The sequence below is a fragment of the Scaptodrosophila lebanonensis genome, unplaced genomic scaffold (assembly GCF_003285725.1).
Source record: "Scaptodrosophila lebanonensis strain 11010-0011.00,11010-0021.00 unplaced genomic scaffold, SlebRS2 tig00000184-arrow-arrow-pilon, whole genome shotgun sequence".
Classification (NCBI taxonomy): Eukaryota; Metazoa; Arthropoda; class Insecta; order Diptera; family Drosophilidae; genus Scaptodrosophila; species Scaptodrosophila lebanonensis.
This window is the reverse complement of record NW_022060606.1, coordinates 323,091-395,179: the sequence shown is the minus strand read 5'-3', so window position 1 is coordinate 395,179 and position 72,089 is coordinate 323,091. Positions and strand designations below refer to the sequence as shown.

Below are 72,089 nucleotides of genomic sequence, written 5' to 3'. Positions count from 1 at the left end.
AACTTTGATGTTGGTACGAGTTGGCGGCCGTTTATTCAAAGCGCCGTTGCCCCACAATGCGAGATTCCCATTACTCATGCCAAAGGGATGGCGATTTGTTAATTTATATCTGCGATACTTGCACCTTACCAATTACCATGCAGGCCCTCGTGCACTCTTGGCTATTCTTCGCCAGAATAATAATGGGAAATTTACCTGCTGATCGGCTACATGGATGTAGGCCGTTTGAAGTCAGCGGAGTGGACTTTTGTGGTCCAATTCCTGTCACGCTGGGGATACGTGGCAGAGCGCCAGTTAAGATGTACGTTGCCGTCTTTGTTTGTTTTACGTCCAAAGCTGTGCACATTGATATCGTTTTTGACTTGACTGCTAATTCTTTTATAATGTGTTTATCCAGGTTTGTGGGTCGCCGTGGAGCAGTCAAGCGGCTATAGTGCGACATTGCCACCAAATTTGTGGGTGCAGCGCGCTTGCTGGAGGAGTTCCGGGCCACTTTCATCAGCAACCAGGATGCCATCAGGTCGTATGCTGCCACCAAGGGAATAACGTTCCAGTTTATTCCCCCTCGAGCGCCGCATTTCGACGGCCTATGGGAAGCGGCGGTAAAGTCGGCAAAGGGGCTCCTCCTCAAGGCAATAGGAAGCGCCAAGCTGCGGCAGGACGAGCTAGCAACCGTACTGGTAGAGGTGGAGGCCATCCTCAATTCGCGGCCAATCGTGGTGGACGGAGCCAATCCCAACGACGGCGAGGCGATAACTCCAGCTCACCTACTCGTAGGCGGAACGCTCGTGCCGCTGCCGACCGGGTCAGGGCAGCCCGTGAGAGACGACAGGCTGACCTACTTGCAACGCTGGCAGCTGATCTCAGGCATCAAGCAGCGGTTTTGGGCAGACTGGTCAAAAGACTACCTGCTGAGCCTGCAGCAGCGCCAAAAGTGGGCAGTGGGTCGGCCAGATCTGGAAAACGGAACGATCGTACTCGTCCACGAGGACAACGCGCCGCCTCAGCAGTGGATGCTGGGAGTCGTCCAAGAGGCGATAAAAGGCGCAGATGGAAAAGTGCGCGTGGCGATAGTACGGACGAAGGCAGGAGAATTTAAGAGGGCAATTCATCGCTTGGCGCCTCTGCCAGTCGAGCTGTTTTGAAGCGAATCGCTTCAACGCGGCCGATGTATGGGCATTTCATACCTTTATACTTAAGTATAGATTTAAGTTTGTTGAAATAATCTGAATTGTAGATATAAGTTGTTTGAATTATCATTGAATTGTAGACTTAAGCCGTTTGTAAGTAATTAGTTGTAAGCGCTCATAAATGTTAATTTGGTCGCTGTTAAGTTAATGTCCACATTATGTTATGCCTATGCTAAGCCTTGCATGGCTAGCAATAAAGCACTTGAAAATTGGAAGTCGATTTGTGCAGTTTACTTTCTTTCGTTTCGGTGCTCTTCAGTGCATACACAAGCCAGTGCGTTCGTGCATATAAGTACAAGGGTACTTATATACACACATACATCTTTGATTGGATCGTCGCGACGAGGGACCCCTTCACTTTGCCTACCGGCAACTTTGGATGATCTGAACGATCAAACTTCTTCGCAGCGTCGACTATAGCAAAAATGTATTTATATTGCTTCGCTGTGGCGTCCATATGTCCGAGATGGTCAAAATGGTCTCGACGGGATGAAGAAAGCCTTCCTGGGGACAATACATTTAATACAATTGGCGATAACATGAGCAACTTTTCCTTAAAATGTGGTATCCAATAGCTTTGCTTGATCAAGTCTTTTGAACAGCCCAGTGTCCAACATTGTGAGCGTCGACAATTATTTCTCGCTCCATCGACTTCGGTATAACCAGCAGATCAGTTCCTTCTATCGACTTAAACAGCAATCCTCCTTTGATTTTAAAATTGTCATAGGGGCGGCTGCTTAGAATCTCAAAAATAGCTTTGATCATACAATCTTTTTGTTGAGCTGCTTTTATACGGGCTGACTTCTGACGTGACCACCATTACTTGCTGTGGGTAGCGACGGATTTTCATCACCCTGATCCTCAACGTCATCGTGGCCCTCATCTACATTGTTCATATCGCCAAGGTCCATTTCCTCTGGCTCTGGTGGCTCCTCAAGCTCATTGTGAAAGACATTCGTTTGCTCTTCGTCCACTACGGGACTCCTAATATCATCAATGTCCTTAGCTTGCTCCTTACGTTTATCCTCGGAGTTTGGCTCGTTGGTGGCGTCTAGCCCATCTTTTTCATGCTCATCCTGTCCATCTTCATTGGCCGCATCATTTTTTGTGTCCAAATCGTTATGAGCATCCTTTTCGTCTTTAGTGCCCTTGCATTGATCCTCATCATTTATTTCGTCCTGCTCATTTTTTTCTTCTTCATTGTCACCCCAAATCTGCTCGTCCAGTTTTTCAGCACCATCCTCGGTTCCGCCCATTTCTTCATTAAGATCCTCCTCGTCTTCGGATTCGCCACTATCGTCCTCCAAAACTATTTTGAGTTCGATCGGACACTCAACAGTCTTCTCGGTCGCCTTGAGCTCGGATATCATTGACTGTACAGCAGATTTTAACTGAGGAGGTATTTCAGGATCAGTATTTGTCTCAACTACATTATAAATACTTATCTGATTATTCTCCTGAGTCTTCTCCCCAGCAGAGGGATTGTTTGTTTGGTACAAACTGTTTTCTCTCTGCGTACACTATCTCGCTTGTTTCCGCTACACTTTCGTAAACTTTATATTTCTCTCGCAACTCTTTGAACGATGTGCAGCTATACAAATTGTATTTAAAATAAGTTTTAAGATTTAGCCCATCCACAACATATCGAATTAACGATTCAGTATCCATCGCTCTAAGGGCTGCAATGCTCTTCATTTGCAACAAATACTCATGAAAATGTTCATCTTTGCGCTTTGTGCGAGCACTTAATTGTTTGTGAATTTCGGCACTGCCAATTTTGCCTCGTTGAAATTCATCGATCACCTGTTCACGCAACGATTTGTACTCGTATATGAACGTAGACTCCAAAAACATGCGCGTCATCTTGGCGCATGCCTGAACATACTTTTGTTTTTCGTTCAAACCGTACGCGTCTGCACTTAATTCAAAATTTGTGAACCACTTTTCCACTTGCATATTTTCACCGTCAAACTCCGGAATAATTTTAGAAAAATTTTCCACCACCAATTTGCCTCCTTCTTTGCTGCTGTCTTCCGTTTGGCATTTCAGGGTCAATAGTTGCACTAGCTGTTGCATGGTAACGCTGTTTTCGGCTGTTGTGGTTCTATTCGTTTCTTCATGCATTTTCTCTTGTTTTTCTCTGTTGCCCTCGGACCTTTCTGGCAACATCGCCTCATATGATATTGTCAGTGCGTGCTCACTTGTAACGGTTTCTTTGTCCTCTTCGTTATTCATTTTCGTGAGCGTCGACCGCGTTGAAACTGACGGCTTCTTTGTCCTTGAGACTACTGGCGTCTTTCCTTTTAGAATAAACTGACTCACTCGCACTGGCTTCGGCTTTGAAACTGTGGGTGTTGGCGCCGGCTTTGGTTTGTAGCCTGATCTCGTTTTTCTGGCACTCATGCAACTTCAATTGAATTTAATGTACATATGAGTGTGCATGCCACTTTTCACGCACTTTTTGTCACTTTCTTCACAGCCTGTTTTTTCCACAGCTTTCAAAATTTTTCGGTTGAGCCCCCAAATGTGATCTTGTGTATCATAGAATGTTTATTATTTGTAACGATACCAAGATATATGATATAGTTTAAAATAGAAATATAAGGTAAAATGAAGATGGCGAATATTAGCATATGCATATGACTTCTCTGCATATGCACTCTGGTTCGACGGCTGACTTCTCTGACGGCTTCTCTCTGCTTCTTCTTCTGACTGTTGACTTCTGCTTCTTTCTTTACGGCTGACGACTGTGTTTGTAGTGCGGCTGACAACTTACTACTGACAACTAAGTACATTTCTACTGACTGCTTAAAACCAAAATGAGTACCGAGTACTGATGGCGATGCTGCTTCTTGGTGTTCCGCCATTCTCACAATCCTGCCTTCCCATCACACATACATATATATATATACAAGGTGCGTTCGAAAGTAAACAGGACTTTTTAAATCTAGCGCCCCCTGGTGCGTTAGAATCTGCTATCTTTCTCGATTGTCCAGTGAGAATTTCATGACATTTCATCGATTGGAAGTGAAGTTATTGCGTTTTAAGTGTCAGTATGTTTATGTTATCGGTGCGAAAATGAGCTTCGAACAAAGAGCCAACATTAAATTTTGTTTTAAAATTGGTAAAACTTTTACCGAAACGTTTCAATTGATGGAACAAGTTTATGGCGATGATTGCCTATCCCGTAGCAGAGTGCACGAGTGGTTTCAACGTTTTCAAAGTGGTCGTGAGGACATAAATGACGATCAACATGTGGGCCAATCAAAATTCGTGATCACCGAAAATTCCATGAAAACTGTGCGTGAATTCATCAAAAATCAGCAGAAATCATCATTGAAATTGATGGAAATGGAATTGAACGTCTCCAAACCATCGATTTATCGCATTTTGACCGAATATTTGGGCTTACGAAAGGTGTGTGCACGGTTTGTTCCGGACAAATTGACTGAATTTTTTAGGAAACTTGACATGGCTTCGGTGTTGTACATATTCGGTCTGTACATATGTTAAGAATAATTATAGAAATTAAAAAAATTTATAGAATTTAATAAAAAAAAATGTGATCGATTTCACATTACTCGGTATTCGAACTCGGGGGGAAGGAAATTTCAAAATACACATTTTCTGCGTATTCACATAAGGCATCTGGGAATAAAATTTGGTGTCCCTAGATTATATGGTCTCCGATTTATAAGTGATTATACGAACTTGCCAGCTCTGACTGTGATTTTATATTGTTCATAACATAATTCACGATTCTTGGTTTAACTTTACACTTTTTAAGCTGGTCGATTGGTTGGCAAAAATCCTCTAGCTGAACCCTTCAAGAGGGAGAAGACCGGTAGTGGCACTGCAAGGGTGAGATCTGAGATCGGGGATCAGTATTAAACAACCGTTTTGAATAGCCCAGCTGTGGATTACTTACTCTCAACCTATAATAATCGGGTTCGCAAACCTTTTTTGTTCTAATTTTTCAATAAATAAATTAATTAAATGGATTACGAAATGCGTATTAATTTGTGAATATAGTTCTAATAACAATTTATTAACACGAAACTTACTCACTAAAATATGTTAATGCAAATAAGTAATAATATTACATGGACGTGCATGCACGTATTAGGGCGGAAGGGAACTTTTAGAGCACTTACTAGTTTTCTATTTTCCTTTTAATCAGAGGTGCCACAGAAATCTCTTCCGCCCAAGTTTCGCTTCAAAACCAATTCTCGGTGCCAAAGAGGAGGTTTTGGGAGGTTTCTAATCTCGTTTCTTTTGCCAGCAGCTTTGATTAAAAACACTACCAACGACATTTTTACAAATAAAAATATTCATTGGAATATAATATAGCTTTTCTGAACAATCTGCATCAAAAATATTTTCTATATGCCACGTATTATAATATTATTAAATTAGCAATATGCAAGTAAATTTAAAATAAATTCAATTTTTAATAATTAACATTCTTTTGTGGGATCAGATGCGCTTCTTAAACATTTTTGTTGTATTTTTTCAACAATTAATTGGCGTTTCCACAAATGTTCGCTAATATTGATGCAAATGGCATATTTGTTTTTTTAACATACTTGTAGTACGTTAAACGCAATTAGTCAATTGCTGACAGCTAAGTGCGTTACAGGATTTTGACGGAATTAGTCAGTCAAATGTGAGCGTCGTTGACAGCTGTTGCTGTCAGATGGCTTGGAGGGGAATTTCGAAATATGAAAGCTTTCGAGCTTGGGAGTTTTCAAAAAACAACTGCATCCGAAACCACCGGAGTTTTCTGTGGCACCCATGATTGTGCACGAATGAACTATCGATTGCGGCTATAATTCCAAAACTTTAAAACAATCGATAGTGCCATTGATACAATTTCCCATCCTCTATTGTCCATCTCTAGTACTAACTACAATTTTTAATAGTCGTAATGGCCGTAAGATTGCTACAAAAGAGCATTGCTCAAGTTTACAGTAATACTATTTTAAATCAATTTGGAAGCTCTGCAAACGTTCTACCTGTCACCCCATATACTATTTCTTATCGTAACACAAGTTTTTTTAATAAATGTGAGTTATATAATTTGATACTTTGGGAATTATGAGACAGATACATATGTATGTATGTGATGAACTGTAAATGCTATTCTATGACAAATTAGGCCCTTAAAGCTTTTTATAATTTTTTTAATTTTATTGACATGCTATAAAGTTTTTATAGTCTGTACATGAAAGCGGGAGGTGAAAAATGTAACAGGCAGAAGGAGGCATGGCAGACCCCACAAAGTATATACATGCGGTTTATTTTCAATGCTTTTTAAAATTTGTGAGCAATCCTGCCGAGAAAGCTATGGAAATCTGCCTTGATAGCTGTTTAATTCTCTTTTTCGGCGCGGTTAATGATATTATAGACTGTTCTAAGTTTAATTCGATATGTTTTGGCCAACTGTTTGGCTGTTTTCCCGTTGCTATAATGGAAAAACACTAGCTGTATCAAATTGTCATAAGTGCGTTTGCAAAAATGGTCAAAGTGACAGATACGTTACCAAACTGAAGCAAATTTTACAAGGAATTAGTGGAAGGAATACTAGTAAAAAAATGCGATCGGTCCTTTTCGTTTTGGCCGTCCTGTTACTTTTTCTATGGTCTTCTTTCAACCAGTGTTTGCATTTTGCAAACAATTAATTGACAGTGTCGTAAATGTCGTTGTTTAGTTTTCTTCGTTTCTTTTACGTTTTACATGGAAATTCGTCTCTTTTTTTTGACATACCCATAGCTAATACATATCTTAATAATAATTGATAAGCAAAATATTCCCAAATAATGCCATTATTTATAAATTTAATGTTAAAGTTGAAATTTGGTGACAAATTTCATTTTGCAAACAATTAGTTGACAGACTGTACATATATTCTTGATCAGCATGACGAGTCGATCTACATATGTATGTCTGTCCGTCCGTATAAACACCTGGTTCTCAGAGACTATAAGAGCTAGAGGCTAAATTTTGCACAAAGATGCATTATGTGTGAACGCTATGAAATTTTGTTTTATTTTTGTTTTTACCCCCAATATACCAAGTCTCATTATGATACGCCGATTTTAGAGCAAGTTATAGCCATAAATATAATATTTGGCCAATTGCTGCCCGCAGCTGTTGTTGCTGCTGCTTTGGTTCAACATGTTACTGCATACATGCTTATACACAGACACGAATAGACATGCATACACTCACATATCCACAATTCCTATGTAAATGTGCAGTTATAAACCCTTAACAAGGGAGGTAAACCAGTCAACATTTTTTTAATGTTTTTTTAATTTCCATAATTATAACTAATTAATATAATTAATATATACAGTTGTGTTCAATGAAATAGTAGTGCCGCACCTCATCACTTTGAAAACTCTTTTTGAAACCCTTACAGTCTTCCAAAATTAGCACTTGATGTTTTGTTGGAAATCCTAGAATACAAACTGCAGATATCCAGACAAATTTCGATAGATTAGCACTTCTTTTCTTTAATTTCGATGGTTTTCCGCGTATACACACAAAATACGCTGTTCATTGAAATAGTAGTGCTGGGAGTAAATACATCAAAAAGGTGAAAAAACCAAACAAATGTATAAAGTAAAGATGTAATCAGTAAGTTCGCTTTAATTATTGATTATTTTGATGAACAACATTTTTGGAAAATTGCATTAATTTTATTTTCAGTGGGTGGAAGAAAACATTGCTCGGTCAAGAAGAGAAATCTGATAGCTTAAAAAATTGTGGCAAAACATATAAAGAGATTAAAAATATAGTTCCATACAGTGTCACTGTGGTATTCAATGCTATCAACTATAAAAAAGAAGGCAGAGAAGCGAGTTTGTGAGCTTAAGCCGACTGTTTTAGAGGATAGACGAATTGTGCGGTACAGCAGGATTAAGCCGTTAACATCGTTTAAAATGATAACAAGAGAGAACGCTACAGTCGAGCAAGCCCGACAGTGTAATACCCTGTACCCAGGTAAACTTCCGTCACTGAGTTATATGCGCCTATAGCAGCAGCAAAAAGAGGAAGAAGAAGAGCGAACTTGTTGCTGCAGTTTGGAGGGGTTGTACTGGCGAGAATTTGTTTCGCTAATAACTTTTCTTAGAATTGACCGAATTGAATAAAATTTTATACAACAGTATATATATAAATTATGTGTGCAAAGTTTGGTTTAGGTAGCATTTGAAATATAGACGCTATTGACGAAATTCTGTAGCGGGGGAAGGGGGGGAAAATTCCAAAAAATAAAATAAACTCGTCCTTACTCGGACCTAGGAGAATCTGGATGCCAACTTTGGTTATTCTAGCTTTTATAGTTTCTGAGATCCTTGCGTTCATCCAGACGGACGGACATGTCTAGATCGATTTCTCTCGTCATGCTGATCAAGAATATATATACCTTATGGGGTCGGAGATGCTTCCTTCAGTATGTTACATACTTTGCACAAACCTAATATACCCTTTTTACCCTACGGGTACAGGGTATAAAAAAGGATTTGAATCGGTCGAATAGTGAAGTGACAGTGCTATGTCGGTTCTTTAGTCATAACTAAAATGCAAGAAGTCCCAGGAAGGTACCCCTTTTGACGCGAAAGCACATAGTCGCACCGTTGAAGTTTGCCAAAATGCATGTAGACTGGGCCGTCGAACGGTGGTGAAACATATTTTGTTCGGACGAGGGCAAAATAGTTTTATTTGGTGAAACAGGCTCCAGACAATATGTTTGTCTTCCACCAAACACAAAATATAAGCCAAGAATATTGGTGTCGGTCCTATTCATATGATTAACGGCATCATGGACAAAACCGTCGATGTGGAAATATGCAAGAATACACTGTTACCATATGCCAATTGGAAAATGCCTTCAAATAGGACATTTCTACAGGATAATTATCCAAAACACACTAGTAAACTCGCCAAATCCTGGTTTGCGTATGAGAAGATCGATGTAATGCCATGTCCAAGGCAGTCTCCGGAACTAAATCAAATCGAAAATTTGTGGGGAGATGTTAAAAACAGCAAATCCTTCAAGTAAAGCTCATCTTTGGAATGTGGTTCAAGAGCCATAGGCCCAAATCCCTATGAAACGTTGCCAGAACATCATTAATTCCATGCCTCGTCGGTGGCAGGCTGTATTGAATAACAAAGGATTCACAAATCAATATTACGCTCTAATAAATATGTAAAACATGAATAATGAAGATTAGTTTAAGTTTTGTTGGTTTTTTACAAATATGAAAAAGGCACTACTATTTCTATGAACAGCACTTTTAATGGGTATTTGTGTAAAATCATGAAAAACAAGAAGGCGTTTAAATGTTGCGGGATTTTTTCGGATTAATAATGCTTACATTACAGCCATTCTAAAAAGATATCGGTTGTTTAATTTGGATGACTGGAAGTGTCTCGAAAAGAGTTTTGAAAGAAGACAGATGTATGTCTAGAGTATTTCAATGTCGGGACACCCGACTTTAGCTTCTCCACTTGTTTCAGTAGTAGCAGGTACACATACTCATGTACATGGAAAATTACAAATTGGAGCAGTCCCGTTTCGAAAGACGTGCATTCGATTATTCTTAGATTAGATTATCCTTAAGTCCTAGATTCTTAACCTTGAGCTTCATTCTGCTATGTTCCTACCGTGAATGTTGTACTTTCAGAAAGTCCTCCGCGAAACTAATTTAGTCCTATTATGTTGTGCGGGAAATGGCAGATTCTTTTTGCAAAGGGTTACAGGTTTAATTTATTAAGAGAAATGGATATTAAGAAGAATTTGTACATTGAATACTTTTAAAAGATCAGTTATAGTATTATGTAGTAACCAACGACGTAGGCAGGTAGCAAGGCGTCGAAAACAGATCAAATAGTTTTTTCGGCAAAATCAATTTATTTTATTCAAAATAGTCTCCTTCTGCTTCAATACAGCTTTTTGCGCGATCCAAAAGCATGTCGAACGAGTGTTTTAGCTCGTTGGCTGGCCATATGCCGGTGCAAGCCTTTTGAATGGCCTCTACGTCTGCATAACGCTTTCCTTTCATGGGCAAATGCATTTTCCGAAAAGGTGGTGCGAGTGGTTAATGGTTAAAATGTGATTTTTGGTCAAATAATCGGTCACAAGCGTCGATCGAATGTTGGATTCTGAGCAGTTTTTGGTCGTCAGTCAATTTGTGCGGAACAAACCGTACACACACCTTTCGTAAGCCCAAATGTTCGGTCAAAATGCGATAAGTCGATGTTTTGGAGACGTTCAATTTCAATGATGATTTCTGCTGATTTTTGATGAATTCACGCACAGTTTCCATGGAATTTTCGGTGATCACGAATTTTGATTGGCCCACATGTTGATCGTCATTTATGTCCTCACGACCCCTTTAAAAACGTTGAAACCACTCGTGCACTTTATTACGGGATAGGCAATCATCGCCATAAACTTGTTCCATCAATTGAAACGTTTCGGTGAAAGTTTTACCAATTTTAAAAAACACGTAAAAAAGCTAAAGTCGGGTGTCCCGACTTTGAAATACTCTGTACATATGTTTAGAATAAATATAGAAATTAAAAAAAGTAAGAGAATTAAAAAAATTATAATTGCACATATACAAAGCCATTGCGTCTATAGTATGTCAGTGTATGTATGTTTATGCGCGTCTATTCGTATCTGTGTAAGCATGTTCGCAGTCAACCAAACAGCAACATCAACAACAGCCGCGGGCAGCACTTGGGCAGCGCTGCAGCAGCAAATAAATTTATGGCTATAACTTCTTGTTAAATCGGTCTATTATGATGGCGTACGGACACATAGTTACGAACTGGGGGTAATTCCTAAATTTTAGTTCGAAATTCCAGGAATTACGGGAGTTAGAGAAAATCGCGATTTGCATCCGAGATATAGGCGATTATACGAATGGAAAATCGGGAAAACCCCCATAGGGGGAAGTGGGGGAAAAATCAAAAAAAAAATAAAACAAACTTGCATAGCGTACACACATAAGGCATATTTGTGCAAAGTTTGGTATCTCTACCTCTTATAGTCTCTGAGATCCAGGTGTTCATACGGACAGACTGACAGGGCTAGATCGACTCGTCTCGTCATGCTGATCAAGAATATATATACTTTGTGGGGTCTGCCACGCCTCCTTCTGCCTGTTACATTTTCAGCTCCCGCAAAGCTATTATACTCTTGTACATTTTATGTACAGAGTATAAAAATTTTGATCGATTTTACCTTTCTCGGTATTCGAACTCATGTAAATGGTGTATAATTTCACATTTACATAGCAATTGCGTCTGTGTGAGTGTATGAATGCCTGTGTGCATCTATTCGTGTCTGTGTAAACATGTTAGCAGTCAACCAAACAGCAACATCAACAACAGCCGCGGGCAGCGCTGCAGCAGCAAATATATTTATGGCTATAACTTCTTGTTAAATTGGTCTATCATAGTGAAACTTGGCATACGGACACATAATAACTAACTGGGGGTATTTGCAAAATTTTAGTTCGAAATTCCAAGAATTACGGGAGTTGGGTGACACATCCAGTTAGTGATTACATATCCGTATACCAAGTTTCATTATGATAGGTTGATCAGAAAGAAAGTTATAGCCATATAACCAGGCCAATGCACACGTATGTATATGTACAAGAACACAAACACGCAGAGACACGATTCTGATGTAAATGTATGTATGCATGTATGGAATATTTTATATTTAATTTAGTTAATTATTTAAATTAATTTAATTAAATTAAATAATTAATTAAATTTAATTAATTTATTTTTTGTGGGGTGGTACAGGGTATTTAAGAGTTGAGCCTGCTCGACTTTAGCATTCCTTTCTTGTTAATGTTGGCTCTTTGTTCGAAGCTCATTTTCGCATCGATAACACAAACATACTTAAAAAGCAATAACTTCACTTCCAATGGATGAAATGTCATGAAATGTCTCACTGGACAATCAATAAAGATAGCAGATTCTAACGCACTAGTCGACATATAGATAACGCCACCAGGGGGCGCTAGATTCAAAAAATCCTGTTTACTTTCGAACGCACCTTGTATAGGGTATAAAAATAACAATCATTTGAAAAATATTTTTTTATACTATTTGGGTACAAAAATACTATTAGTTTAGTGCGAGTGAATGAAATGTATGTAGATTAGTTTTGTGAGTATACATTATACATTATACATTATTATTATACGGCAAGTCAACGCGCAACTTAGACTTAGTTGTTACCTTGTATTATGTATCAAAATGTATATGTTTGTATAAATTTCAGTACCTGCTGATGAAATATGGCGTGGAGTTACTGCAGTTAGTAATGCTGGAAAAAAGAGAGGCCGTGGGAAAGGCTCTGGAAAGAAAATTGCAAAGGATCTAAATAAAGGACAAACTATTGGACTCGGAAAGAAAAATGTCATTTGGCCTGGACTAAATGCACCTATTGTACGTGGTAATGACCTAATTCGTCAACAAAAACTTCCAGAATGCTTGGACAGGGAGAAACATATAATAAACCTTCGCGATTCAATGGGACGTTTTCGAATGATGAGACTAAGCCCTATAGATCGGGGATGGTCCGGTACCAAAATCCCCGGGCGCAGCATTGGACCTCCCGATACAGTTGGCGAAGAATATGACTTTTTTGACACTAGAGTTTTGGAAAATAAAATAGTATTTATTATGAAGGGGAATATGGGAAGGAAAAGAAGGTACTCAGTTTTATCCATCACTGGAAACGGAAATGGATTGGGTGGATTTGCTACTGCGAAAGCTCCAGAAGTGCGGACCGCCCTTCGTAAATCAAAAAATCGGGCAGGACAAAAACTAATGAATATTAATCTCTGCGAAAACAGAACTATATTTCATGACTTTTATACAGGGTTTGGTAAAACTAAAATTTTCGTTTGCAAAAAACCTGATGGTTATGGTTTAATATGCCACCGTGCTATACAAACGATATGTAAAGTAATTGGGATAAAGGACTTGTATGCAAAAATAGAAGGATCAACAAATCTACAGCATATTGTCAAAGCTTTTTTTATAGGCTTACTGCAACAAAAATCTTACCAAAATATTTCTGATGTAACTAATTTTCATATTGTTGAATATCAGAAGGAAAAAAATGGGTTTACTGAGATAAAAGCTATCCCACATTCAACTTCAAAAATACCAAATAAAAATCATGTAATAGATTTAGCTCAATACGTTTTGGAAAAAAGAAACGTATTAAGGAAAAAAGCAATTCCAACATTCTATCTACATTCGAAGGGTCATAACTTGTTTGTAACTAAACAAGAACGATTTCGAAATCATGAAACTGTACGTTTGTACAAATCATTACATGGGAAATAATTGTATAGTAATACATTGAATTATTTGGCGTCGGCCGATTCAATTAAAAAAGCCAACAAAATGTTATTTATATAATTATTACGTACTAAATAATTTTATTGCAATAAATTGATTTTACTTGCTAAAAACAAATATGTTTAATTCCTAATCGGATTTTGAATGTTTATAATTTTAGTTCAATTCTCTACGGCATGCTTTTTTACCCGTGTGCAATGTTTAATATACGATATTTTCAATACTAATGTGAATAACACATTAAATATTTTCTGCTGAAAAAAGAAATGGTTGTACTTCCAACAACAAAAACATTAATTATACTCTGTACATGAAATGTACAAGACTATAAAAAACTATAAAAGCTAGAGACATCAAATTTTGCGTAAGGATGCCATTTGTGTGTACGCTATACAAGTTTGTTTTATTTTGCCCAGGGTTCGTAAAACGAGCACACTGCACACACATGCAGCGCTGCCTTGAGCAGTATAAGCAGGCAGTGGCCAAGCGCTCGATCGTGCTAGGAAGGCATATGTAGGTATGTGTGATGTATGAAATTTGTATGATGGCATGCTTGTGTGTATAAATTTCAAGGCAGAATGTCCGCGACACGTTTCATCCCTTATAGCTACACTCAGTTGGTATAGCCTGTACCCAAAGGATAAAAGGCTATACTAGTTTTGTGTATGTAACACACAGAAGGAGGCGTATATATTGTTGATCAGGGTGACAAGCCGAGTCGATATAGACATGTCCGTATGTTCGTCTGTAGCGCAAGGATCTCAGAAGGTACAAGAGCTGGAATAACCAAACCAATAACCGGTATCCAGATTCCCATAAGCCGTAGGCAGGTCAAGTTTTTTTTTATTCTGATATAACCCCCCACTCCCCCGCAATTCGTGTTTTTTTCCATAACTCTCGTAGTTCTTGGAATTTCGAACTAAAATTCGGTAACTACATCCCGTTAGTGATTATGTGTCTGCCAAGTTTCATCATTCATAGGTCAATTCTGAAGAAAGTTATAGGCATAAATAAAATCGCTGCCCATGCTATGCTTGTAGCGCTGCCCGGAGCTGCTATTGTTGTTGCTGCTTTGGCTGAACTTTGTACTGCATACATTCTTACACAAACACGAATAGACATGCAAAAACTCTCATAGACACAATTGCTATGTATGTATGTAAATTTGCAATTATGCAATATTTACGTGAGTTCGAATGCCAAGGCAGGTAAAATCGATCAAATTTTATTTTTATAACCTGTACCCAAAGGGTGAAAGGCTATACTAGTTTTGTGCGATTGTATGTAACAGGCAGAAGGAGGCGTGGCAGACCTCACAAAGTATATATGTATATTCTTGATCAGTATAACAAGACAAGTCGATATAGCCATGTCCCTCTGTCTGTCTGTATGAGCGCAAGGATCTCAGAACGTACAAACTAGAGCTAGAGTCACCAAACTTGTTATCCCTGAGCCAGTGGCAGATCAAATTTGATCCTTTTTTCTGATGCGCACCGTCCACTCATCCGCTATTAATGATTTTTTTTATAAATAACAAGAAAGGAATGCTTAAGTAGAGCGAGCTCAACTCTTAAATGCCCTGTAAATCCGACAAAAAAGAAAAAAAAAATTAATAACTTTAAAAAATAAACAAGTAAAAAACCTAAAGTCGGGTGTCCCGACTTTGAAATACTCTGTACATATGTTTAGAATAATTATAGAAATTAAAAAAAGTAAGAGAATTAAAAACAAGTAGAGAAGCTAAAGTCGGGTATCCCGACTTTTAAATACTCTGTACATATGTGTAGAATAATTATGCGTGTATGTGTGTGTGTCTGTGTATGTCTCGTGTGCCTGAGCAAAGCAGTAACAACAACAACAGCTGCGGGCACTACTTGGTCTTATGTACATATATAACTATATATCCTGTTAAATCGGCCTATCATTATGAGACTTGGCATTTGGACTTATTATAACTAAATGGAGGTATTTGCCAAGTTTGAGTTCGAAATACCGATTTGCGGTGGAGAGGGGGGAGAGAGGGAAATTCCAAAATATATGCGTATTCACATAACATGCGTACATACATGCGTATTCACATAAGGCATCTTGGACTAAAATTTGGTGTCTCTAGGTCTTATAGTCTCCGAGATATAGGCGATAATACGAATGGAAAATCGGAAAAAGGCCCATAGGGGGGAAGTGCGGGGGAAAATAAAAAAAAAAATAAAACAAACTTGCACAGCGTACACACATAAGGCATCTTTGTGCAAAGTTTGGTGTCTCTATCTCTTATAGTCTCTGAGATCCAGGTGTTCATACGGACAGACTGACAGGGCTAGATCGACTCGTCTCGTCATGCTGATCAAGAATATATATACTTTGTGGGGTCTGCCACGCCTCCTTCTGCCTGTTACATTTTCAGCTCCCGCAAACCTAATATACTCTTGTACATTTTATGTACAGAGTATTGTTTGGTCAAGCAGGAGACGCATAATTATTCATATATACAAATTGTACCTTGCTCTGCGAAGCAAGAAGCGCTAAACGTTTAATAACTCTTATAATGTTTGCTTTGATCGCGCTCAATATTTGCTCTCCTTGTACATTTCCTTTTATTATCCTTTTCTTAGTCTCTGCAGCTGCCAGTGCAGCTGCAATCGAAGTTAGTTGACCTAGATTCGCCGTGCCAATCTAACGCTTCTCGCTGTGCTGTTGTACGAGACAACGCACTTCTACTTTTGCGCATATTGCTTAAAGGCTCAACTATTTGAGTTGGTGGCCTCTTAAATTCGTGTATATCAATTCGGTTTATAGACAAACATAATTGGCCCTGCGCGGCAAAGTATACATTACATTTGAAAAGAAATCGTTCTTGTTTTAATTGTCGTGTCTGACGCCCGCATCAGACAAAACCCATAAACTAAACAAGACAGAACGCTACAGTCGAGCAAGCCCGACAGTAAAATAGCCTATACTCTCCACAAAAAGGAAAAATTAAAAAAAAAATTAAATTATTAAAAAAAATGAATGAATCAATTAATTAAAATAATTAATTTAATTAAATTAGAATACATGTTTATGTTCAGTTTAAACAGCATACATTTACATCACGTACCTATGCGTGTTTATATGCGTGTATGTATGCAGCACAAAGTTGAACAAAAGCAGCAACAACAACAACAGCTGCGGGCAGCGCTGCCGACAGAGCTGCAGGCAGCGCATGAGCAGCGATTTTACTTATGGCTATAACTTTCTTCAGAATTGACCTATCATGATGAAATTTGGCACACGGACACATTAGTACTAACTGGATGTACCGACCAAAATGATTTTAAAATTACGAGAATTACGGAAGTTATAAGAAAAAATACGAATTGCGGGGGAGTGGGGGGTGTATCAGAAAAAATAAACAAACTCGTTCTGCCTAGGGCTTATAGGAACCTTGATACCAATTTTGGTTATCCTAGCTCTTGTACTTACTGAGATCCTTGCGCTCATACAGACAGACGGACATGGCTATATCGACTCGTCTTCTCATCCTGATCAAGAATATATATACTTTGTGGGGTCTGCCACGCCTCCTTCTGTGTGTTACATAAATGCGCACAAAACTAGTATAGCCTTTCACCCTTTGGGTACAGGCTATAAAAAGGCTCCCGAAAAAGCTCGGTGCCTTAACAAGTATAATTATATTAATGAAATTAAATACAAATTATTCAATACATATATACAAAAGTGAAGACATGTTCATGTACACTTTCAACAGCATACATTTACATCCGAATCGTGTCTGCGTGTATGTATGTAGCACAAAGTTGAACCAAAGCAGCAACAACAACAGCTGCGGGCAAAACTTCGGCAGAGGTTATGTTTATCCTTATAACTTCCTTCAAAATTGACCTATCACGATGAAACTAGGCGTACGGCCAGATAACCACAACTGGATTCTAAATATTACGGGAGTTATGAAAACAAAAACACGAATTGCGGGGGAGTAATGGAGGTGTAGCGGAATAAAAAAAATGAACTTGACCTGCATAGGCCTTAGGGGAACCTCGATACCAGGTTTGGTAATTCTAGTTCTTGTACCTTCTGAGATCCTCGCGCTCAAACAGACACACAGACAGACATGGCTATATCGACTCGTCTTGTCACCCTGATCAAGAATATATGTATATTCTTTATGTGGTCTGCCACGCCTCCTTTTGCCTGTTACATTCGCACAAAAAGCATAGCGTACACACATAAGGCATCTTTGTGCAACATTTGGTATCCTTATCTCTTATAGTCATACGGACATGTCCGTCCATCTGGATGGACGCCTGGATTTCGAAAACGGCTGAGCGCACATTAACCAAACCTGGTATGTAGACGCTCCTTTGTTGTTCTTTAGGTACACTTGTTTAGTGCGAATGTATATTACAGGGAAGTGTGGCAGACCACCTAAACTCGATATCTTCTTGATCAGAATAAAAAGACGTCCGTCTGTATGAACACAAAGATCTCAGAAAGTATAAGAGCTAGAATACCCAAACTTGTTATCCAGATTCTCCCATGCCCAAGAAAGTTCGAGTTTGAGTTGTTTGTCTTTTTCCCACACTTTCTAGGTATAAGTGAATTTCCTTAAGTCCTTTAAATTTTTGAACATTTTTTTTAAATTTGGTAATTACATCTGGTTAGTGCTTAAGTGTCCTCGAATCTATATTCACTATCTGGACGTAATTATAAAATTTGAGTTCGAGATTCTAAACATTGAGATTTTATAGCATGTACCCCCAAAGGGTAAAAAGCTATACTAGTTTTGTGCGAACGTATGTAACAGGCAGAAAGAGGCTTGGCAGACCCCACAAAGTATATATATTCTTGATCAGCATGACAAAACGAGTCAATATAACCATGTCAGTCCGTCTAGCTCTTGTACCTGGTCCTTGCGCTCATACGTACATGACTACATCGACTCGCCATACTGATCAATAATATAAATTAAATATTGATCACATTAATGAAAATGTTAAAACTTCCTTGTGTTCATGCAGAAACATGGACATATGTATGTATATCAACTAATCTTATAAAACAATAACAAATTATCTGTTTTTTTTTTGTGGTATAAGTGTACTTGAAAAATAATTTAAGCAAGCGCACAAATTTCAAAATATTAGATTTTACATACTAATAATAGGTGAACTTTAAACTTAGCAAGACACAACACAATGTTGTTGCACATTTCGCACTGGAAAAAATCTTCTTTGTCGTTGTCCTATTTTAAGGTGGCGCAAATTGCTAATAGAAAATCAGAAAGCTAGCGCATACGGTATGTATTCGTTTCATGAATCTCCGATAGCTCACCCTTGAAATTTATATCAATTACAAAGTCCAAATCACGATTGTTCCTTTCATTCGGTTTCATTTGAAACGTGCCAGTTATTTCTTCATTTTTCTTCGCAGTCATGTGATCATCCAAATAAAAGACAGTCTGCTTCCAGTGTGTGTATGTAGAGTCTGGCGATGTGCTGAATCCAAGTCGCTTGTGGCACTTTGTAAACTCAATGTTGAAAAATGTGACCAATGCTTGAACAAAATCATTTCGCTTAATGGTTAGACTAAATTTTGACGAAAAGTTCAGATCTGCCTTCTGCACGGTGTACAGGTCAACTTCCTTTACCATACAGGCCGTCGATACCACTTGTTTTGGATCAACGACATCCACGAGGGGCTCAGTGACAGCAACTTTTCGAATGCAACTCATGTCAAAACCATACACATCGTCCCACCAATTAATCTTCTCATCCTTATACTGACGATCCTCTATGGCAGTAATAAAAAGCGTACCTCTGTCAGGAAACATCATTCCACTAGGTTTAAGCCATTTATCTCGCGCGTAGAGCACTGTATCCAACATAGACTCATAGAAGAGGCAGTACCTTTTGAGAGCAAAACCTATATAAGTCGACCGAAGTTTAATTGATTGTAGAGCTCCTACACTTACCCCATCCACTCTGATATTATTATATCAACCTTGTCGATTCCATTTGGTAGTTCTATTTCTTCGATTTTTCCTTTTACCACTTTTATAATGTCTTGCAAGTTGTTGTCTATAACAACCTGTCGTGCAAATTCTATAATATTTGAACAGTCCACCGCAATGACTTTAGATGCACCAGCTTTAGCAGCAAACATTGAAAGGATACCTGTCCCACAGCCAACATCAAGTACAATCTGAAACAAATACAAAGTAATATCGCTTCTATATTACCAAATCCTTGCATACCTTCCCCTGAAAAAGATGCTTATTGTGGTACATAGCGTTGCGGTATGTGACAGTCCGAACCTCATCTTTAAGCATCTCCTCGTGAATACCAAAATGTGCATAGGAGTCAAAGTAGTAGTCCCGTGAGGTCATCTCATCAGCATTGGCTCTTACATCGCTAGGTACTACAGCTTCGTCTTCATTAGCAACACCGGTGTGAGGAAGCTTTTTCAATACATTGTTCACAGTTGTGTTCTCGTTGCTGGATTCCATTTTAATATCTGTAGTTGACTTTAACGACGAGGTAGGGCTTTTAGCGCTTAATATTGTATTTATTTACATACATACCATTTCCTATTTCACTTCACGTTTGCTTAAAACCAAAAAAGACGGGGAAATCTTCAGTCGTATAAAATCGCTTTCGATGCCCACACACATGCGAAAATATCGTGTTATTTTATTGAATATCGATATTTTCGCATTTAGCTGTAAGTCGATATTCGTAGAGTCGATAGCAATACCAATATACATACATACATGGAATACATTAGCTAATAATAGTGCATGTGTATTAACACGAGGTTTCTCCCATAATTTGCTATGTAAGATTGCTATCTGGTTGACACCAGAAAATCAAACGTAGCTGTTAAAAGGTCCGTGGACTAGGGATTTAGGGGTTTTCTTTAAATTTCAGATGCATCTACGCCGTTTAAATGTTGTAGGGTTTGTTCGCGTGCAATCGATGTCAATTATATTTGTTTCACATTAATCTGTATAATTCTTTCTGAGGGTTTTCAGTGAATGAAAATATATGGAGTGTAAATAATGTAAATAAATTAAAAATTAACTGATAATCAAAAATACAACAATGTAACCGATAGTGTAAATAAATTAAAAATTAACTGATAATCAAAAATACAACAATGTAACCGATTGTCTTAAGAAACACATTGTATCGATATGTTAAAGAAAAACGAGGAATAATAAAGATGTGCCACTTATTCTAGGGATGTAAGTCGAAGGGAAAACATCGATGTTGATGTACATCGATGTCTCGTTATAAAACATCGATGCATGGTCGATGCATCGCAAAAAAACATCGATGCATCGATGTTTTAAAAAATTAACTTTCCATAGAAAAAAAGCTATTATTAGGAAGCTAATCAGCAGAGAAGCTTGAAATAAAAAGTGTTTATATATCAAAAGAGACTGTCATAGCATTTTACTTAATGTTGTTAATCAAAATAGTACTCGTAATATTGACTTTTGATGAACTTGTAACTTATTATAACAGTTTTTAAAATAACGACGCGTTGCAGCTACACCTCTTAGGCATATTAAGTGTGACATTACATACGAAAAAAAGAAGATCAAATACTTAACAATCTAAAATTTATATTATAAAATACACATTTTAACGAAAACATCAAATAATTTATGATATAAATATACATACCATTTTCGGTAAACCACACAAAGAAATGTGACCGTCAAACAAAACATGTATAATGTTCGATGTTTGGACAAACGTCGATGGATCGACGATGCATCGTTAGCAAAAAAACATCGGAAAACATCGATGCATCGTGGTAAAAAACATTGTCGATGCTCGATACATCGATGTTTTTTACATCCCTAACTTATTCTAGAGTGGCCGGAGAGTAAAGAACATAGTCGGTTATTAATGTTTTTACAGGAGCAAAGAAATGGTAAAAAAAAGTGGGTTCTTTTTTTATATTTTAACTAGCAGGTATTGCCCGTCTTAACCCGGCTCAATATAATGTTTCCAATTGTATTTATTTTGTGTGTGCATAACCTACCCATATGTTTTCACCTTATAAGTTACCAGTAGGAAGGCATTTAAGGTATTTAAATGAACATTTTCTGTTCTTGACAAAAAATTGTTCAGTAGTCCGTTACATTTTTGTTCTTGCCAAACTATTTCGTTCAACGAACATGACCACTATAACTAATATTTTTTAAAGCTCGTTTTCCCCCCTTTGGAGCTAGAATTTTCCAAAAGCCTTTCTTAGTGTGCTCCTACACTATGATGGATACTATGAAAAGATACTTGAGTCCAAATTTCATCTTTTACCGTTTGGGCTGTGCGTTGATCACCAATTAGTCAGGACAAACTGTTTTATATATAGAGATAACGCAACGTTTTAAGATAGACGATTTGCAAAAAAGGGGGAATAATTATAAGGGTATATCCTAATTTGAAATTCACATTTGAGCCTTTTCGTGTCATATTGAGTCAATACGGTCACGCACAAACTCGGAATATGAAACACGGCATTCGTGTCAATGCCGTGCCGCGATGAGCCACGATCAAAAAGCACTGACAATTCTCATCTCAATTTGCTAGAGTAAAACTTTCGATAGTTGAAGCCACCGATACCATCAAAATATCGAAGTTTGAATGCAATAAGCAGAATATTTAAATAATGAAAAATAAAAAATGTACTAAACAAAGAAAAAATAACATAAAAATGTTTATGTTATAATGTTAATAATTTTTAATTAATTAACATTTCTTGCCCTGTCAGTGCAAGACGAATGTACTTTTATACATATGTATGTATGTATATATGTACATACATTTGTACAAATGAACATTCACACATTAGTGTCTCACATTTTGCTTTGGCTACTTCAACCGTTTGCACGCAACTACACGAACAGCTGCTTGTATATATGTATGTCTGTGTGTATGTATACTTAGTTGTCCCCAACTGTTTGATATTTTGTATTGTTTGTTCTGCCTGCATTTGTAAAATGCATATTTTAAAAATCGTTAAATGCAAAGTTGTAATTTTAGTTACGTAGATTATATTACCCAAATTTGAAATCGATCGGACAAAATTTATAACACAAACTTTTCATTTGAAAAAATGAATAAATATTAAAACCCCAATAATTCAAGCTCCAACACCAATTTCGAAAAACCGAGTATGCAGTTTTGTTTGTATTCTTTTATAGATTATAAAAACCAAATTTAAAGTTGATCGATTCAGAAATGCAGAATTTTCGAACAAACTTTGGAGCTACTTTTCCCCCCTTTGGAGCTCGAATTTTCCAAAATCCCTTCTTAGTGCCCATCTACACCATGATAGGATACTTGAGCCCAGTTTTCAGTTTCCTAGCTTTTACCGTTTGGGCTGTGGGGTGTTGATTGTGTTTCAATTTTTCCACGGAAAACCCCCTCTTTTTCATGCCCCAGGAAAAATGGTGAAAAACCAAGTATACAGTTTTTCTTGTATTCTTTTTGAGAGTATACAAACTAAGTTTAAAGTTAATTGGATGAAAATTGTAGATTTTTCATACAAACGTTGGAGCCCGTTTTCCCCCTTTGGCGTTCGAATTTTCCAAAACCGCTTCTTAGTGCTCACCTACACCACTGAAGACAACATGTGTCCAATTTTCAGCCTCCTAGCTCTAACCGTTTGGGCTGTGCGTTGATTGCACATAGCTTTTCGTTTACCGAATTTTCCACGGAAAAATCATTATTATTCAGGCCGCAGGAAAAATATTGAAAATCCAAGTATACAGTTTTTTTTGTATTCTTTGTGAGAGTATACAAACTAAGTTTGAAGTTAATCGGATAAAAATTGTAGATTTTTCATACAAACGTTGGAGCTCGTTTTCCCCCCTTTGGAGCTCGAATTTTCCGAAACCCCTTCTTAGTGCTCACTTTCACTATAAGAGGGATCTTGTGTCCAAATTTCAGCTTCCTAGCTCTTACCGTTTGGGCTGTGCGTTGATTGCCAATCAGTCAGTCAGTCAGTCAGTCAGTCAGTCAGTCAGTCAGTCAGGACAAACTGTTTTATATATATAGATTAAGTTTTACAATATGCTATTTCTCTGCCGACATTCTCTAAATTTTCTAAAGGAACTTCCAAATAGCAAATTACTTTGGTACGTTCCGAGAACTTGGGCATAAAATACAATACATAAATACGGATTTATTTGGCAAGTCGGTATTTTCAAACCTTTTGAGTTTAAAATCAGGATTCCTTGGCTGAAAGCGGGACATAGTGAAAAAAAGTATATAAGTATATTGAGTTCATATTAGGTTTACGTGACAGTAGATAGCAAAAATAGCAATAAACAAAATTTATTTTTATAAAATTATAATATTTTAAACCATACCCTACCGTTAAATAATCCAGCCAATCCATACTTGTCTGGGCCACCTGGCCTAGGGGAGTGTCCGGTTGAGAGGATACATAGAAATTTTTTCAATTATTTGTTTATTTAAATTGTTTTTATGATTTATGTAAATAATTACATATAAAAATCAAAAATGAAGATCAAAATTTAATAGTTTTATGTTTATATGCATTTATATCCATAGACCCAAAACTATATTTTGAACCTTATGTAAGTTTTTTCCTTAAAATCCATTTTCTGAGTTAATGCGCGCCATTCAGAAGTGCTGTGCTTGGCTTCATCCATAGTAGAAAACAAGTAGAGAAGCTAAAGTCGGGTGTCCCGACTTTGAAATACTCTGTACATATGTGAATGTGTGTGTTTGTGTGTGTCTGTGTACGTACGTTCACTGCTTGATAATATAAACATATATGGCCTTGACTTCCTGTTAAATCGGCCTATCTTATGAAATTTGGCATACGGACTTATAATCACTAACTGGAGATATTTGGAGATATTGCAATGAAAAATTTCTATAAATACGGGAGTTATGAAAAATCAAAGATTAGGGGGGGAGGGAGAGGGGGGATGGAAGGAAATTCCAAAATATACATTTTCTGTGTATTCACATAAAGCACCTTGGACTTTGGTGTCCCTTGTTCTTATAGTCTCCGAGACATAGCTGATTATACGAATGGAAATCTCGAAATCCCCCATAGGGGGAAGTGGAGGGGGAAATCCAAACTTGCACAGCATCTTTGTGCAAAATTTGGTGTCTCTATCTCTTATAGTCTCTGAGATCCAGGTATTCATACGGACAGACGGACAGGCAAATAGACATAGATCGACTCGTCTTGACATGCTGATCAAGAATATATATACTTTGTGGGGTCTGCCATGCCTCCTTCTGCGTGTTACATTTTTCAGCTCCGGCAAACCTAATATACATACTCTCTTCCAAATTATTATGCAATTAAAATATTTTCCGTTTGCAACCATTCCTGAGCTAAATAACAACACATATAATTTAATTTGCAATATTTGTTCAATAACTACTATTATTTGTATTATATCTTGCAAATCTGAGCATAACTGTGAAATAATTAAATAAAAATAATAACATGTGCACAAATCGCGGAAGTTACGATATTTTATAAAAATCTTGTAGTAGGAATATGAAACTATTTTGCATGCATTTGAAACTTCCATTACCGAAAAATACGCGTCCGGCCAAGAGAGGTTTTCGTTCAAATTTGATGTGTTAATTCATGTCAGCGTCCGTTAACACGAGGTTCGCGTCCAGCCATGAGAGGTTTTAGTTGGTATTTCTCGAAAAATAGTGTCCGCGTCCAGTCAAGAGAGTGTCCGATCTTGCTCTAAAAAGTACACCAAAAAGAATGTTCTAGAAAAACTGTCCCCCTAAGAGGGGTGTCCGGTTAAAAGAAGTGTCCGTTAAGGGAGTTTTCACTGTATTTATGTAATATGATAATGATATACAGGGCATGTAATTTCTAGACTTAAAGGCTGTAAAATTTGGAAAAATATTTGGTGAACTTATGCAACTGCACATCTCTATATATATAAAACAGTTTGCCCTGACTGACTGATTGGCAATCAATGCACAGCCCAAACGGTAAGAGCTAGGAAGCTGAAATTTGGACACAAGATCCCTCTTATAGTGAAAGTGAGCACTAAGAAGGGGTTTCGGAAAATTCGAGCTCCAAAGGGGGGAAAACGAGCTCCAACGTTTGTATGAAAAATCTACAATTTTTATCCAATTAACTTCAAACTTAGTTTGTATACTCTCACAAAGAACACAAAAAAACTGTATACTTGGATTTTCAATATTTTTCCTGCGGCCTGAAAAATAATGATTTTCCGGTGGAAAATTCGGTAAACGAAAAGCTATTTGCAATCAACGCACAGCCCAAACGGTAAGAGCTAGGAGGCTGAAAATTGGACACATGTTGTCTTCAGTGGTGTAGGTGAGCACTAAGAAGCGGTTTCTAACGCCAAAGGGGGGAAAACGAGCTCCAACGTTTGTATGAAAAATCTACAATTTTCATCCAATTAACTTCAAACTTAGTTTGTATACTCTCAAAAAGAATACAAGAAAAACTGTATATTTGGTAAACCAACCAAACCAAACGGTAAAAGCTAGGAAACTGAAATTTGGGCTCAATTATCCTATCATGGTGTAGATGCGCACTAAGAAGGGATTTTGGAAAATTCGAGCTCCAAAGGGGGGAAAAGTAGCTCCAAAGTTTGTTTGAAAATTCTGCATTTCTGAATCGATCAACTTTAAATTTGGTTTTTATAATCTATAAAAGAATACAAACAAAACTGCATACTCGGTTTTTCGAAATTTGTGTTGGAGCTTGAATTATTGGGGTTTTAATATTTATGCATTTTTTCAAATGAAAAGTTTGTGTTATAAATTTTGTCCGATCGATTTCAAATTTGGGTAATATATTCTACGTAACTAAAATTACAACTTTGCATTTAACGATTTTTAACACATGCATTTTACAAATGCAGGCAGAACAAACAATACAAAATATCAAACAGTTGGGGACAACTAAGTATACATACACACACACACACACACACACACATACAAGCAGCTGTTCGTGTAGTTGCGTGCAATTGATTGAAATAGCCAAAGCAAAATGTGAGACACTAATGTGTGAATGTTCATTTGTACACATGTATGTACATACATACATACATATGTATAAAAGTACATTCGTCTTGCACTGACAGGGCAAGAAATGTTAATTAATTAAAAATTATTAACATTATAACATAAACATTTTTATGTTATTTTTTTTTTGTTTAGTACATTTGGCATAAGGGGTTTTTAGGACAACGGACTACAAGGGCGTACGCAGGTTGGGCAGGGGGGACATTTCTCCCCTTAGAAAGAATTTCGCATTATGAATTACACCAGCACCATATGTATTACATACGTACATACATATGTACAACGTCTGTATGTATAGTATGTACATATGTACATCAATAAGTATGTATGTACGTACATACATTCTTATATACATATGTATATAGGTTTGTATGTATGCAGTGGGCCATCGAACACTGTTGTTTAATTGTAATAAATAGTGTTCTTTGGTTTCAAATCGAAATTTTTAAAACAACAACAACAAGTTATTGGCTCGCAAATCTTATTTCGTTTTAATCATTTACGGCTGTTAATTGCATACGCAAAATGCCAAAAGTTTGCAGTTACCGTACACATGCAAATACATTTGCATGTATTTATGTACATATGTGTACAGTGAACAATCGAATACAGTATTATAATCAATAACTCTCAAACGATGTTTTTCGTTGTATTTGTATTCGACATGTATTACGATATATCAACACAAGTATCGATATTTTCGATATATCGCATTTTATTTTATTTTTGGGGTTTTAATATTTATTCACTTTTTCAAATGAATAGTTTGTGTTATAAATTTTGTCCGATCGATTTCAAATTTGGGTAATGTAATCAACATAACTATATCAATAAATTGGCATTCAACGATTAAAATATAGCAATATGTTTTTTACTTGCTATATATCAAATATCAAATAGTTGGGGACATCACATACACACACTCACACTTACATACAACAAGCAACAGTTCGTGTCTATGTGTGCCCATGCATACATACATATGTACATGCATATGTATGTATGCCTGTATATGTAAGTAGCATGTACATACAAAACAACAACAACAACTGCAAGTCATTGGCTCGCTCTTCTTTCGTTGTGACCATTTAATGTTAATTGCAAAGGCAAAACGCCAAAAGTTTACAGTTACCGTCGCTAGGCAACGACTGCGTAAGCGATAGTAATGCAGAAACCGAATAACGGAGCTACGTATATTCTGATTCGCATTGCCGGCAGATGTATATATGTATGTATATGATTTGTTCTTATTGATCTCAATAAATAATTAGATTTTATTATTTAAATATTCTGCTTATTGCATTCAAACTTCGATATTTTGATGGTATCGGTGGCTTCAACTATCGAAAGTTTTACTCTAGCAAATTGAGATGAGAATTGTCAGTGCTTTTTGATCGTGGCTCATCGCGGCACGGCATTGACACGAATGCCGTGTTTCATATTCCGAGGTTGTGCGTGACCGTATTGACTCAATATGGCACGAAAAGGCTCAAATGTGAATTTAAAATTAGGATATTATCTTAAAACTTTGCGTTATCTCTATATATAAAACAGTTTGTCCTGACTAATTGGTGATCAACGCACAGCCCAAACGGTAAAAGATGAAATTTGGACTCAAGTATCCTTTCATAGTATCCATCATAGTGTAGGAGCACACTAAGAAAGGCTTTTGGAAAATTCGAGCTCCAAAGGGGGGAAAACGAGCTTTAAAAAATATTAGTTATAGTGGTCATGTTCGTTTAACGAAATAGTTTGGCAAGAACAAAAATGTAACGGGCTACTGAACAATTTTTTGTCAAGAACAGAAAATGTTCATTTAAATACCTTAAATGCCTTCCTACTGGTAACTTATAAGGTGAAAACATATGGGTAGGTTATGCACACACAAAATAAATACAATTGGAAACATTATATTGAGCCGGGTTAAGACGGGCAATACCTGCTAGTACATTCATATGGATGTACAAATAATATGTATGTATGTAAATATGTGTGTTGGAGGAGAATCGAGCATATTAGCATAATTATTTTGTTTAATTTAAATTTCACATTTGCTGTTAAAAACTATGTAAGCTTTCTGGCAACATTATTAATTACTTATAAGCACAACAAAAATGCACCCCTGTAATGAGAAAGCGGAGTGACTGGATGTAATATACTCTCGCTCTCTCACTTCGCTTGCAGCCATAAAAGAAGATACATGTATGAATAAAGAAACCCACTAAAGTTAAATCGTGCGCGCTACAATCAATCCGTCGCATTTGCAAAATAAGAAAGAGGATTTAGGAACACTTACGTCCATTGGAGTATCATTGCGAAACGCAATTCCATCCAGAGGCAGGTCTGGAAGCATTTGGCGACCATGACAGGACACCTCCAATAGATAAGTCTCGTTCCAACCTCAAATTTGGAGTTCGTCCATTTCATAGCTTTTTCTACAGCTTTAGCAAAAATGAATGTACGTTTTGTATGTTTCTGTGCAACGATAATCAACTGTAACGATCTGGACTGTTAAATGCCAGAGCCTCGCTAACCACGCAGAATGGTTAGGGCTTCGCTGGACAACGCTTGTATATTCCCGTGTAACGATCATCGCCATAAGTGCCAGAGCCTCGCTAACCACGTAGACTGGTTAGGGCTTCGCTGGACAACGCTTGTACATTCCCGTGTAACGATCTGGACTGTTAAGTGCGAAAGCTTCGCTAACCACACCGACTGGTTAGGGCTTCGCTGGACAATGCTAGTTCCAGTGCTTCGCTTCGCTGGACAAAGCTATCGCCAGAGCTTCGCTAACCACGCGCTGATAAAAGCTCAATCAGTTATATATACATACATACAATATGACATGCATAGGCGCTGCATGTAATAATTCAGAGTGAGTGAGACATTGCAAACATAACAGTACCCTATCAGCATCTACTCTTTATCAACTGCTGCCAGCGTTTTGTTGGTAGACTTTAAAGCTCGCTGTGATTCTTGCTGTTTCCCATTTAGTTAGCGCCAAAATCATTACGTAGGTACACAAACATTGCACAGTGGTACAACTGTTATTGAACATTGTGCAAATTTAAAGTTTACGTTATCGTTTAGTTAATGAAGAAGTTGTTATTTACGTTCAAAAACACTGCACAGTGGTGCAACTGTGAGTCAACACTGTACACATAACATACGTTATTATTGGGAAAATTTAAGAAATTTTATACATTGCGTAGTCAATTAAATAATCATGAGCAATCCAGAACCAAAGCCATCACCTAGCGATGGTGACCAGGCTACACGAGTAGTACTCGCTGATGCAAACAACGCAGGGCTAATAAAATTGCGGCTACAACGCCAAACGATGGCACGGAATATGGCAAATGTTAAAGTTAGAATAATCTCGCTTGGTGACCAAGCTGATGCCTCAGAGCTCGAGTGCAATCTGCAAATTTTGGTAGGCTACTTTAACGATATATGCCAAACACAATCCAAAATTGAGGACCTTGCAACTACAGACAATGGTAGAACAGCTATTGAAAATCTGTACATTGAAACAAAGGCAAGGATTGTGAAGGTGCTCAACAAAACGTCAAAGGTAAACTTGTGCAACTCTAGTTTTTTGAGCTCGACAGCAGCGCCAGCTCAGCACAATCGATTGCCAAAAATGAAACTTCCTTCCTTCGAGGGACAGTATTCCGATTATAAACGCTTCATAAGTGCATTCAATAATCTGGATGACCAAGACCAAGGATTTTCTGTGATAGATAAGTTCAACTACTTGCTTAACTGTTTATCTGGACCAGCATTAGAGGTCATACAGACGTTTCAAGTCACCGAAGATAACTACCCCAAGGCTCTTCAACAGCTTAAGTCTCGATATGACAACGACGTCCTAATCTTTCTTTCAAACCTGTTTTGTTTACCACCAATGCGGAAGTCGGACGCAATAACACTTCAAAGACTGTTGGATTCTGCTTCTGCCATTAGGGGTCATTAATGCAACAATGATTCATATTACTTTATCAAAGGTGGATGCTGACACCAAGCTACAGTATTATGAAAAGCAACTTTTCGAGACACTTCCATCTTGGGAAGACTACTGCAAGTTTATTACGCATCGATGCCAATTTTTGCAGAGTCGTGCAAAGGGCGTCACATTCGGAAACCTTCACGAAACAAGGCAAGGTTCTAAACAAGGGAAGACGTCCAAGTTATTCGTCACAACCTCCTATAGGGTCTGTGACCATTGCCACTCCAATGACCATTACATCTCAACATGCACATCATTCGCTGCCTTAACTCTCGATCAACGAAAGGAATTCGTCAAAAATCACCAACTTTGCTTTAATTGTTTGAGAAGAAACCACTCTCAAAAACAATGTCCGTCGAGGTCTCGCTGCAGAGTGTGCCACGCAGCACATCATTCTCTACTATACAATTTTACTAAGGTGGTTACTCCACAAGCTGGCAACAATTGCTCGAATCTGAATGCGCAAATGAACTCTTCCTTTCAGGACTCGCCAAACTTGTCCATGGTAATGCACTCTACTGAGCGTGGCATTTTACCGACCGCAATTGTAAGAGTAAAGGACAGGTTCGGAAACTATCTGAAGTCAATCTGATCACAGGGGAGACTGCAAAGCGCTTACAGCTGGAAAAATGCCGAGTCTCACAAGCCGTGAGCGGTATAACAAATAATGTTCAGCGTATACACTATCACGTGTCAACGACGATAAGGTCCCGCACATCAGACTTCGAATAGACATCGACGTTCGCAGTCATCAAAGCAATCTGCTCCAGCAAAGCCAGCACCGACATTGACATAAATCAGTGGCATCTTTCCCAGGATGTTGTACTTGCTGATCCACTGTTTTATGAATCAAACAAGATAAATATTCTTATAAACACCGATGGATTTTTTGACGCTATCCGAACTGGAAAAATCTCTTTAGGGCCAGGCAACCCGTGCCTTTTAAATACCGCATTTCGTTGGATAGTGGGAGGAAACACAGATGCGTCTCCACCATCAAACCAGCATTACCAATGTACGCTAGTACAGGAGTCTCCTACACTCGATAGGATAATGGAACGATTTTGGAAACTTGAAGAGTTCCACACACCAGCATCCAAGCTTACCACAGAGGAACAACTCTGCGAGGATCACTTCAGTAACAATATATCTCTTTGCAACGATGGTCGTATACAAGTGCGCTTACCATTCAAAGAAGCACAAACGAATTTGGGACATTCTTACGATACCGCCTACCAACGCTTTATGGCACTCGAGCGACGATTTAACAGAAACGATGAATTGAAGAGTGCATATGCAAGCTTCATAAATGAGTATTTAACTTTAGGGCATATGTCACTGCGTCAGACTCGAGATGAAACTCAACCGCATTTCTTTATACCCCACCATTGTGTATTAAGGCCTCAAAGCTTGACTACGAACTTACGTGTCGTTTTTGACGGTTCAGCAAATCATCCTCCGGCAAGTCTTTGAATGATATATTAATGGTGGGCCCAACAATACAACAGGATCTAGTTACAACACTGTTAAAGTTCCGGTTACATAAATTTGTTCTTACTGGCGACATTACGAAAATGTACCGACAGTTCATGATAGACCCTCGTGACAGATCCTTTCAGTTTATACTTTGGAGAAGTAATCCAACAGACGAAATTCAAATTTACCAATTAAACACGGTCTATCATCAGCACCATTCTTAGCGATTCGAAGTCTGCATCATCTCGCAAGTCTATTCGAATCAGAATTTCCTGTTGGCGCATCGGTTCTTCGCACAGACTTATACGTCGACGATGTACTTACAGGTGCAGACACCATGAAGGAACTACAAGAGAAGAAAGATCAGATCACGGATTTATTAGGTAAAGCGCATTTACAGATGACCAAATTTAACAGCAATACGAAGCATTTCATTAATCCATCCACGAATGAAGTTCCTATTAAAGTTGAGGAAATAGATACAGCAAAGACTCTTGGCTTATCTTGGCGGCCAAAGCAAGACAGCTTTGTTTATCGGTACGATTTGCAACCTAAACAACAAAATACCAAACGAATGGTATTATCGGCAATTGCAAAGATGTTTGACGCTCTTGGCTTGATGAGTCCAATCGTAATTAGATGCAAAATACTCTTGCAGGATCTACACATTTAAAAGCTGGGATGGGATGAACGTCTCCCTGAAACGTTAAATCAATTATGGGACGAAATGAAAGCTGATCTTCAGAACACTCACGTGCTACAAATTCCTCGGTTCGTACACACTTCATTATCACTTAAGGGCGAAGTACACGGCTTTGCTGATGCCTCAGAGCGCGCTTATGGCTGTTGTATTTACATCCGAGTGCAAATCGATTCTCAAGTACACACAAATTTGTTGATAGCAAAATCTAGAGTCGCGCCTATTAAGGTCCAATCTCTACCGAGGTTAGAACTATGTGCAGCTGTACTACTTAACAAAACATTCCGAAAATTTCATCACAAAATTCTTCCCTACATAAGCAGTATCACCTTTTGGACAGACTCCAGGATTGTGCTCCAATGGTTGACAATGCATTCATCTAAATTAAACTGCTTCGTTGCCAATCGAATTTCTGAACTACAAGAACACGAAGGCAGTATACAGTGGCGACACGTCCCATCCTCTAAGAATCCTGCTGACATCGTATCAAGAGGATGCCGCACATTTGAACTGGAAACCAATATGTGGCTAACAGGGCCAGAGTTTTTGAAAAGACCGCATGGCGAGTGGCCAACTTTAAATCAATCATTACCGGAACCGATAGAAGTTCGCAAACAAGCATTTGTAATATGCAACGAAACGTCTCCAGATTTGCATGCAACACACATCAAACTTATCAGCACAGAACCAGAATCAATCATTGACAAGCTCATCGAAACCTCATCTTCGCACATGCGCACTCTACGAATTTTATCATTTATATACAGAGCATTTAATAGAATTCAAGCAAATCATCTCCTCAAAGTTAGCGATATCGTAAACGTACCAGCTACTGAGCTAAGCGTTACATTTTGGCGTCTAATAGGGCATATACAGCAGTCAGCGTTTTGTGAGGAGATTAAGTCAATACGCAAGGGAAAACGTATTAAACACAGCATGCAGAGCTTAGCTCCATTTATTCAAGAAATGTCAGTGGGCGGAAGAACTGTGGAAATACTTAGAGTTGGTGGGAGGCTAGCCAGATCAGAGTTACCATTCGATGCCAAGTTTCCAGCCATTATACCCTCATCTCATCGTTTTACTCGTACCTACATACAGTTTTTGCATCATCAGCACTTACATGCCAACCCCAAGGTTCTCATTTCCATAGTAAGGGAGAAAGTATGGGTGATAAATGCTAGAGCAATCGTTCGCCAGGTCGTCCGCTCTTGTATTCACTGCTTCCATTGCAAACCTCGTTTAATGGGGCAGCTGATGGGAGATCTACCGGCGGACCGCCTGCGAGGTGAACGTCCTTTTTTGATAACGGGAGTCGATTTTTGTGGACCCCTTATGACGACTCATCGACTGCGTGGACGATCAACGTATAAAACTCAGCTATTTTTGTATGTTTCGCAACAAAGGCGGTTCATATCGAACTCGTCTCAGAGCTATCAACCAATGCATTCCTTCTCTGCTTTCGAAGATTTGTCGGGCGTCGTGGACTGCCTCAAAAGCTGTATTGCGACAATGCAACAAATTTTGTTGGCGCTGCTGCAAGACTTGCAGAGTTTAAGCAAGCCGCATTGGATTCAGAGGCGATCAGCCAAATAAGACACTACAGCGCTTGCAAGGGCTTTGAGTTTCACTTCAACCCATCTCGAGCGCCACATTTTGGTGGGCTTTGGGAGGCCACAGTCAAATCAGCAAAGGCATTATTGATTAAAAACATGAGCGAAGCTAATTTGACTTTTGAAGAGCTGCAAACTCTGCTAACCGAAGTGGAAGCCATACTTAACTCACGGCCAATTGCTCCACAATCAGATGATCCCAACGACGGATGTGCTTTGACACCAGCCCATTTGATAGTCGGATCTTCGCTACTTACAGCTCCCGAAGAACTATTATACAAGCCAGAGTCTTCCACTCATCTTCGTTACCTCGACCGCTGGCAAAAGGTGACTTTCTTAAAACAACAATTCTGGCAAATGTGGTACCGCGATTATATCCACACACTACAACGTCGATCCAAATGGACTTCAAACCAGGCAAACATTCGTGAAGGACAACTTGTGATTGTCCATGAAGACAATACACCTTCTCAAATATGGATCCTTGCTCGCGTGACCGCAGCCATCGCTGGAAAGGATGGAAAGGTCCGAGTAGTCGATCTCCAGACTAGCAAGGGTACGCTACGCCACCCAATCCACAAACTAGCACCACTGCCCCTCGATTAGTTTAAAGGAATCTAGATCCTTTCAACGGGGGGAGGATGTTGGAGGAGAATCGACCATATTAGCATAATTATTTTGTTTAATTTAAATTTCACATTTGCTGTTGAAAACTATGTAAGCTTTCTGGCAACATTATTAATTACAAAATGCACCCCTGTAATGAGAAAGCGGAGTGACTGGATATAATATACTTTCGCTCTCTCACTTCGCTTGCAGCCATAAAAGAAGATACATGTATGAATAAAGAAACCCACTGAAGTTAAATCGTGCGCGCTACAATCAATCCGTCGCATTTGCAAAATAAGAAAGAGGATTTAGGAACACTTACGTCCATTGGAGTATCATTGCGAAACGCAATTCCATCCAAAGGCAGGTCTGGAAACAATGTGTATGTATCTACATTTTCATTTCTTCTATGCATGATGGGCCATGGCCCGCACATTTATATCCTCATTCAGAGTGTGCTTGCGACCAGTGACGGGCGGCAGAGGCAGAACAGCACATGTGCGGGATGTGAAGGCATTAGGTTCATACGCACCAACGCCGACGAGGGCAGCGACAGCGGCGAAACGACGAGCGCGGTGATGCATCCGCAGCAGCCGCAGCCACAACAACATAACGACAGCGGCGTTGATGTGGACGGCAGATGCATACCACTGGTACATAATCAGCCGACGCGTACTGCAGGTCGTCTATCATCAGCAGCAATTAGAGGCAGGTCGAGCGAGCTCCGACTAAGAGAAATATTTATTAATTTCGGCGCGGGATGCAGCACGTTGCCCAGAAATTACCAAAAATATTCCGCGCACCGGAATTTGAATTCGAACACGCGGCGAAAAGGGCGAACTACCAGAGTGAAGGGTTGCTATCGACAACAAAGCGACAGGATGGCAGCGCTAGAGGCTGGCTGTTAAAAAAAAGGTAAAAGAGATAAAAGATGGACGTAAAGATAAGGGCTTTGAAGTCAAAATGGCAATGAACATAATAAATAGAAATAAAATTCCCCAACCAATGTTCAAGGTAGAACTGACGCCTGACTGTATGCCTATAAGTAAAAGTTAAAATCACCCAATTTACAAGATACAATATCTATTACACCGTAGAATCACCGTTGAGGAACCGCACAAACGAAATGGACGTGCCCAATGCACAAACTATCAGGAATATGGACACACAAAAACCTATTGCACCCTAACCGCAGTCTGTGTTGCCTACGGGGATGTACCTGCCCTGTAAATAAGGAGGACTCCTCAGCGAAAAAATGTAGCAACTGTGGGTGAAACCACACTGCCAACTTTAGAGGTTGCCCTGCCTAAAAGGAATTAAAAAGTCGCATAAGCCTGCAAAAATCCGCAGCTCGAAACTCAGTCATCCGACAAAATTGCTGTACTTACCATCAACTACGATTCCAGGAGTATCTTTCGCTAAGACGTTAAGTTAAAACCAACGAGTGGTACGTCTCAGTCTCTCAACAAACCACTGCAGGAATAATGAATCCCATCTGGCAACTCTAACAAATACAATGGTAACAATACAACAAACGATGCAGGAAATTATGCACAATCAAAATCTCGTCCTGGAACTACTAATCAAACAGAAATCTACTTAAATGGCTTCACTAAAAATATGTTTTTGGAATGCGAATAGCATTTCACGGCACAAATACGAGCTCTTGCAATTCTTCAATCAACACGACATTGACGCCATGCTCATATCAGAGACTCACCTAACAAACACAAATTATTTTCATCTCAAGGGCTACAACTTCTATACGACCAATCATTCCGATGGTAAGGCTCATGGAGGTACTGGTATCCTGATAAAGCGTCACATAAGGCACTATCCGTTGCCTTCATTTGCCTCAACTTATCTACAGGCCACAGCAATTAATATCGAAACACAAAGCGGCTATTTAAGCCTACTCGCAGTATACTGTCCATCGCGCTTCTCCGTTTTCTGAGGCAGAATTTGTACATTTCTTCGACCTACTAGGTGACCGCTTCATAGCAGCTGGTGACTACAATGCCAAACACACACATTGGGGATCCCGACTCATCAACCCAAAAGGAAGACAACTGTATAACGCTATAATAACACCACGAAACAAGCTTGACTTTATTTCTCCGGGCGGGCCCACATATTGGCCCACAGATCCAAAGAAGCAACCAGACTTGATTGATTTTTCTGTTACCACAGACTCAGATTTGTGTGGAGCACTTAACAGATCTATCATCGGATCACTCGCCAATCCTTGTTCACCTTTCTGGCCACACACAGTACTCGGAGCGCCCACACTTAACTTCTAGAAAAACTGACTAGTTTAATTACAGGAAGTATGTAAGTTCCCATATTGATGGCAGCCCAAACACATACTGCAAAGGCGACATTGATACAGTTGAAGCATTAGAGTCTGTGATGTCACTGGCGGCAAAACATTCCACTCCAGAAATCACAGATATTACGTTACAAAAGCAGTTGTGTTCCCAGGCATATTGAAGAGCTGCTACGAAATAAGAGAAGGCTTCGGCGGGAGTGGCAAGTGCACAGATCACCTGACTCAAAGGAGCGGTTAAAAATAGTCAACCATCTACTACGCATATCCCTAGAAGATGAGAAACACCGAGCTCAAATGGAATATATGGAGGAACTCTCCCCAAACAGCAAACGATTCCCATTGTGGAAAGCCAAATCAGATGTATGTCCACCAATCGAGAGTAAATCACTATTACGTACACAAAGAGGAAAGTGGGCTCGCATCAACAAAGAGAAGGCAAATCTATTTGCCGCTCATTTAGAAAAAGTCTTTAAACCACATCCAGCAACAAATAGCTTTGTGCTCCCACTACCCAATCATCTTGAAGCTACCACGCCTATCGTATTCCAAGCAAGAGAATTTCCAAGTGTCGTTAAGGGCCAAGTTTCAAAGCAAAAAAAGGCCACGATTTAAAGTCGGAAAGGACAAGTCTCAGCCATAATATATAGACCCATCAGTCTCCTGCCGTGCCTATCGAAGATATTCGAAAAACTACTCCTGATTCGCATCAAGCAGCACGTACAGGGTGCGCCATCTTTTATGTCGGTATGCAAACATTGAATATCCTTGAAAATAAACAACCGATTTTCAAGTATGAGATATTTTTATTTAATTTGGTTCTGTACAATTTCTTGAACTGAGGTTTTTCAAACTGGTCTACTCAAGTCAATCGGTTCACTAATGACAAAGTTATTCAATATCTACATACCGACATAAAAGATGGCGCACCCTGTACATACCAACAGTGCAATCCTAATTTGGTTTTCGCGAAAAACATGGAACCATTGAACAAGTCAACCGAATAACCTCTGAGATACGAAATGCATTTGAAAAACGAGAGTATTGCTGCGCTGTTTTTCTGAATGTCGCCAGAGACTTTGACCGCGTTTGACTGGATGGCTTAGTTCACAAAATCAAAATATTACTTCCACAGAACATCCATAAAATACTGGAGTTATACCTTCAGTAAAGAAATTTTTAGTTAGTTGCAAAGTTAGATGCAAAGATTTCCTCTCCCAATAACATCCAATTGAAGCTGGTCTACCCCAAGGGAGCGTGCTTGGACCGACACTGTATATCATATACACAGCAGATATACCGACAAACACTCATACTACAATTTCGACCTTTGCTGATAATACTGCCATCCTAAGTCGCTCCAAGTGCCCAACAAGAGCTACAGAACTCTTATCATCTCACCTCGTGGCCATAGAAGAATGACTAGCAAACTGGCGCATACATGTAAACGAGCAAAAGTGCAAACCTTTACCCTAAACAAACAAAACTGTCCTCCATTGTCGCTAAAAAATATCAATATTCCACAAAAAACCGATGTAACATACTGTAAAAAATATATTACTGTTTTATGCCCGGAACTCAAATAAGAGCGACTGTATGCTGCGTGTGTTCCTTTATTACTAGTTTTATATGTACAATGGATATATGTATTAGTTATTATTCGTGTGTATGAGTATAAGAGTAAGGTTTACAAGGTAGAACGTTTGAAATGAAACGATTAGTTCTTGTGTGCTTATTTTAGGGTATTTTGTTAGTAAATTTTCACATCCTCGGCCCCGGCAAGCTCGATTGGATTTCCAAAGGGTAGAGAAGTTGAACAGGCCGGCGCAGGATTTGTTGATTCTTTGATCTGATGTCGCAAGCTCTAGTTCTTCCATCTCGTCCAGTGTATGTTTTGACTACTACACCAAGTTTCCATAGTAGTCGCGCCTGATTATCATCGTGCACCAGTACGACGTCACCTTCAGTTAAGCTTCGACTCGGTTTTGACCTGTTAAAATAAAGAGTTCGTAATTGAGCGAGGTATTCCTCGCGCCAACGCTTTATGTAGCGCTGCATCAAATTGGTTCTGTGGTGCCACATTTGCGCCAAATTGCTTCCACCTGTCGTGAAGCCTTCGCCACCTAGTAGTTTGGCCTCTCCCATAAAGTGGGCTGGTGTGAGAGGCTCTAAATCGTTAGAGTCAGTGGTGATGTACGTAAGAGGTCTTTGGTTAACTACGCATTCCACTTCGGTGAGCAGTATCTCCAAGTTTGTTTTGCTAAGGCTAGCTTTTCCAATGGCAGCTCTTAGGCAGCCTTTTACAGTGCGCACAAGTCTTTCCCAGAATCCGCCCCACCAGGCTGCTCGTTCTGGGATGAACTGCCAATTTATACCTCCATTGGCCGCATATTGCTGAATCTTGCTGTTTTCCATCAACTTCTCCAGTTTCTGCAGTTCCAGGCTGGCTCTTTTGAACGTCTTTGCATTGTCGGATATTATAGTTTTGACCGGTCCTCGCCTTGCTACAAATTTACGAAGCGCACCTATGCAGCTTTCGACAGTCATATCCGCTACCAGCTCCAAATGTACACCGCGTATAGCAGCGCAAGTAAATAGCATAATGTAGACTTTACGATTGCTTGGTCCCTCTTCTGTTGCTATATAAAGCGGACCAGCAAAATCCAGTCCTGTTGTTTCGAATGCTTTGCTTGTAGTCAATTGATTCGTTGGTAGAGTTGTCCAAGGTTCGGATGCGCTCTTGCCATGTAGCCGTCTGCACACCACACACCTGCCCAGTACGTTCTTGATCAGCTGGCGCCCTTTTATTATCCAAAATCTTTTGCGAATTTGTGTTAATGTAGCGTTTATACCACAATGCATTATTCTCTGATGAGCATCTCTAATAACCAATTCTGAAAAATGTGAATTTTTCGGTAAAATTATTGGATTATATAGCGTTTCAAAATTAGGGTTGGGTAAACGCCCTGTAAGCCTCAATACTCCATCAGTCATGGCTGGACTTAAGCAGATGATCCTTGAGTCTCTTGGTAAGTCTTTGCCGGATTTCAGTGCTTCAATTTCGGGTAAGAATTCTTTTCCTTGTATAAAACGAATCCAACATAGCTCGGCTGCCTGTAGCTCTGCAAATGATAGCGCCTCGTTGATCTCGTTGTGTGTGTCTACTCCGTTAGTTGTGCGTTTTCGGAGACGTTCTATAAAACGTAACACAAAGCCGGTTACACTAAGCATTTTTCGCAGTGTGCTATATCGTTGAACAGGAAATAGTGGTTCCGCTTTGCTGCCAAGATCGTCTTCTTTCTCCCCTACGATAGTTAAAATTGTATTTATGGTTGGCCATTCGTAGATTGTCAATTCAAGCCATTTTGGGCCTCGCTTCCAAAGTTCTGATCCTAGGAGCCTTTTAGCTGTTATACCGCGTGTCAGAAGATCAGCTGGGTTGCAATTTCCTTGACAATGTCGCCACTCGTATATATTTGTGAGTTTGTTTATTTCGGCCACCATTGATTTAATTGAAGACATTGGCTGCCCGCATCCTGAAATCCAGTTTAGCACAATGCTTGAGTTCGACCACATGTAGGTCGAAGAGACGCCGAGCTTTAGCTCCTTCTTTAGATATTGAGCAAGTCTAGAGGCCACCAATGCTGCCGTAAGTTCAAGCTTCGGTAAGGCGGCTCCACTACTCTCTTTGATTGGGCTTACTCTATTTTTGGAACAAACAAATTTTATTTGTATTTCGCCATTCATCCCCACTTCTCTTAAGTAAGCGACTGCTCCATAAGCAGCAGGGCTTGCGTCTGCGAAAATGTGCTGTTCTAGGTCCTCCATATTTCCCGACACCATACACCGTTGCAGGGAAAAATCTTCAAGCAATGCCATATCCTCTCGCCAGGCCATAAACTCGTCTGATAGTCCCGTGGTGAGTGTTGCATCCCATTTTAGATTCTCCTTCCATTTTTTTTTTTGGACAAAATTTTTATGTTTATTGTAAATGGACTGAGAATGCCCAATGGATCATAAATTCTGGCCAAAGCTCGAAATACGTTGCGTTTTGTTGGACGTAGAGTCTGAACATACGTTATGATCGGTTTTAGGTCTACACTCAATTCGTCCGTTATAGTGTCCCATTGGAATCCAAGCACCTTTTGAACTGTTGCTAAATTTACATCAGTTCCTTTAAATTTCCCTTTAAGTTCTGCATCGTTAGAGTTCCATTTTCGCAAGTTAAAGCTTGCGCCTTGCATGATGATCTTTGATTGGTAGTAAAGATCCTCTGCATCCCTTAATGTAGCCACACTGGTTACCAAGTCGTCAACATAAAATGAGTCTTGCAGTTTCTGGCATATGGCTGCATGCGCCGGATCCTGCATTTGCAAGTGCTGCTGAATTGTTGACGTCAATAAAAATGGGCTGCATGTTACTCCAAATGTAACACGTGTCATTCGATACTCCGCAATTTTCGGATATGGTGTGCCAATAGATGCTACTGATGCATACCAAAAGAACCGGTGGTAATCACGATCGGATTCATCTATAGATATTTGCAGAAACGCCTTTTCGATATCCGCAACGATAGCAATTCTATGGCAACGAAATCTTATTAAAACAGCAGTTAAATCTGTTAATAAATTGATACCTGGGCTAAGATGATCATTCAATGAAGAAGCTCCATGTTCGCTGGCTGAGGCATCGAAAACAATGCGCACCTTAGTTGTCGCTTTGTCGAGCCGATAGACCGGATGATGGGGCATATAGTATGCCTTCTGGGTTTCACCCAAAACAGGCGCTGCTTCAGCCACGCCACTACTCAATAGCTCTCTGATGCCAGCATCGTATTCCTCTAATTTATCAGAATTTTTGAGCAATTTATTGCCCAAACTGCTTAGCCGATTCTTTGCATTTTGTTTGTTGTCATGCAAATTGTCCTTTGGAAGCTTCCATGGTAAGAGCACTGAGTAGCGCCCGTCTATATGGCGTATTTCGGCTGCCTGTACTGCAGCTTGCTGTTCGGAGTACGACGATATGCCAATACTCTCCAAATTCCAAAATTGCTCAATGTCGAATGCTTCGCGATGCTCCAGAATATTTAAAACGCACCTTGATTCGCCTTGACCTTCCCCATAATGACCTTGTATTGTCCAACCGAAGAAAGTTTCTACTGCGACTAAGTTTCCTGCTAATAGTTCACGATTATTGTTATTAAATTTCCAGTAGTTGTCTTGACCAATCAGTAAATTAATGCCTGGAATTAGCTTTTCTTGGGCTACAATGCTTTCAGCCATATTTTTGTTTGATTGTTTATTTAAACGCGGCACAGGCAATACATCTTCGCATATGTTCGGCACTATAGTTGCATAAATCTCCACGGTTTCATCCGAGTACTGACTCTTTACATTAATAATTGTGCGTTTGAATTGTGTGGCCCGTGATTGTTTACCAGTTTGGCCGAATGCGACGATTCTAGTTCTTTCCGTACCTACGACCGGCAACTTTAAATGTTTTGCTAAACGTTCCGTCACGTAGGTGCATTGGCTCCCGTTATCCATTATAATCCGGGACAACACCTTTATTTCACCACTTATAAGAACCGCCTTGGCTGTTTGTAAATAAATCTCATTGTTTACGCGATGCACCATTGTACTGAGTGTCGCCGTCTCTGTGTGTTGTTCTTGTTCACCGCCTTGTTTCTGATTTGCCTTGCCATCGCACATAGCTGTAATGTGCCGCCCGCTACAAATTGAACATTTTAAATGCTGATTTTTACAAAATCTTGCCGTATGATTTGGTTTAGCGCACCTGAAACAGCTTCCCTTACTACGCAATATCTTTTTTCGCAACTCAATGCCTACTGTCTTATCTTTACACTCCTTTGTGTCGTGATTCGTACGTTTGCAAAATATGCATTGTTTTTGTTTCGCTTGTTCGACAGCATATAGCCCTACTGCCGTCGCATTGCCAGCTGCTCGCGTGATTTTGGTTTCCTTGCCGTCTCGTTCTCTCTTATCCCTATTTCCAACTTAGCGACTGTACTTACAGCTCGGTCATCATATTCAATAATTACGTCATAATCTCTTTCCTTTTCATCTTCGCCAAATGGCGCTGACAAAGCTTGCTCATCTGCACATTTTAGGTTTGCGTGTGCGTTTTTTAGTCGTTGCACGTACACGCTCAAGCCCTCCTCAGTGACATCCTCGGCCACCTTGAGGTATTTGTCGATATTATTACACAACTTGGTTAGTTGTGTTCTGCATGTGGATCTATAAGCGGGATCCATCTTTTTGATTATATATTTAATCAACGCCTTGAGTAACTGAAACACGCCCGTTAGTTATTCTTCTTGATTATATATGTCTAATCAACCTCATTAATTTTAGAATAACGACAGACACTTCGTTCCCGGGTTTCGGCACCATGTAAAAAATATATTACTGTTTTATGCCCGGAACTCAAATAAGAGCGACTGTATGCTGCGTGTGTTCCTTTATTACTAGTTTTATATGTACAATGGATATATGTATTAGTTATTATTCGTGTGTATGAGTATAAGAGTAAGGTTTACAAGGTAGAACGTTTGAAATGAAACGATTAGTTCTTGTGTGCTTATTTTAGGGTATTTTGTTAGTAAATTTTCACACATACCTTGGTGTCCATTTGGGTAGACGGCTTACTTGGCGCAAACACATCGAAGCGAAGAGAGATCAACTGAAACTAAAAGCTATTAATCTACATTGGCTTATAAACGTCCGTTCACCACTAAAACTGGAGTACAAAGTACTCTTGTAGAATGCAGTTCTCAAACCAATTTGGACATATGGCTCTGAGCTATGGGGAAACGCTTAGTAATTTAGAGTTAATCGAGAGAGCTCAATCGAAAATACTGAGAACCATCACTGGGTCACCCAGGTACATACGGAGTGGAAGTATACGGAAAGATTTAAATGTGGGATCTGTTAAAGACGAAATCGCCAGGGTGAAAGCAAAGTACCAGCTTAACCCTGACCGGAACCATCCAAATAGACTTGCGCAGAATTTAACTTGGCAGACTAGCCATACACGACTCCAGCGAAGAGACTTCCCAACCCAGCAATAACAGTTAGGGCCATAATTCAAATATTTAATTGTAATTAATTAAAGAACTATATTAGATTAAGATTTGACTACTTATCGTAAGTCTCCGAGAGAGAAGATTCGATAAATAAATAAAACTTGAAAAAAAAGTTACAGGTAGCGTCGACAGGTGGAGGACACGAGGAACGACAACTCTGCCACTCAGCTGTAATTTTTAATTGTCATTCAATTTTTGGCGCAACAAATTGATGAGGCGACTGCTGATATGCGCAAGAAGCAGATTGCATATGATTGTGACTCAGCGAGTTGTCGCATTCGTGAAGGTGCAAAAGGAGGTTCTGCTTTAGAGAACATGGACATCAGCACGCAGACGTGAGATCCGATTTTGTTATATGTCAAACTCATACGCTGTATGAACAATCCGTATCGGATACCCGACAACTACAGTCGATCAAGGATTATCTTTCCTTCCTAGAGCACCGCTTTTTGGCATTGGAGGCCATCGGAAAAGAGCAGGACCCGAAAGAGAAACACAAATCGTGCACAGCTGCTACAACTGATGCAGATACAACATGCCCATTTTGCAAACAACGCAACCACCGCATATTTCAATGCGAAAGGTTTCAGTCGATGTCAGACCCACAACGCCTAACCTGGGCACAACAAAAAAGGTTATGCGTTAACTGTTTTGGGACAAAACATAGAACTCAAGAATACCGTTCCCGAGGATGTTTTCAATGCAATAAAAAACACAATACGTTATTGCATCTACAGTTGCATCTACAACCAGGAGCTGCCACCAACCGCCCGGGTCATCGTTCAGAGCCAAAATGGGATCCCTGCCAACCGACATATCGCTGGCAAACCCACATTTTCACAAGCCTGGGAAGATTGACTTGATCCTGGGTGCTGAGCATTATTTCGCATTAATGTGGCCCGAAACTATGCAAGTCGGGACACAGCTGCCGTCACTACAAAACTTCCACCTTGGATGGATTGTAGCTGGAAAGGTTAACATGACATCCAAGGATAGAACAACCTGTTCAGTTCCGAGAAGCCCTAATGATATGCATGGATTAATAAAGCGTTTTGGGAAAGACAAAATCCTAGAAGCCGCCAAGCCACAGCCCACACACACTGAAAAACGGTGTAAAGAACACATCGTCCAGAATCGTCCAAAAGGTATCAAGGGAAGACTAAAGTCACAAATTCCTGAAAACATTTCAGTCGGGGGGAGCCTTGTGCCTTGGGGTATATGGAGAAGGAGCAGAAACGGAAGATATCAGCACCACATCACTGCGCCGGAAAACGAGACAGTCATACTACTAAGCTAAGAGTAGTAGTGGACTCGGCAGCTACAAATAACGGACCAGTTAAAATACCCAAACCATTGGGTCTACAATCAATAGCTACTATTCTGCTAGCAAATATTACAAAGTCAGCCAGATTCTCAATCCTAGCACCACAGTTACATAAATGCTGACCTAACTACTGATCGTCAACATACAATACGTCGCTGTCGTAGCATTTATTACACCTAAGCCACTGCTTTTGTCAGCCGTCTCTGCTACCGCTGTTTTTCGCTGCTGCTGTCCGATACCGCTGATATGGCGGAACTGAGCAACTTCATTTAGATATAAATAGCGTAATTATCTTTAAGCAAATCATTTGTAGAAATATCGAATAAACAATAAAGACATTCGTAGCGAACTCTACGTGTTCTTTGTCACTACAACTCATAGTTCACCTGGTTACAAGTCGGTTGCCGGTTGCGACAATAATACTGTTGCTAGTTTATGTGCTAGCAGCAACAAGCACTCAACTATAAATTAATGTTGGCCAAATTTGCATAAAATAAATTAATATTTTAACGAAAAGTAATATCATGTACATATATCGGTCCTTGGAAATTGGACTACCATATACACATGCATACAAATAAATTAAATATTAAATATCGACATTCTCCTAACTATTCGATTTACAAAGAAAAATTTGTGTATCCATTCACTGTGCATCGTGATCGCTCTGTGACGGGACGAAAAAACCGACACATGCCCATCTCTAGCATCTCAGCTGATCGCATATTTACAAGCGATTTACCGTTTGTGCTAAACAGTTGCGTCAGCTAACAACGCTACAAATGTATTTTGAAGAATGTTATAAGCGTTAAGCTTATTCCGTGAATGTATTCTTACGATTTACAAAAGCAGAAACATGCCTTTTACACTCACAACATTCATATTCAAAAAACACATATGGATAAGTGTTGAACTGAATACATACACTTATATGTATATGTATGTACATGCATATGAGGATAGATAGCGCCTGCATCAACAAATAAGATCTACATATCAGCGTTGCCAGACGTCCGAATTTTGGACGTCCCGATTTGTAAATCGAAATGAAATGACGCGCGCGGGACAGGCTCAGTCCCGCTTTTCGGGAATAACTCGACCATGCGTGCAGCGTGCTGAGGAATTTCGGACGAGTTGCACTTATAAGTGAGGACTGTATGTTAAATTTTACAGTGTTTAATTCTAGAAACTACTGGCCCTCAATGTCACAATCTATATATTTATGCATATGTACATATATATCTATTTAATGTAAATACATGTTTATGTATGTACATATGTACATACATATATGTATATAAAATAGTTTGTATTTTTTGTATTGGGGCTTTATTGGTGCACGAAATAAATTGTATGAATTTATGTAAATATCTATGTGTGCATGTAAGTATGTGCAATCAACGCACAGCCCAAATAGTAAGCGTTAAGAAGCTGTCAAAGTGTGGGTGAGTACCAAGAAGTCGTTTACGAAATTTGGAAATCCGATTAACTTTAGACTTGGTTTTATGTATTTACTCTGAGAAAGAATACAAGACAAACTCCGTTATATTTTTGTAACTTTTCATTAAAGAGTAGAAGAAATAATTATGATATATGTATATACATATGTATGTATGCTCATTCAAATGTTGTGCAGTTGCATAAGTTGACCAATTAACTTTGCCAAATTGTACAGCTTTTAATTCTAGAGATTACTTGCCTTGATGTATCGATATCATCTCTATATATATAAAACAGTCCTGACTGACTGACAACGTACAGCCCAAACGGTAAAAGCTAGGAAGCTGAAATTTGGACTCAAGTATCCTTTCATAGTGTAGGTGCCCTAAGAAGGGATTTTGGAAAATTAGAGCTCCAAAGGGGGGAAACGAGCTCCAAAGTTTGTCTGAAAATTCTGCATTTCTACATTTTTTATAATCTATACAAGAATACAAACAAAACTGCATACTCGAAATTTGTGGTGGAGCTTGAATTATCGGGGTTTTAATATTTATTCACCTTTTCAAATGAAAAGTTTGTGTTATAAATTTTTTCCGATCGATTTCAAATTTGGGGACTGTAATCTACGTAACTAGGATGAGAGGACGAAAGATATATCAAATCCCATGATTTGGAAGAACATTCACCTTTTTGAGTCTTTAAAACGCTTCACCAACTTCTGAACAAAATTCTCTGTCTATCTTATATATAAGAGGATATTTGAGGTTATGTCTCAAAACGCTTAGTCAACGGGGCATACATTGCAAAACCCGTGCCCATACGTCTGTTAAGAAGTGCACAGTGTTGCTCTTCACTTGTATATTTCGTTTTGTAGGCAATTAAGGACTCACTCTTGTTACAGAAAAAAGTATAAAAGGCTAAGGTGGGAGAGAGAGAAGGCGCTGCCGTGAACGCACTCTCTGCATTTAGCCCTACTGCAACAGGAAACCGATGAGCAGATCTATTTGCGAGCTTCGGTAGAAGGAAGGGTCGGCCAGCTCTAAGTTTGGTAGGTCTTCCAAAGCGTTGGACGGGATCGTACATACCCTGCCAAATTTGAAAGAATGAAGGCTGACATGTCGACTAGTAGCGTTGGAAGACGAGACAAACTTCAGGCTGTACAGTTTGCACACTGGATTGTGGATTCATAGTTGCTGACTGTATATTACGATTGGATGTAATGGCAGCCACAACATGCGAGGATACGCTTGTAGCTGGGAACGATGGTGGAGAAGTATCACGATGCAGAAGTGTATTGTGGCGCTTTTTGCACGTGAAGCAGTTGTGGACACTTGTGCAATCTTTCAACGGATGCCCTCTGGCAAAACAGTTGAGGTAGAGTTTCTGCAGTTTAGTAGCCGCTGCCCTCTCGTTGACGAACATCTGGAGGAAACGAGGACAAAAGCGGATCGGACGATTTTCCGTTGAGCACAGCATGCACTTCTCTGCTTTAATGCTGATGTTGGCTTTAAAGGTATTTAGCATTCTGGGTACATTTTCTTTACTGTGTAAAGGTTTAAAATCGTCAATTGCCTCGTTCGGTGGCGCTCTATCAGAAATGCGTTCAGCTCAAGCCAGGTCGGAATTTCGGATTTATTATCTAAAGATTGTTCCCACAGTGAAAGAGTTAACTTTGGAAGCTTCACGGACAAATGTTTTTCGGTGGCCTTTTCACGATCGCTTGACATGCTGGGAGCCTCCTTGAGGCTTATTGGATGAACACGGCAGAGATGTAGGCAGAGTCCAAATAGGTGGCGTTTTGGACGGCGCCACTTGTGGATTTAAATTTTAATTAAATTTATATATTTATGGCAAATTCAGCCACCAATTGTATTTTTTAATGAATTTTAATAGTTCAGCAGACATAATGTGAAGGGGTTGGCTGCTTGATTATTGTAGGGGGCCGTTTTTCTTCCAAAATGAAGACGGCTGGTACGTGTGATGGGTGCTGGCTTATTGTAAACTTTATGTGCAATGTTTGGGGTTAATGTAATGCACAGTGATTTGTGTATATGTGTGTGTTTGTGACCGAAACTGCACTGGGGGCACTTGCGGTGTGTAGCGTCGCGCGTAAGTTTTCCAACTAAACCTAGAGCTCAGCGGAGGCTGCGCTCGCAGCTTAAACGTTCGCGTGGGAGGAGGCTTCGGCTGTGGTGGATTTTTCCCTTACTGCTCGCGTGCATTGAAGAACGCATATCGGGATGCTCTCAGTACCGCGCTTGCAGTTGTTTATGCCTACGCGGAAGCAGCTGTTGTAGGATACGGCCCATGCAGCTATTAAATATGCGGACACCGTCGTGCGTGCCTGCATGATGGGGGTGCTCCACTGTCAAATGAGGTGGGCACTAGCGAAGAGTGTGGTTCTTCTGGTGGAGCGGTATGCGGCAGGCTGGAGAGTGTACGAATGCGCCGACGCAATGAGATGCGGGTTCTTTGCTCATTGAAATTCTTGTAGACAAAGACACAATGGATTTCCGCTCCGAAATGCCCACCGGTCCGGTCAAAATCCATCCAAAAATAGTCTCTTGGCCCAGTAAGCTACCGCAAATGTTTGTTCGGACACTATCCAGTAGGATTGATGGCAGCGTATCTGCTCCGATAAGCAGATCTATCGGCGAGCTTCGGAAGAAAGAGGGGTCAGCCAATTGTAGGTTTGGCAAGTCTTTCAAGGTGTCGTGGGGGTATTGTGGAAGATGGTAGAGTCCCTGCCAAACTTGGAAGAACAAAGGCTGAAATCTCAATTTGCAGCCTTGGTTTTGAGAGCGACACAAGCATGAAATTGCACATCTTGTGTACGTCGCCGGAAATGGCTTGGTTGAGCCCGTTTACTTCGACCTGTATATTCTGGAACGACAAGTTGATCGTGTTAAGCAAGCGTTCGAATATGAATGTGCCCCCTGATCCAGAGTCGATTAGGGTACGTGCGGTGTGAATCGTGCCCAATAAAGAATATTCACTACGGCGGTGCCCAAAAGTACACCTTGAATGTTGGAAGCGAAGTAGCTTTGAACGTTGGACGAAGTGGGCTGAATGTTCGGATTCGGATTTTTGGCAGCCGTAGCGTGCGTGGATGCACTTGTAGCTGGAAAGGATGTTGAGTGAGCATCATGTGGATGTAGACCTGTGGACTGAATTTGGAAGTTGATGGAGCAGCTACAGCGTGTGTGGGTGCGCTTGTAGCTGGAGGAACCGAGGGCATAATCGGATTGGATGGTTTTCCTTAGCTCATAGCGAGCACGTTGGTGCTTTGACGCTAATCTGCGCCTCGAAAGAGTTCACCCTTTTGAGTTCAAACGCTTTCCGTGCAATGGGTTTGGATTGATACTGCGCGTTGCGAGAACGTTTTGATTCCTCCATGGACTCCAGAGCCCGACAGCGCTCTGTAAGGAATGAATTTATTTCAGCCCAAACTGGAATATCGGGTTTTCCTTTAAGGAATGCTCCCATAAAGATAAAGTCATGTCCGGTAGCTTGGATGCGCACAAGAACACCAGAACACAATCCCACTGGCTGGTGTCAAACTTTGTATGCTCTAGAGCTGTCAAGCACCCTTAGATCGTGCTTTGAAGTTCCTTTATTGCCGTCCCGGACTCTTGAGTTATAGGGGAAAGGTCGAGCAGGATGGTCAGCTGGCTATTCACTTAAAGTCCTCTATTTTCAAACCGCCTCTTTAAATTCGCCCATGCGAATTCAAAACTATTGTTGGTAAGGGGGGATTTGGCGACAATTTCTTGTCTTGAGTGTGAAGACGGACGCGTCGGTCGAAGAAGCGGCGCTAATTTTAGCTTCGTACTGGCTCAACCTATCGGACACTGCTATGAATTCATTCACATAGGTGGGGCCGCATTCTGCCTTCGGCGACATCGTCCGGGTAGTCCGTTTATCACCGGCAGGAGGGATGGTCCCGTGGCCACTTCCGATTTCGGAGCTTCTCCTTCCATATTTAATAATGCGGATTTAGAAATTTATTGCGAATGAAGCGGAAATAATCTTCAACTTGCTGACCAAATACAAGTTCGATAACGGAACGACTGAAAAACTTTTTCTCTTTGGCATAGCTAAAAATTCTTTGGAAGTAATTAAATTGCTTTGAATTTTCTTTATTAATTGATTAGGAAAAAATATATATATTATATTTTGTCAATTTAGCAAATGGGCTATTAATATAATTTTGGAACAAGCGGGAAAAATGGAACGATGAAAATGCACAGGAACAACGGGTTGAGTTTCCGCTGGTTGGCACTCACGTATTGAATACCGACGGTGACGAAAAAAAACTTCTTGCCAAAAGCTTCGGAAAATGTGTATACCCTTGATAGACAGGGTATAAAAAACGGCGCACCTGTTTTGGCTCCTCTCTCGATGCGTGCCGTTAGCACCGTTCGATGTCGTTCGCTTGTGCTGAGCTGCGCGCTGGAAATTGTATGAAGCGACAAAACAACAGGAGGCCAACAATATATGCAAACGTATGGGCAATGAAATAATTTTTTGCTACAAATTTGCACGGAAGCTTTATTGTGTGCAATATAATTATGGAAAACGGAAAATAATAAAGTAAGATGATACATTTTCAATCTACTACTTTTATTATAAGTTTAGAAATTGTGCAAGAGCAGTGCGCGGCAACACAAAATAAAAAGAAATTAAAATTAAATAGAATTACAATAATTTTTTTAGGTATAGATATTAAAGAGCAACAAAAGTGTTATTCAGACCTTAAGAAATAAGGTATGCATGATTTAATCGAACTGACAGAGCTCTCATGGCCAAAGAGATGGCTCAATTGATTATATTTGCAACATAGAGCCCGAAACGAACTGTGCAAATCGTAGTTGATGGTACAGCTACTAAGGTTTAAGGGAGCAAAAAAACTTGTAGGTCTTTGAGGAACCGTAAAGTTAATTTGGCTAACAAGCACCGAAGACTCGGTTTCGCCAGAAATTAATTATTTATAAAAACAACACCTAATGAGATCCGGCGATTAGCAAGTGATGGAAGACTTAACAATTGTAGCCTGTGAGAATATGGTGGTAGAGGGTCAGCTCTACTCCATCCAAGACCACGTAAGGCAAACAAAAGAAATTGTTTTTGAAAAACTTCAATGCGATCTTTATGAATTGCATATTGCGGGCACCAGATATTACAACAATATTCTAAGGTAGGCCGCACAAGAGCCGTATACAAAATTAGAGTTGTGTAGGGGTCCTAGAGTGCCCTTTGTTTTATTAACAACTAGCAGGTCTGTCCCGTCTTTGCTGGGCTAAGTAAAATGTGCTTATAATTATAAGTTTATTACTATATGATATTCTTCTTTAGACGCTCTCTAAAGTTTAAAGAATTCATTTCATTCAATAGCAAATATAGTAAAATAATTACTATGTATGGTTATACGTACATACATACATATGTACATATGTATCTTCGTTACTCACCGGGCGTTCTACCAATCCTGACTTAACTGTGTGCTTCCTCAGCATGTTCTACGCACGGTCGAGTTATTCCCGAAAAGTCCGACGCGAGACATTTAATTTTGATTTATAAATCGGGACGTCCCGCCAAAATTGGAGCATTCGGTAACGCTGATATGTACATACATTTAAATTTTTCATGCAGGCGTTTTCCGCTTATATACATACATACATACATATATGAATAAGTATGTATTAAATTTTTTAATTCAACACTAATTTGTGTCTTTAATTCCAAATATGATTGTTGTGAATGTAAAAGGTGTGTTTCTGCTTTTGTAAATCGCATGAATACACTCACAAAATAGGCTTTACGGTAAATGACTCTAAATCTTAAGCATCAACACTATCGATAGTTGAATCCGTCGATACAATCAATAATTACATCGAAGTTTGAATGCAATTAACAGAAAATTTAAATAATAACATCTTATAATTTATTGAGATCAATTAGAACAAATCATATAGAAACATACATATGTACATCTGCCCGCAACGCGAAGCAGAATATGCGTAGGTCCGCATTCGGTTTCTGCTTTACTATCGCTTACGCAGTCGTTGCCTAGCGACGGTAACTGTAAACTTTTGGCATTTTGCCTTTGAAATTAACAGGTGTAAGTGATCAAAACGAAAGAAGAAGCGCGAGCCAATGACTTGCAGTTGTTGTTGTTTTTCGTTTTAAAAAATTGATTTAAAACCATAGAACATTATTTATTACAATCAAACAACAGTGCTCGATTGTCCAATGTATACATTCATACGAATGTACATGCATGCTATATATGTATGTACGTACACAGGCATACATACATATGTACATATGCATGCATGTTTGTCTTTACTTTTTCAACCGTACGTAGAGAACCGCACACATAGACACGAACTGTTGCTTGTTCTGTGTGTGAGTGTGTGTATATGATGTCCCCAACTATTTGATATTTGCGTTCTTTGTAATTTGTTGTTGCTGCATAAAGTTACTAATGAAAATCCTAATGCCAAATGTACTAAACAAAGAAGAAATTACTTTTAAAAATGTTAAATAATTTGTAATTAATTAACATTTCTTGCTCTGTCAGTGCAAGATGAATGAACATACATACATACATAGATGTGTACATGTACATAGATGTGTACATATGTATGTATGTGTGTACATTCAAACATTAGTGTCTCACATTTTGCTTTGGCTATTTCAATCGTTTGCACGCAACTTAAGGAACAGCTGCTTGTATGTGTGTGTGTGTGTGTATGTATACTTAGTTCTCCCCAACTGTTTGATATTTTGTATTGTTTATTCTGCCTGGTTTTGTAAAATGCATATTTTGAAAATCCTTGAATGCAAAGTTGTAGATTTAGTTACGTAGATTACATTACCCAAGTTTTAAATCGATCGGACTAAATTTATAACACAAACATTTCATTTGAAAAGGTGAATAAATATTAAAACCCCAATAATTCAAGCTCCAACACAAATTTCGTTTGTTTGTATTCATTAATTGATTTTAGAAACTAAGTTTTAAGTCGATCGGTTGAAAAATGCGGATTTTTCAAACAAACTTTGGAGCTACTTTTCCCCCATTTGGAGCTTGAATTTTCCAAAATCCCTTCTTAATGCACATTTACACTATGATAGGATACTTGACCCCGAATTTCAGCTTCATAGCTCTTGCCGTGTGGGCTGTGGGCTGTTGACGCGGTTTGCTTTTGTGCCCCAACATTTTTTTACAGGAAAACTCCCATATTTTAGGCTCAAAAAAAATATCAAAAAACCAAGTATACAGTTTTTCTTGGAATTGTTCTGAGAGTATACAAACTAAGTTTGATTAATCAGATGAAAACTGTAGATTTTTCATACAAATGTTGGGGCCTGTTTCCCCCCTTTGGAGCTCGAATTTTGCAAAATCCCTTCTTAGTGTGCACCTACTCTATGAAAGGATACTTGAGTCCAAATTTCAGCTTCTTAGCTTTTAGCGTTTGGGCTGTACGTAGAACACCAATCAGTCAGTCAGGACAAACTGTTTTATATATATAAGAGATGGTGGAGATGTGATCACCTATGTCGTTAACAGTGTAAATCCGTTCTAAAGGAATGTTATTTAAATAATATGAAACGAAGTAAGGCTTGCATCGGTGGAACGTCATTAGCTTACATTTAACAAAATTTAGGTTTAACAGATTCCGAGAACACCACAATTGGAGGGCATTGAGATCAAACTGTAAATTATTATGAAACTGAACATCATTATAAGAAAGGCAAAGTTTTACGTCATCGGCATACATTAGGACACGAGAGTGAGTTAAGGATGAGGACCTAAATGACTACCCTGTGGGACCCCCGAAGTAACTTTGATAGCTTTTGATAGTACGCCGTTATAAAAAAACACGCTGTGTTCTGCCATCAAATAACTAGATATCCATACAATAAGATTTTTGGGAAATCCCAAACGCCCCAACTTGTGGATCAATGATTGGCAGAATCAAAAGCTTTTCTAAAGTCAGTGTAGACTACATCCGTCTGGCACTTAGCTAAAAACCCATTCGATACAAATGATGAGAACTCGAGGAGATTCGTTGAAGTAGAGCGGCGTTTCATAAATCCATGTTGAAACGGGGAAATTATGAACCTGCAATGATGTTGTAACTGGGTGGTCATCAGTTTTTCCAGAAGCTTAGGGATAACTGAAAGTTTAGCCATTCCACTGTAATTTTCAATATCAGATTTACATCCTTTTTTGAAGAGAGAGCAAATGTAAGATCCTTCTAGATATCGGGAAAGCAGCAACTGTCAAGTGACAAGGAAAAAAGCTTGAAAAGTGGTTTACTAATGGCAACAGCACTGAATTTCAACACGCAATTTGGTATACCATCCGGACCGGGTGCAAAACTTTGCTTAAGTGTTTAAAGGTTTGACAAAATGGAAGGTTCATCAACAACAGGCATGAATATGCAATTAGCCTCAGGAATATTGCCGTAAAAGTGGATGTTGGAAGACGAGAAACAATTTGTGTAAGTATTTTGGAAAAAAGTGGAAAAAAGTTCAGCAATACCAGCATCTGTGTTAGCAGAAAGTCCTTTAAAAGACAACATTGATGGAAACCCAGTCGCATTTCTTTAAGAGTTAACAAAACTATAAAATTGCTTTGGGTCTTGAGTAAAATTAAGTCTGCATCGTGTTAAGTACTCGGCATAACATTGATTGATTATATTAGAAACTGAAAACGAGCTACGCTGAACTTGTAAAAATCGGAATTGGGCCCAGAGTTTTTAAAACGCTTTTACAACCTGGACTTAACATTTTTCAAATTGGGAAACTCTTTAGTGAACCAAGGCACACGTAGAGCCATAGAGTACAAATAGGAACGCAAGCGTCAAGCGCAAAGTTAAGAGCACCATAAAATATATTAATGGCTACGTCCATATTGTTACACGCATATAAATGAGACCAATCTAACTGTGCTAAAATACAATTAAATTGCATAAAATTTGCTTCTTAAAGCATCGTACCCGCGTGTTTTGGATACGAGGCACGGCGGAGTACATTTCAATATTAACAACATATTTGACACATCATTTACGAATACAAGGTCTAGAAGTTTCTTTGACGAGTTTGACACAGCATTAACTTGAAAAAGAGGCATATCAAGCATACCATCTAAAAATTGACAGGCAGAAGAAGGAGTTAGGAAATTTGCATCATCTAATACTGACCATGATACATCAGGCAAGTTAAAATCACCAAAAACGATCATATAGTCTTTATCTTTAAGAATACTGCATATGCGTTGTATTGCAGAGCAGTGAAGAAGGTAAGTTTCATTTTCGGATGGTGGTGGAATGTAAGAACAAGTAGCAAATATAGAAAAACCCGCAAATACAAGCTTTACGAACATAAACTCTATTGAAAATGGATTTTCAAAAGAGACAATTGCAGACGAAAAAAGAGAGTCTACAGCGATAAGAACACCACCCCCTTTGCGGTGCATAAGGTCCTACCTGTAAATAGAATATTTCTGAATTTAACACTTTAGGTTTAAGCCACGTTCCAGTAAATATGATAACATTTGATACGAATGATGTACTGCTTGAGTAAAGCTTTTGATGTTTAGTGAGCAATCCCCGCACATTCTGATAATGAAATATCAGGGAAGAGGAAAGATTTAGTTCAAGAGGCGGAGTTGTGGAAGAAGAGTTAGTATTTGCATTATTGCGTTTTTGGGTGAATTTGTGAGCAACTACATCCCTTGGCCAAAAAGCAGGGTCAACGATTATTCTTGGCATGTATAGGTAAATTATATGCGGAAATATGCTATTAAATGCCTTCTGCACTTTTTAACAAATTTAGGTTGGCCCATTTGGATATGCGGCGCAACACAATAAATTCTCTTATACACTTTCGAACTTAAGACTTTTGGAACATGCACACGGCCAAGTTTAACTTGAAATTTCGGAGTTCGGAAACGCTTGGAAACGAGAGTCTCTCTCTCAAAGGACGGAAAAACAAGAGAGAACGCTACAGTCGAGCAAGCCCGACAGTAAAATAGCCTGTACTCTCCACAAAAAAGGAAAATTAAAAAAAAATATATTAAAAAAAAAATTAAATTATTTTAAAAAATTGAATTAATTTAAAAAAATGTATTTAATACATACATAGAAGACATGTGTAAAAGGGCGCAGGGCGTCAGGGCTGAGAGGTCAAAGGTCCACAGGCAAATAAAATGGTGGCTTTTCAATTTTACTGTGCTCTTCCGCACGTATGTATTATTCACTGTCACAATTTTCAGACTGACCTTAACCTAGTTACATTTTATGCCCTTAACTACCGCGTGGGAGAGAGAGGGAGCTGACGCCAGCAGATGTGCCAGCAGATGTTGCTGGCAGGTGTTGCCAACCGGCCAGGAATGTTGCCAGCAGAGCGCTGCCACACCAACATCCTCGCCCCCTGGAGGATGCAAAGCAGGTGCCTTCTAGGGGAGCGCGCCAGCGAGGACCCAGCCCATCTGGGTCTGGAATGCTGCAGGGAATCCGTGGCAGGCCGGCAGAACGCCCAGTAAGAGGATCTGTTGGTAAATCTCTGCCCCGAGCACGACGGATATCGTGCTTGGGGTGTTAAAGCGTTCGTCCGCCAGGCGCACATTGCCATATTGGCCATCCGCTGGCTCTGTAACGCGCCGCTGGGGGTGCGATGTGCGAGGTCCGCCACGTCGTGACGCCAGCTGGACGCCCTGGACTCGACCTCAGCACGGCACACTTCGGTCCCGTCCGAGTAGAATGATGTCCAACCGAGCTCCCGCATGAGTGCCCTGCAAATGGTGCTGGTCGGTGAGCAGGCGTTGAGTAGAACCTTCACCTCCCATCGCTTACTCCTGCTCGTCATGAACACCGAGGCGGTAGGCAGGACACTGGTGCCCCACAAGTTTGGGCGCTGGACCGGCGCTTGAACATATCGCGGGGTGCGATCTGGCGACGGCGTGCGGGGATGAGCTGATGCTGCTGTAAGCCAGAGCGTGTGGAGGCGACGGCGAGCTGGTGTCTGGTGACGATGGAGGAGGTGCTGTGTTGCGGCTCGGTGGTTGGCGCGGCGACGAGCCGACGTGCAGCAAAGTGTGGTGCGAGGCCCCAGACGCTGCCCGAGTGCTCGTGTGCGAGGCAGTTCCGGCAGTACTGGTTGATGCCCACTGCACGGGCACGTTTGACGGGAGGCAGGTTCAGGAACCGCGGGCACTTCTTAAGGGCGTGTACACCACGACACATTCTGCATCGGTAGGAGTTCAGTCCCCTTGGCTGACGAGTGGCAGAGGAACGGACTGGGCGATGAAATGGCATGTTGGTAGTCTGTGGGTGTAAAGAAAGTATGAGTGCTTCTGTCAAAAACGGAAAGGGAAGTGGCAAGCAGTGTGTTAGTGGGGATTAAGGAAAGCATAGGGAGTAGGACGAGTTTCGCGACGGGCCGTTGGATGACGCCGCGCGCCGTTCGGATGTCGACCACCCGGAGCTTGCCATCTGGACCTGGGTGCGACGCTTGGACCCTACCGAGGCGCCATTCGTTCGCAGGAATATTGTCCTCTTTGACAATGACCATGGCGCCCGGTTTGAGGTCCTCCTGCAGCTGCTGCCATTTGTGGCGCTTCTGCAACTCCTTCAGATACTCTCCCTTCCAGCGGAGGCACAGCTGCTGATTGAGCGATTTGAGGCGCTGCCATCGATTGATAATGGATAGCGCGTCCTGCGCAATTTCTGGCTCAGCAATGGAGAGGAGGGGCCCGCCGGTGAGGAAGTGGCCTGGCGTTAGCGCCTGGATCGGCATCTTCCGACATGGGCGCGATCGGACGTGAATTAAGAACCGGCTCAATCTTGCACAGGAGTGTGGAGAGCTCTTAAAAGGTGAAGTTTGAGGCGGCCTTGTAGAACAGCGCCTTGAAACTTTTTACGCCGGCTTCCCATAAGCCGCCCATGTGGGGTGCACCTGGCGGGATGGAACGCCGTGACACGATTTGGTGCCCTTAGGATCCGACTATCCCTGCCCGGGCTGGAGCCGTGAATAGGCGCAGCTGTACGGCAAAATAACCGGATGTCGCTCGTCGTAGGTGAGCGCGTCGGAGGAAGACAGTCGGCCGCATGCCCGGATGATACCGAGATTATCCATAAACGGATTTAAGTTGAGAATGGAGCTGCCGGGGGATATCTTCATTCGGTTTGTACAAGGCACCGTATTCGAGGGGGTATTCCTTCCTACTTAGCGGAAGGTGTAGCAGGATCGAAGCACACATGTCGGCCAATAGGACTGCGCCATATAACTCCAGACGTGGCAGTGACACCGTTTTGGTTGGGGTCACTCTCGTTTTTGCTGTAAGGAGATGGACTCGGACTTCATGGCGGACGTAGAGTGCGGCTTCGTACGCCCGCTGTGACGCGTCGCAGAAACCGTGGTATTGAAACAGGCAATCAGGGTGGAAATCGACCCATCTCGGGATTCGGATCTGGTCCAGCTCTGGGTAGGTCTGGAGAAACTCGTGCCACCGTTGGAGGAGTCCAGAGGGGAGCGGATCGTCCCATCCTATTCCGTTTAACCAAATCTCCTGCATGAATATTTTGACTGCACAATGACCGGGGGCAGCCAGCCTGCCGGATCAAACAGTTTCGAAATTTGAGACAGGACCTTGCGCTTTGAAAAATGGAGCTCCTTCTCCATGCCATTTATAACGAAGAGGAAATCGTCGGTGGTGGCCTTTCAGCAAATGCCCAGTGTTTTGGTCAAGCTGCCTTCTTCCAGATCCAAAAAGTCGGCCCGCAACAGGTGCTCTACCGGGAGACTCTGCAAAAACTCCTTCTCGTTTGCCGTCCATTTCCGTAGCGTAAAACCAGCAGCTTCAAAAGCCTTCTGAAGTTGCCCAATCGATGACAGCGTGTCCTGCCTCGAATGCGCGCCAGCTAGCACATCGTACACGTACATGAATTCATTCATGATTCGGCTGGCCAGTGGGTACTGCGCTTGTGAGTCTTCGGCGAGCCGCTGAAGCACTCGGATGGCCAAGAAAGGCGCACAGTGCACCCCAAAGGTGACTGTGTCCAATTCGTAGTCCCACAAGTCCCCATCTAGATTGCGGAACAGGATCCTCTGAAACGGAGTGTGTTCAGGGTCGACTCGTATTTGTCGATACATTTTTTGGATGTCTGTGCTGAAAACGTACCGGAAGAACCGCCACTTCAGCACCTGCAGGATCAGGTCAGACTGAAGAACCGGTCCAGGATGTAAGACATTGTTTAAACTTTTCCCATTGGAGGAGGGACTGGAGGCATTGAACACCATACGGAGCTTGGTGGTGCTGCTGTCTGGCTTGATGACTGCGTGGTGAGGGAGGTAATAATTGGAGCGGCTTGTTGGCGGACGAACTTGGCACATGTGGCCCAAATCCAGGTACTCCTGTATGACCGCGTCATATTGCGCCTTCAATTGCGCGTTCCGCTTTAAACGCGCCTCATTCTTCAAGAACTGAGCCAGCGCGATCGATATCGAATGGCCCAACTCGACGCTTTGCGGATCCTTGAAAGGAAGCGAGACCAAGTATCTCCCGTCCGCTTGTCTTCTGGTCGTGCGCTGGAACAGCTGTTCGCAGACCAGATCTTCTGCCTTGGAGTGGCTGGCTGGGACATCCTCCACCTCCTAAAACTTTGTGAGCAACTGGTCAATCGTTGGCTCATTATCCAGTGTCACCCTTTTTGCGAACGATGAGATGGAAGTTTTGCCAGCGGACGCCACCGGACCAGTCAGGATCTAGCCGAACACGGTTTCCTGAGCGCGTAGGGAGCCACATATATTGGATTTTGCTCCGGCCAAAAATATGGAAGGTAGGATGTCCGCGCCGATGAGCATGTCTACTGGCGAGCTGATGTAAAAGGCGAGGTCCGCCATAGGCAAATCTGGCAGATTTTTCAGTGCCTCTGGAGGGAACGAGCACGATGGAATATTCCCAGCCAAGTGTGGTAGGACAAAAGCCGATGTCGCTATCTCGACCATTGGGTAGGCGAGACCAGCTTAAAAGTGCATACCTTGGTGGTATGACCCGAGACCATTCTATTGAGCCCGGAAACTTGGGCTCGAATTCTTTTGCAGGGCAGCTGGAGCCTGCTGCGTAAACGCTCTGAAATGAAAGTTCCCTCGGAACCTGAATCAATCAGAGCGCGTGCTGTGTAAACGGTGCCCACGAGAAGAATGCTGACGATGGCTGTGCCTAATAGCACGCCTTGGGTCCGCAGACAGAAAGTAAGTCTGGACATTAGGAGGAGTGGACTGTATTTCGTGGAGTGACGATGGAGGAGACGATGTGGGAGGCGCGAGTGGGGTTGGGGCACCGCGATGCAATAACGTATGATGGCGCCCCTTACACGTGGAACAGGTGTACTGACTCGTGCAGTCCTTCAGCTGGTGCCCTCTGGCGAAGCAGTTCAGACACAGCTTTCGCTTCTTTATCACACACATCACTGACCTTTGCCTCAAACGAGTTGACCTTCCTCGCCGCCGGCTCCTTTTGAGCTGGCTTCGTCACGCGGACACTGGTTCATATCGGACCAGGGAGGAATCTCAGTCTTGTCTTTAACGGACTGTTCCCATAAAGAAAGAGTCAGCTGTAGGAGTCCGGTGGAGCAGAAAAAGACTAAGCCGCAATCCCAATTTGCGGTACTTATCTTCGTGTTCTCCACAGCTGTTAAGCAACCTTGAATGGTGCTCTGAAGTTCCTTAATAGAGGCGCCACACTCTGACGAAATTTGTTGTATGTTGGCAAGGTCCTTTAATTGACTATTGACGAGGAGCCGTTTGTTTTCAAAACGGACGGTCAGGTCCTCCCACGTAGTAGCGAAACCGCTATTAGTGAGCGGCGACTTTGAAACGATATCCTTCGCTTCGCTACTAGTTTTGGCGTTAAGGTGGAACAATTTCTCGACCTCGGATAGACTCGAATTGCGAATGTACACGGCCGTAAAGAGATCCCGGAACGTAGGCCATTTCAAATAATCGCCAGAGTACACCTCGGTATCCACTGGTGGAACATTGAAGCCCCGAGCTTCGACAGCAGGCGCCGGGGTATTGTGTGAGGCGGATGCCTGTTCAATCTGCCCGGATACCAGACAAACATACCGCTCGTAGACGCGATAGCAATTTTCGTATCTAGATTGCATCGCCTGCTTGTCAGGAACACCGGCCTCTACCTGGGTTGGAGCCCTAGAACACGACCGCTGTTCTTGCTCAACCCTTTCCCAAAGGACCTTGACTTGGTCTAAACGAGTCTTGAGCATGACAATCGGATCTGATACGGATGAGGAGGCCAAAAGTGCCTCGAATTGGCACAGGTTATTGCTAACCGAAATAAAGTTTTCTAAAGCCATTTGAATTTTTTGGGCCGCGATCTGGACAGCTGATCGTGTAGCAGGACTTGTTCTCGTTGCAACTGGAACTTCCAAGGAGCCCTTCTCATTATCGCTTGGCATTTTGAGATTCCACATGAGCCTGACAAACGAGAAGCAGAAGTGGGAGCGCGATAGGCGTTACGGATGGACACGGACGATATGCGCCGAATTCAACAATGGGCGTTTAGGACTACGCCTCGCTTGTTGGCGATGCAAAGCAGGACACAAAAAAATAATGGAGGTGGAAGAATCCTTAATTCGGCTTCGCTGGGTGTCCCAATATGGCTTACGCACCGTACTGCTCGTAACCAAACACCTGGAAGTACCGTTTGGCTCTTTGGTGAGTACCGCTAATACAACTGGAGACGCTGAATAATTGCGAGGAACCAGCAAGAAGAATAAAGCCGGCCACACAGAACTTCGTTTATGGCACCGAATTGACGATGGATGAATGTTTGCTACGGGAATGGCAGCCCCAATGAGATGGCGATAGAATCGTTCTATGAGAACGGTAACGGCAATAATTAAATTCTTTATTAAATTTGGTTCCCTTCTCAGGATGCGCTGAAATATTGCAACGAAAAAACCATAATGAATAACCGCAGCCAACAAAAACAATCAAAACTCCGTTTAGGTAAAGTTGAGGAAACAGCGCAGCAACCAAATATATGTGCACTTAATATGGTGAAAAACCAGCTGAAATTTGCGATGAGGATCCAAAAGAAACAAAAAGGACCCAAAAATTTAATTTGTATTTGATTTTATAAAGTTCCAGCTATGACAAAATCACTGCTGCCAGTTGCAATCGGTTCTACTGGCTTATCGGATGCTCTCGAAAAATGTAAGGCTGACATTACTGCTATCCAGGATATGCAATGGTTAGGCCAGGGCTGCATAAAGAAAAACAAATATGACATATACTACACCTGACACCCGCAACGGCATGAGTTTGGTTGTGGCTTCGTTGTTGGCGCTCAGTTACGACGCCGTGTCTCTCACTTTCAGCCAATAAAGGAGAGACTGGCAACGATCCGAATTACTGCCAAATTCTTTCACATCAGCCTTATCTGTGCGCACGCCCCCACTGAAGAAAAGGACTACGGGACCAAAGATGCCTTCTATGCGGAGCTCGACCGTGCCTACGGCCGCTGTCCAGCTCATGACATTAAAATCCTTCTTGGGGATTTAAATGCCAAGGTTGGACGAGAAGGTGTCTTTGGAGCAACAGTCGGCCGATTTAGTCTCCACGAGACCACCTCGAGCAATGGTCTGAGGTTAATCGGCTTTGCTGCAGCGCATAACATGGTAGTTAGTAGTACCAGAGTTTGTCATCCTGACATCCACAAGGCTTCCTGGCAGTCTCCTGATCGATTAACGCGGAACCAGATTGATCACGTTGTGACCGATGCAAGGCATGCATCCACCATACTCGACGTTCGTTCGTGTCGGGGTCCTAACATTGACTCGGACCATTATCTTGTTGCAGCCAAGGTACGCATGCGGCTATGTGTGCCCAAAACGCCGCGTCGAAGTATGATGAATAAGATGAACATCGGGGAGCTGCATGCTCAGCCAGCGCTCTCCCACGCCTGCAAACATCAGTGATATGTGGGTGCACATATCCCTCTCCCTACGTGCTACAGCAGAAGACGTACTTGGGTTCCAGCGCCCCCCACCACGGAATCCATGGAATCCATCCATACGACCAGGAGTGTCGTGAAGTTACAGCAGCAAAAGACGTCGCATACCGAAGAACATTGCAGGCTGGTACTACTGGAGCTGTAGTAGAGGCTTATAGAATAAAAAGAAGAGAAGCGACTTTTCAGACGGAAAAAACAGGAGCTTGAAAAGCGTGAGTGTGAGATTGTGGAGCGAAGCAGAGACAGGAATGAAGCCCGAAACTTCTCCCAGAGGGTTAAGTGTCTGACCCAGGGCTTTAGGAAGGGCGCATTTGCCTGCAAAGATGATGACGGAAACCTGGTCACGGATGCAGAGAATGTGCTAAGGCTATGGAGGGATCACTTCTCAAGTCTACTTGCAGACGGAAATGACGATCCACGAACCCCAATCGACGACGATGGTATAGAAGTACCGGTTACAAGCCAAGGTTGCAATACAGCGGCTTAACAACAACAAAGCCCCAGGTGCTGATGGACTGCCTGCTGAGTTGTTTAAATCTGGTGGTGATGATTTAGTAAAGTCCATGCACCAACTCATCTGCGAGATATGGCTTGTGGAGAATATGCCCGAAGATTGGAGCCTTATTACGATCTGCCCTACTCTGAAGAAGGGCGATGCCACGCTACGTACCAACTATCGTGGTATTAGCGTTCTTACAATCGCATATAAGATTTTTTCGAGCGTACTGTGTGAGAGATTGAAGCCACATGCAAAGACACTGATTGGACCTTATCAGTGCGGTTTCAGACCGGACAAGTCCTCCATTGACCAGATCTTCACACTGCGCCAGATCCTGGAAAAGACCTACGAAAGTCAGATCGACACCTACCACCTTTTTGTTGACTACAAGGCTGCCTTTGATAGCCCATTGCGAGATCGCCTATATGCTGCCATGTCTGAGCTTGGTATCCCTGCTAAGCTAACTCGGCTCTGCAGAATGACGTTGAGCAATACCATCAGCTCCGTTAAGGTAGGAAACGATCTCTCCGAAACCTTCACTACCAAGCGAGGTCTCAGACAAGGTGACTCGCTCTCATGTATGCTCTTCAACCTTCTTATGGAGAGCATTATAAGGAAAGCCGGAGTACATCGGACGGGCACAATATTGACAAACAGATGTGTCCAGCTCCTTGGATATGCCGATGATATTGACATCATTGGTCGGACCAAGCGTGATGTCACTGGTGCTTTTGGAGCGATCGAAAGGGAATCGGCCAATGTAGGTCTGGCGGTAAACATGAGCAAAACAAAGTTTATAGTGTGCTCTAGCAGAGAATCGCGGAGTCTTGATTCTCATCTGATAGCAGGGAACTATAACTTTGAATCTGTCAAGGAATTCATATACCTTGGCTCTGCTCTTGACAACAGCAACAATATCAGCCCGGAGATTAAGCGGCGAATAATCCTTGCCAACAGGTGCTACTATGGGCTCAGTAGACAATTGAACAGTAGAGCTCTCTCTTGGCAGACGAAAATAACGCTCTACAAGACGCTCATCCTTCCGGTGCTCTTATATGGGGCTGAGACCTGGACAACCACACAATCAGATGCAGCTGCTCTTGGCGTGTTCGAGAGGAAAATTCTCCGCAAGATCTTCGGTCCTATTTGCGTTGGCGATACATACCGTATCAGATGGAACGATGAGCTGTACGGTGACACTGACGTAGTCAGGCGAATAAATACGATGAGACTTCGCTGGCTAGGTCATGTCGTACGTATGGAAGAAGAAGCTCCAGCTCGAAAAGTATTTGATGCGGTAGTTGGAGGGCAACGGAGGAGAGGAAGACCCCGACTACGTTGGAAGGACCAAGTGACTGAAGCCCTAACATCACTTGGTGTTACCAATTGGAGGAGACGCGCGCAAAGCAGAGGCGCGTGGAGGCAAATTGTGCATCAGGCAGAGACCCAATAGGGTTGTTTATGCCAAATAATAATAATAATAATTATCTGCTACTCATGACCGCGACTAGTATTTGGTCACACTCCAATTTTCGATAGCTGTGACTTTGACTATTTCCGATAAATCCAATTCTGCGAGAATGCACATCACCTGTTGCTTAATTGGGCAATTAAAATTTTTTAGTGAAAAAAAGATCGTTGCCTCGCGTAGTAAATTGACGATGACTCGGTTCGTTTGCCCGTAGGTCTGCCAATAAATGTGTATGCCAATAGATGTGTTGGCTGATGATGGCGCGGTAAGGAAATGGTGCGAAGGTTGGGGTTGGGTTAGTGGAAATGGATAAAACGTAAACAAAACGCATATATGTATAGTAAATATGACCAGGCGCGCCAAATATATGCTGTGCCGGTATGTGGTGTTAGGGTTTAGGTTATATATGTGTGGGTAATGTGTATATAATATATATGTGTCGATGCAATATATGTAATGTATACATATATGTATGTGGAATATATGTATGTATGTATGTAAATGTAGTTAAATGTGGATTTGAACTATATACATATATGTATGTATGTAGTATGTGTAACGTGCAAGAGTATAAATATATAAATTAAGTAAGTTCGCTGTTAAGCGAATTGATGGGGTGCGCGGTGTAACACCAATGTACCGCAGGTTTTCAATGTTTAACCCTTGCAGATATGGCAGGCTCAAAATTTCTTGGTGACCAGTAATATTCAGGAATGCCGGTGCTGCTGAGGCCGGGTGTCTTCGGACGATATCCTTCCTGTTTCATTGATACGTTTCTCTGTACTATTGTCAATTTTTATTTCGGCAGTTCCCTCATTTATTATGATGATACCGTCGTCCACAACTTCTAGCGTTTTTAGATGACTGGGACGAGTGCTGCAATGTGAGTGGAGTTGTTGCGCACATGTCGCGGAGGATAGCTCCTTGCAAAAAGTTGACGGGAGAATAGCGGTGCAATTTCCGATTGGCAGGATTTTATTGCCACAGTCTGCGACATTATTATCTGCAGCAAAATGTAGTATTGTACCATTGTGTAGTACAGGAAACAGGGTGATCTTTTTACAGACTAAGCTAGGATCAGGATATTTAATTATAAAGTGCAGAAAATTATTATCTAATACAACATTGACATATGCTACTTCCATTAAATCTGTTATTGTAATAATAGTATAGTGCTCATTTAACATTTTCTCTAAATCTTTAGAATCAAGAAAAGCGGGGTTAATAATTTGGATCTTAGCAAGTGTAACAGACAGCATTAATGTCTCAAGTTCCGAAATTAAAATTCTATCCCTTGCGAGTAATGTTTCGTAGAGGTGGCCAGTTTCGATTTGTTTTTTCTTCGTATCCCTGACAATCAGATTTACAGTGTCAGTTAATTAATTTATTTTTTCTTGTACTCGAGTGTTAATAACTACCTGTCTCTTTATCGATTCAACTAAACTTTGTTGATTGTACTTTATTTTCTCGAAATCGTCGAAATCGGGGGTCCCAGCAACTAGCTTCAGAGCTGTTCCCAGAATATTTATACTTCTTGTATGTCTATTATGAATGTTAACAGTTTCTAAAATTGTTTTTATATGACCTATGTCAGATTCTAGTATTTTTTTCATATGGGACTGGGGAAAATGTTTCATGAGAAGTTGTGTTTCCTCGGCTATTTCCGAGTACATAGTCAGGTTGGATGAATGTCTGAGATACTTAAAATTCTTCCAGATGATTGCGTTTCCGTCTAGTAGTGGGATATAATCCGAATTCGAGTAGTCGGTTAGCTTGGCAGATGGTATTGTAACAAAAAGCAGCATAGGCAGAAACCTAAACAGAATAAATAAATTAAATGAAAGCTCATCGTATATTGTCCTTATGGACCTCCCTTCCACTTATCAGAACCGTTGCTCCCAATAACATATTTTTGTGGGTGTCGGTCGTATTTGGCTCTATTACAGACTTTACAGTTTGCTACTATTTCGTTTATAAGACGGGTCATTTTCGGAAAAAAATAGTCTCGAAGTATTTGTTTGCTATTTTCCTGCGCTGCTCTATGGGCCCTGTTATGTTCTGCGACTATTATTTCCTTTTGTTCATTTTTATCAAGAACGTCGATGACCATTCTTTTGGAATGCCAAAATTTTGTTGTAGGAAATGCTTCCACCAATTTATCTTGAATAAAAGCCAGGATTGGTAAGTCGCACGCAATCGCGTTGACTACGTTTTTTTTGACCGCGTCAAACACCTTTTCAAGTAAATGTTCCCTGTCAGAAAAGTGTATAATATGTCTTGTCTTTTGGCCGAACATAATTAAAGTGCGCGTTGATGAAACCACGCTTTCTTCTATAATTATCTGGTTCAATAGTATATGTTAGCGATAGTTCGCTATGTATGGTGGCCAAATCGGATGGTGCAGTTTCTCCTAAGGCGTGAAAATTCTGCCGCGATGAGGCATCAGCAACAAAGTTTTCTTTCCCTGGCTTATAAAAGATTTGAGCATTGTGCTCATCAATAAAAGCTTTCCATCTTTTAATTTTCGCGTTTGGGTTCCTATCTGAGACTGCGAATGTGAGTGGCTGATGGTCGGTGTAAATATTCAGATTTTTAAGGCCATATAAATAATTTCTAAGGGTTTTTAATGCCCACACTATAGCAAGTAACTCGCGCTCATTTGTTGCGAAGTTTTGTTTGTTATCTCTTAATGTGAAGTAATGAAGTGACTTAACGAAGAAAGGTTTATCTACTGCAATTACGTTTTTTAGCTCTGTAAGTGGTTTTATATAGTTCTTTGAGGCACCCGTGTCAATAAGTAATCTAATGGTTTTACCTGCTATCGTTCGTTCTACGTAGCAGGGAGCTATGTCCCCTGTTCTTCCTGAACAGGTTCACCTTCTTTATGCGAAAGGTAATTTACCCTTTGTAGCTTCGGACCTGTATACCTAGCAGTCCCACTATTTGGTCTTTTTGTGTCCTGATTTTGGTATGATGAGTAAGGGGGAATGCTTTTTGCATAGTTATTTGCAAATTGGAAACGCTCGTGATTTGACTCAACTTTCTGGGCTAAGGCCAGGGCTGATGCCAGGCCTTTGGGACGTGCCGAAAAAGGATGTCGCTTAAGGATTTTTTGGTGCCTGAAATAAATACTCTCAAGGCATCTGTTCTATATTTTTCGTTAAGGGAGGCAGCCAAGGTCCCATCGTACGACATTATTGTCTTATTTATGAGGAGCGTAAGCTTTCGCTCGATCTCCTCATAGTATTGTGTTATTGTCAAGTTTCCCTGACGCAGAGTCGACAACTCCTGCTCAATTAAGTAAATAGGGCGTTTATCTGCATACGTAAAGTCAAGCCTGTTCAGGATTGCTTTAAAGTTTAATGGTGTATCGTAGGAAGACAGCACCATATCGGCTGGGCCCTTTATCTTATTTCTGATTATACCTAGCGCCTGGTAATGTTTCGAACTACCTGCGTAGTTTTCGAAAATTTTATAAGCCGTATGGGCGGCTTTGCGCCATGAAACGTATGTCTCATGTTTACCCTCAAAATCGGGTACAGATTTAACAATATCCAATGTCTCACTATATTGGATGCCTGGTATTATATCGGCGTCCCTAAATATCTCTACCTCGGGTACGGTTACGCTAGAAAATTTAGTTTCAATTTCTTTCAATTTATTCTGAAAAATTTGAGCCTGATTTGCGAGTGCACTGTTTACTGCCATCTCGACTAGAATTTTTAGATCGGACTCGGTGAAAGACATTTTCGTAGTTATGTTTTGCTCGGACCACCAATTCTCGCCTTTTTTTCCCTGAATTTTTTTAGTTCTGCTGGGATCTTATCCAAACCGGATACTAGCTCCTCTAGTTCACTATCACTCATAACTACTTACATGTCTTTTACTAATTGTCGTGTAGTGTTTCTTCTTATAAAAAAGTGACCATCTGTCACTGTAGTCTTCCTTCGTTGGATCTTCTTTTTTAGTATTTGTTGTTACCGGCATGGCAATTTTTGTTGGTTTTAATATAGTTTAATTAATTGCGGATCGTGGTTTCCGTTTTGTTGGGCGCCAATTAAGCAAGTTCGCTGTTAAGCGAATTGATGGGGTGCGCGGTGTAACACTATTTTGGAAGTTTAACACTGATTCCCTGTTGAGCGAATTTATAAGATGCGCGGTGTCGCACAAATGAGTAGACTTTTTAATTAATGCTTTCACGTGGCGATGATCGACGCGGTTTATTTCCAAAAATCAACTAACTCTACGTACAGAAAAGTTCTTAAAATGAAAGCTAGCCCTGTGACCCATATTTGCTGGTATTGCACTTTCTTCAAGTGCAAGTGGAGGGTGAGTGCCCTGTAGTCGCTGACGCGCGACTATGCTACTGTGCGCGTGCACGAGCCGTACGCTTAGATTGATGACCATGCCCAAAATCGTTCTTATTCTGCATGATCGAGCGGTCACTGACTTATGACCGGCCGGATGTGTTAACTTATACGCATATATTTATTGTGCTTGGAAACATGCAAGCAATAAGAAATATGTTTGTTTTATGTGACGGTGATTGTGCAGTGGTAATGTGTTCAGGCGGCAAATCCAGTTGTGTTTTTCACTGTTGCATATGTGAGTGAATATGTCCCAAGTATGCCAAAATGCAATCGCGAACGGACAGATAAGTTTTATGTTGTGAATTAATGCACTTTATTTCTTGTATGAGCTGACCGGCGCGGTACTAGCCGTATAAAAAGTGGCCCTTGGATCAGGGACGGAAAGCGGGGTGCGGATTCCGTTTTGGGGGTCGGCGGACAGACCGACAGAGAGACCAAAAAATGGCGTGAGTATTGAGCCGAAAGTAAATCTTTACTTAGCTGTGGCTCTCCTTATAGGACTCCAACGCCAGGAACAAGCTGGGGCGACCGGATGAATTGCACAGAACGAGGGATATTGTCGGAGGTGCAATCTTGGTGATATCCGGCTCGAAGGACCATGTAAAAAGGCGCAGGGCATCAGAGCTGAGAGGTCAAAGGCCCACAGGCAAATAAAATGGCGGCTTTTCAATTTTACTGTGCTCTTCCGCACGTATGTATTATTCACTGTCACAATTTTCAGGCTGACCTTAACCTAGTTACATTTTATGCCATTAACTAGCGCGTGGGAGAGAGAGGGAGCTGACGCCAGCAGATGTGCCAGCAGATGTTGCTGGCAGGTGTTGCCAACCGGCCAGGAATGTTGCCAGCAGAGCGCTGCCACACCAACAACATGTTTATATGCAGATTTTACAGCATACATTTACATCACGTGTCTATGCGTGTTTATATGCGTGTATGTACATGGGCGTAACCAGGATTTAGGGGGGGCAAGATTTTTTGGTCGATATTATACTATCAAAATATTTGCACTATACAAAAAACACAAAAAAAATATGGAAAAATTGGAAAAAATTAAATTCAAAATAATGAAAATTTGAAAAAACAAATTTTTTAAATAAACTTGCTAAAAAACAAGAAAATAATGCTAAAGTCGAGCAAGCTCAACTCTTAAATACCCTGTACCTCCCACCAAAAAGAAAAAAATGAAAAAACATTTTTTTAAATAATTAATTTTAGTTCGAAATTCCAAGAACTACGGGATTTATGGAAAAAACACGAATTGCGGGGGAGTGGGGGGGGGGGTATCTAAATACAAATATAAACTTGACCTGCCTAGGGCTTATGGGAATCTGGATACCGAGTTTGGTTATTCTAGCTCTTGTACCTTCTGAGATCCTTGCGCTCATACAGACGGCCGGACAGACGGACATGGCTA

The 72,089-nt window shown here is 40.7% G+C and overlaps 4 protein-coding genes across 4 annotated transcripts; 1 reads left to right on the top strand and 3 right to left on the bottom strand.

Moving 5' to 3' along the window:
• The first annotated feature begins 6,105 nt into the window (after window positions 1–6,105).
• Window positions 6,106–13,665, top strand: LOC115629970 (28S ribosomal protein S5, mitochondrial). Its single transcript, XM_030526589.1, has 2 exons — window positions 6,106–6,256; window positions 12,505–13,665. The coding sequence occupies exons 1-2, from the start codon at window positions 6,118–6,120 to the stop codon at window positions 13,578–13,580; spliced, it is 1,215 nt and encodes a 404-aa protein (XP_030382449.1). The 5' UTR covers window positions 6,106–6,117; the 3' UTR covers window positions 13,581–13,665.
• Window positions 13,666–18,705: 5,040 nt separating this feature from the next.
• Window positions 18,706–20,296, bottom strand: LOC115629981 (protein arginine N-methyltransferase 1). The gene is made up of 4 exons (XM_030526603.1): window positions 20,176–20,296; window positions 19,849–20,118; window positions 19,567–19,796; window positions 18,706–19,501 (listed from the first exon to the last, which is right to left on the bottom strand). Exons 1-4 carry the CDS (start codon window positions 20,176–20,178, stop codon window positions 18,880–18,882), a joined length of 1,125 nt encoding a protein of 374 aa, XP_030382463.1. The 5' UTR covers window positions 20,179–20,296; the 3' UTR covers window positions 18,706–18,879.
• Window positions 20,297–39,380: 19,084 nt separating this feature from the next.
• LOC115629972 lies at window positions 39,381–40,275 on the bottom strand. The gene is made up of 2 exons (XM_030526593.1): window positions 39,453–40,275; window positions 39,381–39,403 (listed from the first exon to the last, which is right to left on the bottom strand). The coding sequence occupies exons 1-2, from the start codon at window positions 40,273–40,275 to the stop codon at window positions 39,381–39,383; spliced, it is 846 nt and encodes a 281-aa protein (XP_030382453.1).
• A 57-nt stretch (window positions 40,276–40,332) lies between these two features.
• LOC115629971 lies at window positions 40,333–43,304 on the bottom strand. Its single transcript, XM_030526590.1, has 2 exons — window positions 43,210–43,304; window positions 40,333–43,143 (listed from the first exon to the last, which is right to left on the bottom strand). Exon 2 carries the CDS (start codon window positions 43,122–43,124, stop codon window positions 41,352–41,354), a length of 1,773 nt encoding a protein of 590 aa, XP_030382450.1. The 5' UTR covers window positions 43,125–43,143; window positions 43,210–43,304; the 3' UTR covers window positions 40,333–41,351.
• Window positions 43,305–72,089: the final 28,785 nt, after the last annotated feature.

Coding starts and splice junctions, on each gene's coding strand:
- LOC115629970 (XM_030526589.1), top strand. CDS start 6,118: ATGGCCGTAAGATTGCTACAAAAGAGCATTGCTCAAGTTTACAGTAAT. Junction 6,257..12,504: donor CACAAGTTTTTTTAATAAAT/GTGAGTTATATA, acceptor TATAAATTTCAG/TACCTGCTGATGAAATATGG.
- LOC115629972 (XM_030526593.1), bottom strand. CDS start 40,275: ATGCATTGTGGTATAAACGCTACATTAACACAAATTCGCAAAAGATTT. Junction 39,404..39,452: donor GATGCAGCGCTACATAAAGC/GTTGGCGCGAGG, acceptor TTATTTTAACAG/GTCAAAACCGAGTCGAAGCT.
- LOC115629981 (XM_030526603.1), bottom strand. Junction 19,797..19,848: donor AGCATCTTTTTCAGGGGAAG/GTATGCAAGGAT, acceptor TATTTGTTTCAG/ATTGTACTTGATGTTGGCTG. Junction 19,502..19,566: donor ATAATATCAGAGTGGATGGG/GTAAGTGTAGGA, acceptor TGCTCTCAAAAG/GTACTGCCTCTTCTATGAGT.
- LOC115629971 (XM_030526590.1), bottom strand. CDS start 43,124: ATGTGCGATGGCAAGGCAAATCAGAAACAAGGCGGTGAACAAGAACAA.